Consider the following 60948-nt stretch of genomic DNA (forward strand, 5'->3'; position numbering starts at 1 on the left):
CTTCCATATAATAGAAGAGATATCCGTGGGCCTCTTAATTGAGTAGAAATGCTAAAATGCATGGTCATGCTCAAATAAGTTAATATGAGAAATTAAGCTTATTTAGTTAAGTGAGTCTACTTAGAGATCAAGAAATATATAGATTGGTTAGAAGATGATACGGTTTATGCCTCGTAGATCAATCTAGATATCAAGGACAAAAGAACTGAGCTATACAAGATAATGGTCATGGATAGGTTAGGTTGAATCTCGACATTCTTATCACTTGGATAGCAATTGTAGGATCGAGATGTGCTAGAGGGGGCGAATAGCGCTCGTGGCTTTCACGTTCGTTTAAAAACTTCGGAGAGAACGTAGTGGAGTAAATAAAGAGACGAAAAGTCAATGCTAGGTGGAGTTGGCGGAGATGAGTTTTGGAGGCTAGGTTTCATGGAGTTTTCACGAAGGGTTGGTTTTAGTAAAAGAGATAGTTCACAGACTTGTTAAAAAATCTCCATTGCATATATTTAAAAATGAGCATAGACAACGCTTTTTTGAAAAGTGTTGTTTTTTATCCAAAAAAACATCAATAGACAATGGTTAGGTGAAAAAGGGTTATTTTTAATAATAAATATAAATTATATACAACGTTTTTTACTAAAAACATTGTAAAAAGGAAAAAGATAACACTTTTTTTTTAAAAAAAAAACATTGTCTTTTAAGTGTTGTGAAATCCTAATTTTCTTGTAGCACGCTCTGCCGCTACATCATTGTTCCTGGGGCATTTCGACATATATTTTGCTGAATCCATTAAAGGGCGTTTTAATATTGATGGTGCCCCCCTTCATCCACTGGAATTCCTCTTCTTCCTCTTCCTCTGAGATTGCGATTGAGGTTGGTTCTCCTATGGATCCTCTCTTAGTGCCTTGTGAATCAAAGCTTGTCAGTTGGGGGGGCCGATGTTGTCGATGTGACTCCTCCGACGGTCAAGTCAACGATGGGTTGAGTTGTGAGACTCATGTACGTGTGCGAGAGAGCAAAAGAATTTGAAGAAGACACAGAAAGTTGCCTTTGTGTGAGAGAAAAAAAAGTTATGTCTTCACTTACTTTCGTGGAACCTTATATAGCCATGGAGATGGAAGGTTCACGCAGGTTGCCATGAGAGCCCTAGGTGGGTCGCATGGATGACCACACGAGCGAGGCGTCGTCTGCTGGTCATCCGCACAACTAGGTCATCACGCTGGAGTGACAGGCGTTGGTCTGTACTCCTAGTGTTGTTTGGTCGTTAGCTTGACATCGCTTTCCAAGTAAGTAGCCCCACTATGTCAGGGTCTATCAAAGGTTGAGGTCACTAAGAGTTCGTTCAACCAAGGTTCCTCACCATCTTGGGGCCCTTATAACCTCACAAATAAAGGAAGTCGGGGCTCGTTAGAATCCTGTTGCTATGAAGGGCATCGACCCAACATACAGGGTCATGATAGGGCGATGACCCGATCGAGTTTACCCGTGTTGCATCAAATATAATTGCAACTCTTTAATTTCACCAAATTGATAATGTTGCTTCTTATTTTTGTCATTAATAAATTTCACTTATTTCATTTTTATTTCTCTTTTATATATATATATATAAAGATTATGTTGCACATCTATCCATCAGCATCCCACTAGCATCTAATATTATTTTTTTAAAAAAAATTAGGGTTTCAAGTTCATTCAAAACATCTTTGTATCCTATAAACCTCTCAAAAATCTTAAAAGTAAGTATATTTTGATTATGTTATTATTATTATTTTTAACTTGTTTAGGAACATATAGTAATTCTAAACACGGTTACATAGTCTAAATTGGTTTAAATTGAATAAAAGCATACTACTTTAGGTCGATATAACAATTTTAAGTTATGATCCTAATCTAACTTGTAAAAATATGACATATAACAACTTTAGAGGGTTTAAGAAACACATTTGAATATTTGTTTAAAAATTAGTGTTTGAAAATTAATTCCCTAATCAATAAATTGAATAGGGATAGAATGATTATTTTACGAGTAGTCTGTCATAAAACAATTTCTCAGATAAATAAAAATTAATATTTAAGATTATTAAGTAATGAAAGATTAGTTTGGTATAATTGGATAAAAGTATTAACTCGCACATAAGCTGAGTTCATGAATCTTAATACACGAATACTGACTCAAATATGTGAAAATGTCAATCCGCGTGAATCATTGAGGGGTAAAGAAATTAGAATTAATTCGCAGTCACATCTAAGAAATTAATTTTGGTTTCTTTATTCCTTAATGGTTTCACGTGGATTGATATTCACATACACTAGAGTTAATGTTCGTATATTCATGTCCATGAACCTAGCTCATATGCGAGCCAATAATTTTGTCCGATCATACAAAACCAACCATTCATTACTCAAATAATTTTAGATATTAATTTGTTATTCACTTAAGAAATTAATTTACAATGACCTACTAGTGAAATAACCATTATGTCCTTATCCAATTTATTAGTTAAAAAAAATTCCCAACAATTAGACTGCTTTAGATGCATATATCAATTTTAGACAAAAACTACTATATCATGCTAAAACTACTACATTATTTACAATGAGGTTTTTTTCTACCATGAATTATTAGAGTGCTCATCATTATCATATAGTTTATCAAATTTTAATTAACTTTTTTTTGCTAGATTGCCATTTATTATGTGATTGATTTGTATCACATTCAAATTAATGACAATAATTAAGATGTATGTAATAAAATGTTTATTATTTGTTGCATCCAAGTGTGCACCATTGCTTCAAAACTTGACAAAGTTTATGGCTGGAATTTGATCATGTTGATGATGATTAGCTAGAAATTAGTTTTATAATCAATTAATGAAATAGGGATATGAATGGATTGTTTCATAAGTAGTAAAGTAGATTACTAAAGAAGAAGAAGAAGATAATAATAATAATAAGCTTCCACAGGTATACACCTAACTGCAGTCTGTTGGTGCATCATGGTTTGGTTACAATTTAGCAGGTCAGAGGAAAAGTAAGTATCAGCTAAAGAAAAGAATCAAGTTTTATTTCTGGTATCAGTGCATATTATCATTAGCAACCACAAAAATCAACATTTATTTTGCTATTCTTGAATTGAACTTAACCAAAGGAATAACCATCTTTGCTTCTGCATTCTACAACAGTTGTAGGCTTGCTCATCATCTGATGATAAACTGACACAGAATTTGGCACAGGAAGTAATGGACCTGGCAAAGGTTCCTCCTTGGGCTCTACTTTATGCATCATGTATCCTACTTCAATCGGATGCCCATGGTTTCGAAATGAATGGAGTGGAGGAGAAATTGGCATCTTCACTGCTGCCATGGGATTGAATCCAGCCATAGCAAGGTTGGCCAAGCTTGGCTGTTCCATAGCAAAAGGAAAGCCGGTAGCAGTTCCTAACTGATCTCTTGGCGGAAAGTTGAATGCAGTGAGAGGAGTGTGAGTGTTGAATCTTGCAAATCTGTCTTGGATTGGCTCATGCTTTTGCAGAAGACTGAGAGGTTGGGTAGCTGAACTAGATGCTGCATTTGAGAGGCCAGAGTTTGGATGACTGCTTCTCCTTGTCGTTGGGGCTTCATGGTTATGTTTGCCCTCGTAGGTCGTGATCACTGATTTCAGATCATGTGAAGCTCTCTCGATGTGCTTTCGGACCGAACACCCAGGGTTGGTACACTTGTAGTAACTCCTGCAACCAAAAAATTGCATCTTCATGTTTTTAGGAACAGATTTTACAAGCTCAAGACAAGACACCAAGAAAACTAGGTCTGGCAGTTTCAACGTGAAGATGATAATAATAATAAGAAGCCATGTTAGTCTCAACTATCTGAGATTGCCATACCTTGGGTTTGAGTTTCCTTTTACAACCTTTTGACCATATTTTCGCCAACGAAATCCATCATCAAGAATGTCAATCTCAGTAATTGCCTGAATCACAATTCTTGGTTCACGAATTGTTCTTGAAGCGGCATTTATCTCAACAACACAAGCATCTAGCTTCCTGAATCAGAATGAAAGAAAGTAAAACAACTGAGTTATGTTGGACATGGACACGAATAAATAGATTACCGAATTTAGCCCAAAAGATAGAATTTTTCTTGCTCAACAAAGAGAAGGCAAACTTTAAGCAGTTGCAATTGTTACCTAGATTTTGACTCAGGTTCATCTCTATCACCATCACCACCAAGGGTGATGCTGCCATGGGTTTCTCGATCATCTTCTTCATCATTGGACATTGTGGAAGAAACACCAATAGAATCAGGCGATGAATGATTGCCATCTTGATTCTCTTGCAAGGTGTTAGAAGCATCACAGAATTCAGCAGCAACAGATGCAGCTGAAGTAGCCTCCAGACCATCTCCCAAACAATCTTGGCATCCATTACCACTTTGAAAGCTTCCTTTTATTGGGTTTTCATCAAAACTTGCTAGTGAGTCAGGTTGTTCTGAGCCATCACTCTGAAGGTCATTGAATAGACTCGAAGAAGGAACACCAACCCGGCGATTAAGGCTAGGCTTCAGGTGGTTGTGGAAACCCTTGTAGATTATCTCAGTGATTCTGCCTTCATGAGACCGCTCCACTTTCTTCTTCATCTGACATTTCGGGTGTGTGCATTTGTAGTAGCTTCTCGGGCATTCACTACCCTTTACTTGTTTCTGCCCATATTTTCTCCAATTATATCCATCCTCAGCTGGAGTCCCAAGAGCTACAGAGAGTCCCCCTTTTGGGCATGCTCCGTTTTGCTCGTCACTCACCGCAACAACATCCAATATTTGCTGGTGTAGGATGGCATTATTTGTAGTATTTTTTTTATCAGTTGCAATAGAAGAACCAGATGGTATGCAGAATTCTGGCTGGTATTGAAAGTTCTTACTGCCAGCTTCAACTTTTCGTGCCTCTGTGGGAATTCCCATCTGAACATCCCCTTCAATGCTTGGTAGATCAAGCTGAATCGGTAACGAAAAAAGTAACAACATTAATATGGACATTTGTTAGAAAGGAATGGTCTAGCTATGCTTGGTTCGCACAAAAATCTATTTCATTCTTTATGAAATCCAATACATTAGCTATTCCTGCATCCAGCTACAAACTCATCCTGGAATACCAATTTCCATAGGGCATTCTAAATATAGGAATGATTCAAGAGAAAAGTATGAATTCATAACAAGTTACATCATATTACCTTCCTCAGCAATCTAGAGTGATGTGAATCGGATTCTAAAGGGGTCTTGAAAGTAAGTGCTTCAGAGATGTCTTCAAATATGTTGTATTCACTTTTTGCAAACGCTGCTGAACATGAGACAGGCATTGTGTTTGAAGAAAGATACTCCAAAAATTCAAGTTTGCCTGTGGCTGGAGATGGTTGATCCTAGAAATATGACACTTATGTATCAATTTCAAGAGGTGTGATTTACTCTTTCTAATTCATAAAAGTACGCATTCACCAATCTCTATAGTGATGATAACAAGATATAGACATCACTACCAGTTCAATGGCTTCATGCCATTAATCATAGGAAAAGCCAGTATGATAATTGGGTGAAATCCATTTTCTTGAACTCTTTTTTAAAGAAAACTATTTCATATCTACAAGTTTGAAGAAACAAGTATCAAAGACTATTTAGCATCAACAACTTTGTGATTGTTGGATAAGATTGAAACAAAAGCTCCACATTTTTTTCTAAACTAGATCCATTAGAATTTATACATGCATCATGAATTCACTGATAAATACAAGGTAATGGCGGGGGTAGCATCTCACCGATATATCTGAAAATAAAGCTGGAGACTCGAACAATGCGGTAGGACTGAGACCCGGTGGAATTGTCAGATAAGGCAAAGGAATTTCCAAGGATGAAATTGTGCTAGTGGATGGAATGTTAGCTGTATCAAGCTTGGGAACATTGAAACCTTTTCTTGTTGCCATCCTCTGTGCAAGCCCTCCAATTGAGCTTGATTTAGAGTCACCAAACAACTTCGGTTGAGGCGAGAGGCAATTAATGGAATTGGCTCCAACCTCACCTTCTGTTTTTGAGCTCACACCCACCGTTTGGTTTCCAGGGTTCCATGAAAGCCCCAAATTTCCATTCTCTACCAAGAAAGCTGGTAACGATCTAGAGCCAAAATCTTCAGTCGAAGAGCTTGACAATAGGGTTCTCGAGCTTGGATTTGAAGGCAGCCAGCTACCGATCATGCCGCTGTCATTTTCCATCTCAACCATTATCTATTCAGCTTTCATCCTGATTCAGCTGAAACTTTGGCCGATTCTGAGGAATGAAAAGGAAAAAAAAAATCTTATCACACCAAATTCATCTTTTAGGTAACAAACAGCATCTCACCTCAATTCGAAATCTTCCGGGTGAACGCTGGGCAGCAAAAAGCTACCAACTTTAGGGCAAATCACGATCCGGCTAGCGCTGCCAACTATAGGGCCAATCACGGTCCAGCAAGCCAATGCAGCCACCAAACAGCCGAGACGAAGCTTCCAAAAGCATGCAAATTTACGATCCTGAAGCCAAGCTCGGAACAGGAAGGAATAGGAACCAACAAAATGGCATCAATTTGGAAGGAAGCAGGAAGAAGGAAGAAAAAAAGCAAATTTCTCTAGAGAAGAGATAGACAGAGAGACGATTAGACGTGCGAGCGATTTAGGCGAGAAAGGAGGAAGAAGCTGCAAAATAGGAAGTAAGGAAGGAAGGAAGGATGCGTTGGGAACGAGAGACACCGCGGGCTTCTCGTCGGACAGTGCGATCCCGTCTGTTTAAATTTGCAATATTTACTTATTAAATAACTAAATATTATTAAAAAATAATTTTAAAATTAAAATATTCTCATCACTTATATTATTATTATTTATATTTAAATAAATTTTCTTTTACTATAGATAATTAAGTATTTTTTTATATCTTCTTCCCATTTCTCATTGGATGTAGGTATTTATTATAGTTTATGTCGACTAGTAAGTATTCATATAATCTTAAAGGCATTCTTTTTATAAAAATCTTTTTCACAAGGAAAAATTCAAGGATAGATACATAAGATGATAAATCCATAAAAAATAAAATGATGGATTATGACTTTATATGTTTATCTTTGAACTTTTGCTTGAACATATCATTGCTCTTACGAAGAAAAATGAAATATCAAAAATTATAAAGAAAAACCATAGAGATCGAACCTGGAGAACTAACGAGGATTATGGATGTTTCTCTAGGAAAATACAAGATGATGCCTTTGGTTGCATGCTCGAGTGTGGAAGGGATGATGACGACGATAAACTTAAAGCACTGAGAAATGTTATGAAACTGATTTTGAAACCTCAGAGAAAGAGAAAGAGGAAATTAAGGTTTCAGTTCTTCTCCCAGGTTTCATGATGAAGACGTTTTATATGTTGTGGCTAAAGTGATCCGCAAACTCAGATCTGTTGTAATGCCTCAGCGGCCAGTTCGTTTATCCGAATGCTTAATGTTTGAATCAGTCAAAATTAATATGAGTTTTATTATTATTGTTAATGTGTTAGTTAGCCAATTATTAATTATGTGAGTAAAGAAATAAGTATTTGTTGAAATAAATTCCAATTTTGTGGATAAAAGCCAATTTTTTTAATCATGTTTTTAAATATCTAGTTGATTTGGACGACGATTTGGGATAAGATATTATGGGTGCCATTATCATCCAAAGAGAAATTATTTTCTTGATGGAAATTCACATATTTGAAGTGTGTTAACATGGTTTCGTTGATTAGACAAATTGCATTCAATTTGGTACACAATTATTTATCCTATGGAGGGTTACGATGCAAAGACTCTCTTGAAATGCCACAAAATATATAATTAATAAAGTGGAATGATTTTCATGCCTTAAATATCTATTATTTCCTTCAACTAAAAGAACTTCATGGATCTGTTTTGAGGATTAAAAGATTTATATTAATAGTAAATAATAATTGTATAATTAAAAGGACATATTATAAAGTCCGTAATTATCATATAATCATTAAGATTATGGAGAATAAAATATACCTTAATATTATTTGATTCAACCGAAATAATGTAATAAAAATTTATTTATTTGAAAATTTTAATATATAATCTAGTTTAATATTTTTTTTTTTAACTTTAGTTTTTTTTTCACTTTACGTTTTTTTAATTTGAACGGTAGGTTTTTTTTATTTTTTTACTTTATTTTTTTTATTTTTTTTTTTTTTTTTTTTTTTTTATAAAAAAAAATATATATATATATATATATATATATATATATATATATATATATATATATATATATATATATATATATATATATATATAGTTTTTTTATAAAATATCAGACATTTCCATTTTTATTTAATTTTTACAATTTAAAATAATTTTAGGAGTATTTTTAGTTAAAACATTTTCTAATTCTGAGTTATATATCCATTTTGTTGACGTGTAGAATATAGATCATTATTCGGGAATCGTAGATTATCTAAAGTAAACAATAAAAATCTCCATTTTGTTGACGTGTAGAATATAGATCATTATTCGGGAATCGTAGATTATCTAAAGTAAATAACTAAATAAGATTTTTATTGATAAACTTCGATGAATAATTAAGATATATATATATATATATTAATTAATTAAATGTAGTAGAACATTTAAATTTTTTAATGTCTAATATAACATATTAATTTTCTTTTGGATAAGCCCGAATAAGTTTCCTTTTTCTGAATATAAAAATGATGATGTGGCATCGATATCATACTATATCATACCATCTAATAGAGCGTGTACACTCAAAAAATATTCTAAAAATCTGAAAGGAGATTGTTCTAGAATAATTAAATCCAAAATTAAATTGAATTTTAAAAAGAAATTATATTCCTCACATTCCATGAGCATTCACATCAACTGTTTTATCTAAACAATTTTATCCTAAATTTTAAATAAAATAACTAAAAAAAAATTACATCAATTATTTTATCTATTTAAATTTTAATTTAATAAATAATAATTCACCACTATCTTATTAATAAAATAATATTTCTTTTTAATTTCTTTTCTTCTATTCATCCTTTCACTCATTACATAAATATAATAAAAAAAATTAAAAAATAATAAATTTTTTAAAATAATTGATATAGTAGGTAATGAAAAATAATTCTCTAAATTTAAAATAATTTTTTTTAAAAATAAATAAATAGAGTTACAGAAATATTAATATAGGTGTCGTAACCTGTTTGCTAGCGTGATATAATATGGAAAAATTTGTATGCAGTACCCATTAGCAAACACAAGTTTGCATGCACTCCCCATTGGAAAAAAATTTTCTTTTCACTTCGTAGTCTAATATACTTATCTAATTGTCCCTGATATTTTAAGTATAAAAAATCTAAAAATGAGTATAAATCCTCTTAAATTCAGTACAATTAACTAGAATTTAGTATATTTTCTATCAAATTGAGTAAACTAGAATCTAGTATATTTTCTATCAAATTGAGTACGATTCTTTTTCCACCTCAATTAGATAAAAAATATATTAGATTTTCTTTAAATGATACTCAATTAGATGTAAAATATACTAGATTTTCTTTAAATGATACTCAATTAGATGTAAAATATACTAGATTTATGTCAAATGGTACTGAATTTAGGAAGAATTATATTAAATAGGAAAAAAATCATACTCAATTTAATAGAAAATATACTCGGTTCTAGTTTAAAATACTGAATTTAATAGAAATTATACTCATTTTTAGCCTATTTATACCTAAAATATACGAAGGACAATTTTAATTAAAAATATACTAGATTTTCTTTAAATGATACTCAATTGGATAGAAAATATACTAGATTTTCTTTAAATTATACTCATTTTTAGACATTTTGTACTAAAAAAAATTTAAAGGCAATTAGATAATAATATTTACATGAGGAAGTTGAAACAAATAAAACTTTGCATGCAGAGAGTGAAAACAAAATTTTTTATGAGTGGAGATTATATGCAAAATTCAAATTCTGATTGGAAATTTTTCTCTACTTTACTCATATATACCATGTTACTATCATATTGCCATTTTAATAAACAAAGAGAGAGAGAGAGTCAGTACCCGAGAACCAAGTGATGAAAGAAAAATATAAGATTTTGACCCTCTTCTAGAGTAATTCAGAAATGAACAAAAAAAAGTTTTTTTCTTTGGTCCTTGATAAATAAGTTAGGTATAACAAAATCCCAACTCTACATCCATCCAATAAATGAAAATCATTGAGCATTTGCCAAGGAAAAAATCATTGTAAAACTAGATAAATGCAGTCCGGCCTACTCCCCTTTGGGTGTGTCTATCGTAGGTGGTGTTGACTTTATCGACCAGTTCATTCAAGGTGCTGCACAAGTTGGGAAAAAAAATGTTGCCCAGATATAAAAACTAGAGGTTTTTAATAGTGTTGTAAATTGTTATGTAAAATATTCTAAAAGACATTCATACCTTGAACAATTGGTCAGCATAGCGAGATATGCTACAAGAAGAGTGTCATTGTATTCCTACAAAAGAACAAAGTTGTTCAGTAACTCAAACTGTGGGATGCCAGGAAATAAAATGTTTGACCGAAGGTGAACAAGTGTCAAAATGAGCAGAGAACAATTCGGGGGAGTAGAAAGCCATGCCACCGACCATCAAGAAATCATCCTGAAACTTCTCTGATCCCATGGTTGGCAGTCTTCTCAGAAGGCTCGAGACTTGTCTGAGAATTGAGTTATATAGAGGGACATCACCTGGATGTCAGAATGCAACCAATAATTAGTTACTCATATAGTTCAATGCATATAACATCTAGAAAGTAAAGGCACAAATGATTTCATAAGTAAAATCTCTTGTATGTTTGCTTCTTCAAGTTGGAATGAAATTTACCAATGAATAGAGGCAAAGAACAAAAGTCATGAGGTATGCATAGCACAAGCCATATAATAAAACTACATTTGACTTGTACATGGTATGAAGCCAATTCAATGCTTTCTTGAAAGCACATAGAAACAACATGCCCCCATATGATCTAACTTAGATACTGCAAGATAGCATAACGTCATCTAGTAATCAATTCTTTTGAATAATTCATAATTGAAAGCACTTATAATAATTAATAGCACCAACAAGCAAAATACTATCCTACAGTTTGAGGAAAGAGAGCATCCAAATGCTCATCATTCAATGCCCAGGAGGTTCTTCACGGGTACAAAAGGGTTAAATGAATTGATGTCACACCAAGAAAGAAAAACACAGAGGAAACCAAATTCATGAAGAGAGCACAAAATTAAGAGGAAGGGAACTGGAGCACTTTAACAGAAGATGGATAAAATCCCACAACTGGGACAGAGGGAATACATTTTCCAACAAAAAAATGGAGAAGTATCAACCGATGAGCAATTGTTGTACATAATTTTGTCTTATTTCTTTATATTGCATTTGCACACATTCATGCAATCACATAAGATACTTCTTAATTTCATAGAAGTTCGATCGATGGGTTTTGCTCGAAATCCACTGATCGACCTAGAGACCTCAGATTGCAACCATTTCAAGTCCTGTGAATTTCTAAAATTGCAAGGAGTCTAAATATGCTCTCTATTGTTATTTTCGACATTCCTAATGATAAACCAGAGATTTTGAAAAACCTAAATCTCTCTCTTTCTTTTTTTCCCTTTTTTTTCTGTTATTAGGCCTGATATCTCTGGGCCTGATATGAAGAGATATCAGGCCTAACAACAGGAAAAAAAAAATTAGATTTTTCAAAACCTCTGATCCACCACTAGGAATGCCGAAAATAATAATGGAGAGCATATTTGGACTCTTTGTAATTTTAGAGATCCACAGGACCTAAAATGACTGCAATCTGAGGTCTCTAGGTCGATCGGTGGTTTTGACCGAAACCCATTGATCGATCTAGAGACATCAGATTGCAGTCATTTCAGGTCATGTGAATTTCTAAAATTGCAAGGAGTCCAAATATGCTCTCCATTATTATTTTTGACATTCCTAATAGTGGACCAGAGGTTTTGAAAAACCTAAATCTCTCATTCTTTTTTTTCTTTCCCTTTTTTCTTTTTTTTTTCTGTTGTTGGGCCTCATATGAAGAGATATCAGACCCACGTTGGGCCTAATATCTCTTCATATAAGGCCCACGTTAGGCCTGATATCTCCCCATATCAGGCTCAATGTGTTAGTGCAATATCCCCTAGGTCAAGATTGACTAAGCTTGAGTTGACTCAAATTTGAGTCTTAATGTTTAGGTTTCAATGTTTGACAATATATGGAGATTGCAGGAGCAATCGTCCGATTGGAGAGATTGTTGATACAATTCTCCTCTGGTCAAGGACTGATCAGTTAGATGTGAAGGAGAGTCAAGTAGGTCAAATGCTTGACCGGATACTTGACTAGGAAAGTTCTAACTGGAGGTTAAGCAGATGAAAGGCCCGTGTGCGAAGCTAGGCAATTGAAAAATCCTGGTGAGTGAAGCTAGGCAGTTGGGAAATCCTGGTGAGTGAAGCCAAGTGAAAGACCTAGTAAGTGAAGCTAGGTAGGTAAAAGTCCTAGTAAGTAAATTCGGGCAGTGGGAAAATCCTAGTGAGTGAAGCTAGGTGCAAATCCTAGTGAGTGAAGCTAGGCGAAAGTCCTAATGAATGAAGCTAGACAGATGCAAAGACCTGGTGAGTAAAGCCAGGCACGTGGAAATCTATGTGGGTCAAGGTTGACCGGGCACCTGGTGTTGAGAAGTCCAAGTAGGTCAAAGAAGTGATCGGATACTTGGCACAAGGAAATCCAGATGGGTCAAGGGTGACCGAACATCTGGTGGAAGAAAGTCTAAGTGGGTCATGGAGGACCGGACACTTAGCACGAGACAGTAAGTCCAAGTGGGTCAAGGTTGACCGGACACTTAACACAAGGAGAAAAGTCCAAGTGGGTCAAATGGTTGATCCGACACTAAGTGAAGAAGTCCCAACAGGTCAAGGTTGACCGGATGCTAGGCATGAAGAAGTCCCAACAGGTCATGGTTGACCAGATGTTGGGTTTGGGAACCTTGAACTTGAGTTAAGCAAGTCAAAGGAAGGTCAATCGATCAGCCGATCGATTGAAGGTGGGCTGCGATTGAAGGCTAGCCCAATCGATCGATCGATTGGGAAGCAAAATCATGAGCACAGAATGCTACCCAATCGATCAGCCGATCGATTGGGCACCGCCAATCGATTCACGGATCGATTGGGGGCTGGTTTTCTCATGCGATCGCGAGAAAGCCTGAATCGATCGTTCGATCGATTCAGGCAGTTTCCAGCAGAGCACAGAGACACTCTGAATCGATCAGTCGATCAATTCAAGCCTCCCAATCGATTGGTTAATCGATTGGGATATGACCGTTGCGAAGGAAAGCGCACAAAAGCCTTCTTCCTCGCAGTGATTCGATAGCTCTCAACTCTCTACTCCTTGCGATCATTTCTCACATGTTTACGACAGTTCTTGAAGCTTCTTGGAGCAAAGTGTTGCTACACTTTCAAGGTCAAGAGGTGTTTCACACAAGAAGAAGAAGCTAGCTAGGGTTTCATTTGTGTAAAATCTTGTAAGATATTCTTTGTATTTGTTTCTTCTTTTCTTCTTGTTGTATTGAGAGATTGTACAAGGCTTCTCCGCCTTCGGTAGTTACCGAGAAGGAGTGTTTTTCATAGTGGAGAGTGTGTCATGTGTGGATCCTTGGATTAGTCACCTCTTCTTGAGGTGGATACCAAGTAAATCTATGTGTTAGCGTTGTGAGTCTTGTTTCGAGTTCTTTCTACTACATATCATCAACACCGAAGCAAGCAAACGAAATGCGACGAACTATTCCCCCCCCCCCCCCCCCTCCCTCCCTCCCTCCTAGCTACAAATCGACCCTAACACAATGTAGGCCTAATATGGGGAGATATCAAGCCCAACAATAGAAAAAAAAAAGGAAAAAACGAAAGAAAGAGAGATTTAGGTTTTTCAAATCCTCTGTCCACCACTAGGAATGACAAAATAACAATGGAGAGCATATTCATTAGATTAGTTGCATGCATAGGAGAGAGTAAATAAAAGAGAGAGCGAGAAACAACAGTGAAAAGAAAAAAGTCAGATTTGTGAGAAGGATAAAATAGAAAATGTACTTAAAAAGGTGCGCTCTTTGGTAAATACTAAAGTAGCGTACGTCTTTTGATAAATTTAGAAATCTACATGCGTCCTTTGATAAATTGCCGTTATGTTTTTCCTTCCTGGTGAATAACCACTTACGAAAATTGCCACGACATAAAAGGGACACACCCATGATTAATCAACAAATACTTGTGTCAAGTCGACCATGTATCAATGACTATCAGATCACTGGGTGAAGTTAATTCCTTACTAACGAAACCATGATAGGTTACAAGCAATAGGTGAATTGTGGTCTAGCTTTGCCTAGGGAATCCTCTCAGCTTAACCAATCATAATGCCCCTGCATTACCTTCCTTGCCTCTATTAAATTGCTACAATATACCATGACAAGTAGAAAGACTAATTGCCTATCTATATTAGCCAACATACATGCTGTGTTGAACAATCATAATCAATTTACCAGCAAATAAGCATGCCCTCATCCAAACAAAATTTGGTTACCTAGCTTCATTCTAATCAGACCACACATTCCATAGACCAATACATTGGCAAGACGCATTCCAAAATTGGTTTTATCATACATCTGGACTTTAACTTATATATCAGGATTTTCAGCATTGCCATTTCAAAGTTTAGAGACTGTTCAGATTGCCCTAAACACATTCAACATCATAACAATGCCTAGAGTATCTTGAGGTATGAAGAATCCAATAGCAGGTTCTTTCCAACAAGTTTTAAACAGCTTAGAACACCAGGAACATTCCAGCAACACTAGAAGAAACCCTAAGTCAGCATACTGCAGTCTGTGCCGAATAAACTTTCAACCATGCCAAAAAGGAAGATAAGAATTTTGTAAATAAATGCACCATAGCAATCCAAAATCTCCTTGGTGAAATGATATCCATGTGCCACCTATAAATTCTAAGTCACTTTGTGTCAACTATCAAATCATTGCATGAAAAAATGGATTTCTGAAAAAAAAAGCATCAGTAATCCGGAATCAAGATTTCAGAGAATGATTGACCTGAGCTTATAGAGATTTGCTTGACAGATTCATTTATCATGCACCAAAATTCATCCTCAAGCATCCAGAAATAAAGCTTATATATATATATATATATATATATATATATTCAATCCTTTACGGGGTGGATTGCATATCATTGACCCTATATACAATTTATTAGGTGAATTGCATATATATAAATATATATATATATATATATAGCTTAGGCAAGATTTGACGAATTTTAAAAATTAAATCATAGTCCTAAGTCTTCTTTAAACATTCATACCAAGGCATAGGTATCAGATAAAGGCTTCTCCAATCAAAGAGTTGTACAACACCATTCGAACATGTTATCACAATGAAATCAGCAACGGAAAAAATCAATTTCATAATGGATGCATTGGCAACGGTCATGACATCAACATTGAAAATTAATGCAATATAAGAGCGTACATGCCTCCCAGTAGTATCTTCTCCCTAGCCTGCCCCTCAATGTTATCAATACAATGATGAGAAGAGCTTTAGGTAGTTATATAAACATAATTCTGCAAAAGATGAAATCCGAACAAGCTCCTATGTGGGAGGATATTTCCATGGCTTTTGCTAGGATTCGACTGTTGCTCAATTCTGTAAATCTATCATATGGTTACTGACTTGGCTAATGATGATATAGCAGGAACCATTTGAAGCTATGTTTTTAAATTGATATCCTGTTTAGATAAATAAGCCCTTCTCCGGGACCTCGCATTGCCCTTTCTTTGATATCATGTCTAGATGATAAACCCAGCTAGCCCTAGGGGTGACCAGCCCGGCCCCACGGAATTTTTCCACCGGCCACCAGAGTAAATCAGAAAGCACTCCCGGCGGATAGCCCATAAATCCAGCATCCCTTGGTTGCGTGCTCCATTTGGAGGAAAAATTCTTGCAAATACGTCATAACTGAGATTCGAATCATGGGTGCCTAAGTGACAACTTGGATGCTCTGCCGCTGCACCATAGCCCCGGGGGCATCATGTCTAGATAAATGATCACAGTGTTGTCATCTCAAAGCTTCACATTATGCTAGTATCACGAGTTTTCTATAATTTACCTCAACTATCCTTTTATTTAACTAATCTAATTGAAACATATTATTATGATAATCCAATATATTAATCAAATCAGGTGGGAGAGGCAATAACACAAATCAAGGCACTGCAGAACATATGGATTCCGATCCAACATACATAATCAATGATATTGTATACATCAATGTAATTTAGTATTCAGTACATATTTCTAGAATTAGTTCTGGAGCAAAGCAGTAAAATATTCAAATATGCTTGTCTAAAAGTCAAAAGATATAAACATGTGACAACATGGCACAATCATTTGGAACAACTTTGCAATAGCAAAAAGCAATGTATGGCAAACAGATCTAATGTAAACCAGTGAGCCTACCATTTTGCATAGCAACAAGATACTGATGAATGCATCTGATCCTGCTATTCAGCATTTGAATGGCACTATGAATGCCAGTAAGATGAGCAGCCACTGTTGAAGGTCCAAGAATTTCAGTTTCGTCCATTTTATGATAATTATCAAAATGGTTCATAAGCTCAAAATAAACATTGATATACGATCTTTAATGAAAAATGCCAGATGGAGGCTTACATTGAGTTGCAGCAGATCCACCATCAGATGGTTTTAGATGTGCTACATGGTCCACTGAAATTCTCTCTGCTTCAACAGTCTTAAATGAAAAGGGAAAAAAAACATTTAGCTACTTATGACTAGTTAACATCCGAAATACAGCTTGCTAACCCAAAATAATGAATAGCACCTCTATTGTGTAACTTGATCTAACAAATATGTGCTGGGGGATTCCATCAATAATGTGCAATTCTGGTAAGATGAGAGCAAATAGCAGTTTCAAGAAATAAAGAAAGCTAATTGTTAGTCATGCCTCAAGCAATGAATTGAAAATCTAAATCATCTAAAGCAAATATAAATGGACAACTTATGTATGCAACTAAGTTTGCTAATTTAGTTTGCATGGCCATTGAATAATCACACATGAATTTCAAAATCACACGCATATATGAACCAAAATTATGCTGAGATCGTTGTGTCAAGAGGGGGTGAATAGATGCAACTGTAAATTCAAATCTTTATTTTGATCTTGCAAATGCAAGACCTTAAGAACAATGCGTTAGCAATTAAAATATAAGAAATAAAGCAGTAAAAAAATAAACAGTATATACAATGCAATGCTAACACAAATATTTTCATAACAAAGACTCCTACTCCATGGCCTATGACTCGATAGCAAAGTCAATCATTAATGCTCTATTTACTCCAAAGTGCAGATGAGGAAGGGAAAGGAATATATGGTGGAATCCTCAGAGGAAGAGAAGAGAAAGGGTGAAGAAATCTCTTTCTTTACATGCTTATTTACTTTGATAGAGGAAGGTGAATACATGCGACGTAATTTTGTAGATAAAAAAAGGTACATACATTATTGTTTAGGTACATGATGTAATTTTGTAAGTTAAAAAGGGTATATGCGTCATTTTTTTTTGTATATGGTGTAATTTTGTGAATGAAAAGAGATACATGCGTCATTTTTTTTTGCATCCGCTGCTTTCCATCAGATTTTGAGATGATCGATTTTGGCTTCAAAATTATCCGCTAATAGATTGCGTTTCTATTCCCTTTGGAAATTTTAATGAAGTAAACGACGAAAACTTTTCCAGAAACTTTTCCTTAGTTTTGCTTTCCGCTCTCTCAAGTAAACTGACCATAAATCTACAAATCAAATAGATCTCTCTTTTTCGAAGGAAGAGCTACAATATATAAAATAACCGACAAAAGAAAACTTCATAGTGATTGAGTGCAAGTGCAACACTTCAGATAGCAGTATAGCAGCAATAGGCACAGGATAAAGAGTAGTGGACATGAAAATTAATTTTGTGTTTGTTTATGGATCGAGTCAAATTGACCAACAATTGAGTCGACTAAAAAGTTCCAGCCAATTGCCAAATCCAACACAATCTCAGAACCATCTGCCATGACTGTTTCTCAACTAGATGACTCAATCCTGCAGTCAATCGACTATGACTCAATTACCTTCCAATTGACCCCTCTAGATTAACCTTCAACTCAATCTACTAATTCATGACTGATTTTCTAGGTTGCGACCTAATTCTTCTAGTGACGGTCAAAGTTGACTACTTGAAATGTGAATAATTCGTGATTGAATCTTTAAACGACTGTCATTAATCGCTTGTATATATTGTGAGAACTCACTTAGATAATTGTCCAACCTTTTCACCATTGATAAAGTTTTGATTGACTACAATTGCCTTCAGTTAACTCATATCCTCTGTCATGAATTTATCCCGCACAAAATCATATGACCATCCCTTGTCGATTTGAAATTCAAACTTACCAATCAAGGTTCTAAAGCTAAGTGCTAGTCAAGCACCATACCAGCGCCTAGCGCTAGGCCACCTAGGTGGAGATTAGGCACCACTAGGCGGATTCCATAGTATTAAAATAAATTACATAATAAATCACATATCATTACTCCAAAACAATAACATCAAATTTAAAATGAGTTCAAAATTATACAACTAATAAAATATCACGCATTTATTCTACTTCTTCTCTGTAATTTTCAACAACTTGTTCTTCATCGGACATAAACTCAATATCATTATTATGATTCTCCTTTTCTTCTTCTCAATTATTAAACAACTTAATATTGTTAAACAAATAATTAAATATAATTTTCTTTAAAGAAAATTGATATATTAATAACTTGAATTAAAATCGATATATCATAATTATATAAATTAATTATTTATTCATTTATTAATTATAAATTTAAATAATATATATTTAAAATAATTAAAAAATATCATAATATCAATTAAACAGTAAAATAATAAAATAATTTTAAAAAATTAGAATATAAATCGGATTTATTAGAATTTTTAAATAAAATGTAAAACAATAAAAAAAGAATTTTCATAATATCAATTAATAAATTTTATTATTATTATTTTAATTTTAAATATATTTTTTATATATTTTATTGGGATAATTTAATTAGGGTTTATAAAACCCTATTTGAAATATCACACTTCGATGAGAATTATTTAAATTAATTAAATATTTTTCCGTAAAAGGAACGTGTTGGTCCAGCGATGTGGCGCCAGAAGCATCCCGCGATGCTTCGGCCCTGGCGGAGGCCTCTTATGATCGACGCTCGTGCACGATTCTGTCGCAGTAACACTTTTTCAGTGAGGTTGGCAGCCCGCCTAGCGCCTAGGCGAGTCGCCTAGTCTGAAATTTAGAACATTGTAACTAATTATTCTACTCAGGCAATATCAATCGACTATTATGTCATTTAGTTGACTTAAGCTAAACAGAAACCCTTCTGTTCTCAAACAAGCCGAAATAACATCAACTCGATTAATCAATTGAGATATCGACATCTGAACATGCTAAACCTCAAGATAATTCATCGACTTTTACCTAGAACAATTGTTCTATGGTCAAGTACACGCCTAACTAGAACACTTCTACCTAAAAGCCAAAATACATTTCACTCGATTCTCTTATCTCACATATCTTCATGTTGAATCATGTTCCTCCCCTCAAAACCTCCTTGACAAGCCTCGATTCATAAAGTTATACTTTTGAGTCCTACATGATCTACCTGAGCTAGCACCTCTTCAAACACATTGTTGGTCTTCGATGTCTTAAACTTTCCAAGAGTTCCACCTCAAGGACTTATTATCAAGTGTTCACTTCTTCGAGACTTCTTATCTATGAGTTCACTCAACAAGGACTACCATACTTCCATGGTTCCACCTGTCGGGAGTTCACTATCACGACTTCTCATCAGCTAAGAGCCCTTGGACTTCACCCGCCAAGAGTTAACTCCTCAGACTTTTTACCTATCAAGACCTCTTGAACTTTCAACTAGTAGAAGTTCACTCCTCCAAGACTTCTTGTTTACCAAAACCTCTTGTAGTAGACTTTCTTAGTTCACTCTTCCGAGACTTCTTATCTACCAAACTACACACTATCAAAAATCAGAAAAAAAACATTAATTTTATCTATCTTAAACATTTTGCCCGTGGTTGATAAATGGTTTTATCAACCACATCAAATCTAACCCAAGAGTATAATTGGATCAACAATCACCCCTCCGGTCAAGCTTCCTAAAGATCAATTGCACTGACAAACTATACCATTGTGTCTATTAGGATCGGATATGACATAGCAGTGTTTAGGCAGTGCCTAGGCGGTTGAACATTTTTTACTTTTTTATACATAATATTATAAATAATCATTATTTTTATAATATTTACTTTTAAGAAAATATATCAATTAAAAATTAAATATTTAATCTATATACATATATATAATTAATAGGATAATTTTATTAGATTTTAATTAAGTCTTATTTAAATTATCTCAATCATAGTTAGAAGTTAATTAAAATTATTAACGTAAAGTAATTTAATCAAACTTACTCGTGTACTCTGTTTCAGTCGGGTGACGAGTTTGATACATCGTCGGGACCACGTGACCAGTTCGGACACGCCACTGGGCTGAGCAACGTGTCGAGGCCTATCACCGGGTCTGGGCGACGCCTCCAGGCCCATCGCCGAGCTCGGGTGATGTGTCCAGGCTTGCGCGATGCGTCCGAACGCATCACAGGGCTCGCACGCCACGTCCGAGCTCGCACGACGCATCCAAACTCATCGTCAGGCCCAAGTCATGCATCCAGATGTGTCGCGGTGGCGAAACGGCAGTAGCGACGCCTCCAGGCACAACGGTGGCGGAAGAAGGTGAGTTACCGCCTAAAGCACCGCCTCAACCTGAGGCAGTGCTGTTGATGCCCGCCTCTTGCCTAAGCGGTGCCTAGGCAGCTGCTTCGACCGCCATTTAAAACACTGGATATAGGCATATAGCACACCCTAGTGAGTTGTGTGATGATAGGCTCTAATGCTACACTTTACCTTGATTGAGAGATAGAACCATATGTTAGCATACAAGCAAAAGCATGACTAGCATCAATGCGACAAAATGGGCCCTGTCAACTATCCTAGTGCCAATTAACTTTGACAAAGTAGAACTCAAATTTTAGATACTTTACTAGGTAGGCGAGAAGACAAAAGATGATAGATAACTGGGGTTTTAAGTTATGGTACACAGAAAAAAAAGTAAAACAAGAAATGGAGTGGATATTGTTGTAGATAGTTCGTTAAAGGATTTGAAAATTGAATAGAATTATAGCTTTTAAGATAGTAGTGACAAAAGAAACTATGAACGTAATTAGCATATATGCACCTCAAGTAGGATTAGATGAAGCTACCAAATCAAAATTTTGGGACAAACTAGATAAAGTATTATAAACAATTTTGTCAAATGAAATGATTTTAATAGGAGACAATTTAAACAAATATATTGAAGTGAAAAAAGAGGAATATGAAAAAGGTACATAGGGTTATAGGTTTAGAACGAGAAATGAAGAAGAAAAAACTATATTGGATTTTGCGATAACATATGACCTCATAGTAGCTAATACATTTTTTAAGAAAAGAGAAAAATCACGTTGGAATAATAAATCATAAATTGACTTTCTTATAGTTAAGGAGAGAGATAGAAAGATTTGTAAAGATTGCAAGATCATCCCTCGAGAAAACTTAACTACCTATAATGTTGGATATACACCTCAAGCATAGTATCAATAGAAGGAAAATAAATGACTCCTAGAATTAAGTAGTGTAAGTTAAAGGATGAAAAGCAAAATATATTTAAGAAGAACGTAGGAGTACAAGTATTTGGTGAAATATACGGTTATTCTAATACGATATGGTATAAGATGGTATCAAAGTTGAAAATAGTAGCTAAGAATATACTCGGTAAGTCAAAGAGACATGCATCACCAAGTAAGGAATCTTGGTGATGGAATAAGAAAGTACAAGAGAAAGTGAAGAAAAAAATAAATAGCTTATAAGAAATTATATATTTATAAGAACGATGAAAACTTAAAAAAATATACAATAGTCAAAAAAAAAAAAATGCTAAGAAAGTAGTGAATGAAGTAAAGAATAAAATTTTTGAACGGTTATATTGAAAATTAGATATTTAAGGAGAAATAGACATTTATAAAATAGCTAAACTAAAAGAAAGGAAGATAAGAGATCTTATCCAAATAAAATATATTAAAGATGAATGTAATGGGAAACTAGTAAATAATGAAGAAATAAAAGGGGGATGGAAAATGTATTTTTATCAACTTTTTAATAAACGTTTAGGTGACCAACTTAACTTAGGTAATTTAAGTAAATCTGAGTATAGAAATTTAAATTTTTATCATAGAATTCAAACTCCAAAAGTAGAACAAACTTTAAATGGGATGCATAATAGAAAAGTCGTTGGACTATATGATATTTCAATTGAGATATGGAAGTGGCTAAAGAAACAAGGTATTGAATAACTTACAAAATTATTTAACATGATATTAAAAATGGAAAAATTATCTGATCAATAGCGGATAAGTACTTTAGTTCCCTTATATAAGAACAAGGAAGGCGTACAAAATTGTACAAACTATAAGAGTATTAAAATAATGAGTCATATCATGAAACTTTGGGAAAGAGTAATAAAAACAAGATTAAGGAAGGAGACCACGGTGATCGAAAATCAATTTTCGTTTATGCTTGGAAGGTCGACAAAAGAAGGTATACATCTTCTCAGACAATTAATTGAAAAGTATAAAGAGTAAAAAAAAATCTACACATGGTATTCATTGACTTTGAAAAAACTTATGATAAAGTCCAAGAAAAATTATATGGAGAATTCTAGAAAATAGTGTTAGTGTAACATATATTAAACTAATTAAGGATATGTATGAGGATGTAACGATCAAAGTGAAGATTTCAAGCAGGTTAACTGAAGCATTTCCAATAAAGATAGGATTACATCAAGTATCAACTCTAAGTCCCTATCTTTTTACACTAATTATGGACGACTCACTAGACACATTCAAGATACAGTATTGTGATGTATGTTGTTTGCAGATGATATTATTTTGACAGATGAGACACCTAAAAGAGTAAATGTTCAACTAGAATCTTAGCGGGAAATACTGGAAATGAAAGGTTTTAGGCTTAGTAGAGTAAAGACAGAATATATAAAATTTAAATTTAGCAATATTAAATGTAATGAAACAATTATTAAGATAGGAGATGACGAGTTGTCTCGAACTGAGAGTTTTAAGTATTTAGGATCATTTTTGTAAAATGATGGAGGGATTAAGAGAGATGTCTTACATAAAATACAAGAAGGATTGTTGAAACGGAGGAGAGCGTTAGGTGTTTTATGTAATCATAACGTACCTACAAAACGACAATTAGATTTGCTATGTTATACGATGCTGAATGTTGGACTATGACTTGAGCACATAAGGAGAAGGTGAGAATTGCATAGATGAGAATGTTAAGGTGGATTTGTGGGCATACGAGAATGGATAGAATAAGAAATTAGAGCATTAGAGAGAAAGTCAAAATTACATCTATTGAGAAAAAACTCCGAGAGACACGTTTAAAATGGTACAAACATGTGTTTAGACGACCAATAAATGTTGGGCAATGTGAAACGAAGAGAAAGATAAAAAAAAGATTTGATTAACAACAATAAAATAAGATAAAATTTATTTAAGTATAGATGATGATATAGTAGGGGATAGAACCCAATGACGTAAAAGGATCCATATAGTCGACCCCACCTAGTGGGATAAAGTTTGGTTGTTGTTGTTGTAGTAATGCTAAAGACTATCAAAGCACACTCACCAACAACATCAACGGCAAACATAGCACAAATGGAATTTTCTAGAACCTACTAGATCAAAGAGAGATCTACTTAAGTTGTCCAAGATCACCACGTTCAATAAAAACCAAATTGCTGAGTGAGATGCCATAAGTCTATATCGTCAGATGCCAAAGACTGCAATTCTAAGAAGGCTTAAAGCTTAACACGTGGGGAATGAAGCAAATACAGATGATCTTCTACTTGCAATAAACCACAAAGTTCAGCACTAGAAACCGTACAAGGAAATCCTCCAACAACACTAAAACTCATTCTTCAAGAAGACGGTAATCAATCAACAAAAACCTCAAGAAAAACAAGAGGGAGGCATATCCAAGAGGGGAAAAAGGAGTAAGCACAAAGAGAGAAGAGACAAAGTGAATGGAGAACAAGACCATGGTATTGGCATCATAGACTGAAGTGGGCAGGGCATGCATCCTTGAAACATCCAACAAGTGTTGTTGAGTCAAAAAGTATTCATAGTGGATCTTCCCAAACAAATGCCAAGTTTTCTTCTTCTTGATGTTATACTTATTATGTGGTTTCCAAATAGGTCATATGACTTCAATAGAGCTATTTGAGTTGTAGTGAGGATGTAGGAGTTGCAGTGAGCTGCTATAAGGATCTCTGAGACATTAAAATGTGTCACCATGGAATGGCAATGGTATTGATAGTTAAGGATATTCACAAGCAGACAGGATCAAATACATTGGTGAAGATGAGTGTTTGGGTGGAGAAAGGAGAACCTAAAAATTCTTTGGATTCATTGAGGAGAACTGGGATCTTCTACGAAGGGAATAAAGGTGAAAGGAATTATTTTGCCTAACTTGCTTGATATTACTAATATAGAAATATTACATAAATAGAGTTTACAACACTTTCCTAACTCTATCTCCCATAAAATACATTCATTATGGACATACTTTTTATAAAACTCTTTAAATTGGAGGTAATTTCAATTGTAAAAAAAAAGTCAAGGCTAAATCAAATGGAATTACTATGTGAGTACATGTTGATCATTGAAATTGCAAGAAGCATGGACACTCACAAGACGATTTAGCATCAAAAACAAGAAACTATGATAACCATCTTTATAACATCAGATCAATTTTGAGAGCAAGTTCACATACCACTTTCATATATGGTAACTGGAAGATCCTTCTGAGAATGGTTTATCACAGGATTTAGAAGAACATAAACTGGACTCTCATTGATATCCATCAACTGCTTAAAAAAAATCATAAGAAATAAAATTAGAAAGATAGGGCAATTACTATATCCTCATTAAGATCATTAGAAATGTGTAACATATAACAGAAGCAACATAAGACTAAAACAAGAAAAACATGCATCTTGCAAGAACAAAATCATAATAGAGAGAGGCTATCACAATTTCAAGTATCGAAGAATTCTGTTGTGAAAATTTTAATTTCAGATAGATTATAAATTCGTTAAAATTTATTGAGACATTAGGCTTTCTAAAATCATTTATATGTAAAGGTGCAATAGAATCCTGCAAATGCCTAATAGACCCAGTTTCACATCAATCTTTTTTCATAATTTACATTTAGGAATGGACAAAAAGCTTGTAAACCATAAATAACAGAATATGTCATAGAATAAGATGTGGCCAATTGTTTAGCAGTCTTACAAACACGCTATATAACTTATGTAGTAGAGGCTATATGACTGAAAGTTGGGAAAATCAAATAGAATCAAGGTAATATAACTGAAAGTTGGGAAAAATCAAATAGAAACCATGAGGAAATGAACATAATCTAACAATCAGAATTTAGAAAAAAAAATTAAAATTAAAAAAACATAGCATAGTTTGCAAATAAAGATAGTGCTCACAGAGATTAGGAAATATGATATTTTTTTTTAGAAAAAAAAAAAGAAGGTTAAACTGTTCATTCATCCAGGTCATTTTGATCACTGTTATAAGTTGCAAGGCCGCAAAAAAAAGTTGCATTTTTCTGATCAAGAAGAATGGGCAGAGAAAATAAGTCATGTAATGTTCCTAGAATTAAATAAAAAAACAAAATAGAATCATGACATGCAATTGAGATCTATATGAGTGGTCAAGCTTACAGATTTATGAATCTGCAGATCTGATTCTTGTACTTCGCTACCTGTCGAATACCAACCCAGTATATAGAAGTTCGGAAATACCTTCTTATCTGCGCCAGAATCAAGCGCGAATCAGTTAAACTAACACGAAACAACAAAACCCTAGACAGCAATCAAAGAGAACCAACACCCTCAGCAATCTAGAATGCAGAAATGGAAGTGGTCAGGGAAATAGGGCATGGGAGTTTGATTACAGAGCTCTTGCTTCTTCTCGAGGAAGGAGCGGTCAAGGGAGTGGGTCAGGGGGTCGTAGAGGATCTCGAAGCTGTTGAAGATCTCAACAGTTCGACCTCTCTGGACGCCGATGACACACCCGAATACGCGGGTCGCAGCAGCAGCACCGCCGCTGCTGCCATCATAGGCGTGATGATTCTGAGCCTTGACGCGGGTGTGGTGGTCGGAGATGTTGACGATCACCAGCGGGTGGAGCTTGTAGGTCAAACCGCTTCCCGCTGACGAGGACGCCATCGCTGCGTCGCCCCTCTTTGCCGACGATGCCTCAGGAGTCGCAACAGACCACGCAATTCTCTGCCCTCCTCTCTTTAATTTTTTTTTTTTAACTCAACTTGAACTGATATAAACCCGAATTCTATTCGAAACTCCGATTCAAAATAAATTTTTTTTACTATATTTCCTATAATTCTTCATTTTAATCGTAATATTTCATTATTAACATACTAACATTAATATTAATATTAATCTACATAAAAATATCTTAATTTTTAAAATAAAATTCAATTTAATCTCAAAAAAACAAATAAATCCTATATTTGGATCAACCCGAATCCGACCCGACCTAATCCAAAAGATTCTAATCCAAAAACCCTCCAATCTAAACTCTGACCTGAATCCAAAATATCCAATATGAATTTGAATTTTTTCAGATCAATTCAAATTGGATTGTCAGATGAAATTCATTTTTACACCCTATCAAATAAGTTAGCTCTAACTTTCTTACCATTTTTTTAAAAAATAAAAAATAAAAAAGGCGCCTTCTTTTATATATATATATATATATATATATATATATATATATATATATATATATATATATACTCATATTATTTTGAGAAAAAAAAAATCAAAGTAGCATTTAAAAAAAATATGGTCTTTCATTTTTTTAATACATTCATCTCTACTAAGGGTATAAAAAATAAAACCATATGATGATCTAATCATAATCGTTCTTTAAAAAAATCAAATTTGGATTGAGCATTTTCAGATTTCGATCAGGTTCAAGTTGGAGGATTTTTGGATTAAAAATTTTTGGATTGGGTCGGATTGGGTTCGGGTTGACCCAAATATAGGATTTATTCGATTTTTTAGGGCTAAATCGAATTTTATTTTTAAAATTAAGATATTTTTATGTATATTAATATCAATGTTAGTATGATAATGATGAAGTATTGGAATAAAAGTGAATAATTATAAGGAAAATAGTTAAAAAAAATCATTTTGAATTGGATTTTCGGATTTTCCGAGTCGGATTCGGATTAGTCGCCTTCGAATTCAGATTTAAATGTTTCAAGTTAAATTCGAGTTCAGAACATATTCAGGTTAGAGTTAAAAAAAATTCAACCTGACATATCCGAATTGACATCTTTAAATTCTCTACTAAACAAATGACACGACGTTAAATTCTGAACTAATCAATTAATTATATGAAGTTCATAGTATAACACTTAAAATTTCTTAGATGCGAATTTGTCTTTTTAACAATACGTACGTTATAATACTTTATGAAACTATAAAATTATAACGGTAAAATTGAAGTTATCATAGTTATAACTATGATAATAACTATAAAATTATAATTACTATAATGTAAATTTATATTCTTCATATAACCCACTAACTGATTGAGAATATACATGTGATAAAGAGATGATAAACAATTCTATTATTTTAACCGATGGGATGACACATTTTTTTCATTTAAAAAAAAAAAAGAAAGACGGACCAAATTATTTAAATTTATCAAAATTATTTCAAATTAGTTAAATTCGGATTAGTCGGCTTCGAATTTGGATTAGTTAAATTCGGATTTTCCGGGTCAGGTTCGGGTTAGTCGGCTTCAAATTCGGATTTAAATGTTTTAAGTTAAATTCGAGTTCGGAACGGATTCGGATTGAATTAAAAAAAAATTAATCCGACCTATCCGAATTGACACCCTTAAATTCTCTATTAGACAAATGGCACGACTGCCCTCGTTAAATTCTGAACTGATCGATTAATTATATGAAATTCATAGTATAACACTTAAAATTTCTTAGATGCGAATTTGTCTTGTTCAACAATACGTACGTTATAATAATTTATGAAACTATAAAATTATAATTGTAAAATTGAAGTTATCATAGTTATAATTATGATAATAACTATAAAATTATAATTACTATAATGTAAATTTATATTCTTTACGTAACTCACTAACTGATTGAGAATATACGTGTGATAAAGAGATGATAAACAATTTTATTATTTTAACCGATGTTATGACACACTTTTTTCATTAAAAAAAAAAAGACGGACCAAATTATTTAAATTTATCAAAATTATTTCAAATTAGTTAAAAAGTATTTCAATATTATTATGACAATTATAATTATATCTGCAATAATAATAATAATTTTTCTCTTTTCTTTTAATTTAAAAAAAAAATCTCAAAAGAAGAAGGCACAATTAACTAATTAATAGATTACATTATGTTTGGGATTTGAGTAAGTTTTTGGCGTTTGTTTAGTGTAAAAAATCAGATTCCGCCTTTTATTAATTAGTAATTAGTTGTTTGAGCAAGTTGGTTGGTTCAACGATATTCACAAAATCAAATAAACAAAGAACAAAGAAAGATTTAACAAATGCTATCGAAAGATGAATAAAAACAAACTCAATGAAAGAGAAGAAGATTCAAATTTTTGAGGTTTGCGCTTCCTTAAAATATTGCGATGTTCCTGATGAACTTGGCGGGTACCCAATTGTTTGAGCATATATTGCCATTTTTACTAGATCAGATGAACTCGGTAGGTACCCAATTTCCAAAGATGGTCCATTTTCTCGAGTAGCTCGAGGAAAAATTAGCATCGGTACATTAGTTCTCGACAATAATTAACTGGCGGTGTGTTTCTGAGGATGCTTAAGTTCGTGGCGATCTTTTTGTCGCAATTGAAATGTGCCAAACTCGTTGCTGCGAAGAGAGAGAGAGAATAGGGAAAGATGTGATTTTTTCTGTGAACAGTGGAATTATTATGCTGTTTTTGGTATTCTTTGGGTCTCTCTACATGGAGAGAGAAACGAAAGAAGGGAAAGGGGCGAAGATTTAGGGCAATGGTGGGGCTGCGACTCGTCGCGTCTCTTCCGATCCGTTCTCAGAACCCTAGCTTTTCGCCATGCATCTTCCTGTGAAGGTATGGATCCTCGATCTGATCCCTCTTTGTCAATGATTCTCGGGATCGATTTGCCTTTCTGATAATCGATTCTCGGGCGTGCTACCGCAAGAAAACTTCAACCGTGCCTTCTTGTTCATTTCCTGCTTGTTTTCGCGTCCATGATTTCCTGTAGAACGATGATCGGAGATTTTTGGTCACCAGATTCTCTACAATTAGATTTTGTTATTAGCTTTTCTTGAGGCGTATTTATCTCGATTCGTGATCTTCCATGTGACAAGCATGACCCTTTCTTGTATCCAATTCTTGTTCTTCCCTGTGAACATAAATTATCTTCACCTAACTCGTTTCTCCAGCAACCTGAAAAGATGCCAAAAAAAAAAATCTCTAAAATCGTATGTAAATATGAAACTAACTTGTGCTGGTTGTATTTTGTTGTCTGGCTATATTTGTTCAAAATAATTATATATCTAGATATCCACAATGAATGTTTAGGTACAGTTTGAAGGAATAGAATCCTAATTTCTTGTCATTGTCTCCAATACTATAATGCAAGAAGATGTGTTTGTTTTGTGGTTGAGAAATGTAAACATCGTTACAGTTACAAAGACTATGATTCATAAACTTTCTCAGTTTTGTTTAACTTAGAATGTATGGGACTCAATTTCATGTTCACCAATGTGGATCAAATCGGTACATCTATAAGCAACTAGGAACAGATTTACTATCAAGATTATACTGATTAATGTGATGATCTATCACCTTCTTAAATTGCTTGTTGTCTGATTATAGTTAGAACTTGTTTGTTTGTTGTTTGTTCCTGTTGAATTATTAAGCCAAAGCTCATCTTTTGCAATAGCTTTATCTTGTAAAAGGGCATCTAACATGACTTTTCTCTCATCAACAAAAATATAAGTGTTTATTCAGGATCAGAAAGAAACAAATATAATTTTGTTAGCATATTCATAAAATGATATTTTGAACTATTAATTGTGTGTGCATATTTATACAAAAAGGTATCCGTGAATCCTGAATGTTTCTGATGCAACTTTTTTGTGCATGTTATCTTATTTAGGCAATTTCCTTATTTTAATTTGCTAACTTTCAGGTATCTTGCTTAAGTTTAAGCTAGGGTTGGAATTTCAGTCTATCACATGATGGACTAATATTCCATTAGTCCCCTTGAAAGCAGCGGGACAATGGCCATTGTGTCGCATGATCATTTGATATTATGACTGCCCCCATAGACAAGAATGGGCTATGGTCATCCTCACGGAGGAAGCTCAATAAACTTTTCACAAAATGAGGGTTTGCAGGAGGAAAAGTTGCTACTGGAGATGATTCCTGATGCTGATTCCGATGACTCTGAACTTGCTGAAGTTGGCTGTGAGCATATTATGATTGGAGTTCAAACATGCAGTGTTCCATTTTGAATGGCTTAGTTTACTAACACAAAAAAAAAGGGTGTGCTGTGTTAAAGAAGACATCGGACAAACGCAGTGCAAAGTCAGATCATGCAACCATTGCCAGACAAGCTGGAGCAGTCTTCGCAGAGGGTGCCAAAAGGCGTTCTGAAAATAAAGCCTAAATTTGACCATCATAAGCAGGAAACTTCAAGAGTAAAACTGGAACAAATATCTGCATGGAATAGTCGTGCACCCAATTTATCACCTCCACAATTTACTTTGAAGAAGGATGAAGTTGATATTAGTAAGAAGTCACCCATTTTGTGTCAAATAAATAGAGATGGAAGCACTTTTAGAAGCCCAGAGGTCATACATGGTGGCAAAGGACAGGAACTTCCATATGCTGATACTAAGATTTCTGAGATCCTTGAAAAGAAATCAAAAATGAGAAACTATGTTAGGCAAGAGGCTCCAGAGACAGGTAGAAAACAGCATCCATTACGAATTGATCGTAATTTGAACAATCATGCTGTAGATGTCGGTCGCATTGGGGACTGGCAAAACTTGACAAGAAAGAACCGGAGCTTATTTAAGACTCAACAAAATATATCAGCTGAGCAAAATTCTGCAGATCCAAATAAATGGGGTCTCCAGCTTGAACCAGAAATTCACAAAGAAAAAATGCTAGCTGCAACAGCAACTGGAGAAGGTTTATGGATCTCAGGTAATTGTAGTGACAAACATGTGGTTTGGAAGAACCCTTCTGAACATTTGGCGAATGGAATTAAATTTGACACAGCTAATATAGCCGGATCAGGAATTGAAAAATGCCCCATGTTTCCGATTACATACAAGAGAAAGAAACCATACAGAAAGGCCAACCAAATGGACACTCCCAAGCAGCAACCTGTTCCAGTTAGCTTGGATTCAGGTGCTCCAAGTGGAGCAGTGCAACCAAAACAAATGGCTATTAAGATTAAGTTCCGAGGCTTGACAGGTCAGATTGGTTGATGCTAACAACTACCATGCCTTTTGATTGGCATTAGCCAGTGTAAATGTAGTGAATGAGAACCATTATCCATCGTCTCCAAATGGAGGCCATTAATTAAAGGTCATGCGCTGCTTGTTAGGCTTCTATTGTGAAAATCAAGCAAACAAGCAAGCATGATTTTGATGGCTTTCTCAGAATTCCAAAGGAAACTGGACTTACACTTCTTTTGAGCAGAACTGATCTGATCTGGGAGGCAAAAGGATCGGCCTGTGATCACCAACTATGATGTTCTCGTAGTCATATGCTTTTGCTTTCTTCCACATGTTTCACCCCTTACTCTCGGGTCATATCAAATGTATATTGTGCCTGCATCCTGATTTAGACGAAGCACTAAATCTCCTCACACTATTCACTAGTTTGACAAGTTTCACTTGTAACTCATTGTATGTTAATATGAGTAATCTTCATTCCAATTAGTTGCTTGCTTTCAGATGATCGGTTGCAATTGAGGAAGTTCTAAAATTAGATTATGTTGTTTCACTAATTCGTGGCCATTTTTTTATTTCCTGTGTAAATTTGGCCGATCCATCGAAGTGGAATTCATAATTCAAGCTTGTTTAGTTAATAGGATCTGGGTACAACTTATAAGTTCCAAGATGTTTCAAACTGTCTGAATTAGCTGTGTAGGCTTAGGAATATTGGAAGAAAGTTAAAAAAAAAAAAAAAAAACTAAACTAAACGACAGATGTAATAGATAATTTCTTTTAGATAATTAAATATTTTTTAGAAAAAATAAAGTTGTTTAAAAAGGATCGAGAGCCATTTTTCCTATTCATGCAAGAGCTCTTCCCCTGATCAATAAACTTCTTTATGTCCTTTAATTTTTTCCCCCTTTATTCATGTAGAGCTCTTCGCCTTATTAATAAACTCCTTTATATGATGTCAACATATACGGTCCTATAATTATTCAATAAACTACAAATGAAGAAATGAACCTAATTAGATTATAAAAATATATTTTAAGTAAATAAATGGTCATGGACCTTACAACTACTTCACATTTTACATAAGTCAGGAGCTAAGGACTGAAGGATCATTGAAGTTCGATGGCCGATGAAAATTTTCCGTAGAGTTACACCAATAATTTCAAGATTAGTCAATACCTGTCAACTAAAAAAACCACTGAACTACTGAAGTCATTCCCAATGCTTTTGAGATTTTATCAGAATAATTAAGTTGGAACTCAAAAAGGGTACATATTACAGACGAAACATCATGCAGATTCTACAAAATGTTGAAGTGTATACAAAAGAGACATTGTCAGCTGGGCAATTTTGGGAGAGTACCTGTTTAGAAGAACAAAAAATATATATTTGGTTAGAAACATGAACTAAGCCTTCCAAATAGCTTGTAAAGAGAGATCAAAGAGTTCATCAGTGAACTACAATAAGCATGGCAAAAAAATATAGGTACTCTTACGTGATGACGTAAAGATGAGAAGGAAAAATTGCGATGGCCACATAATCCTTTTTATCCATAAAAGTTATTAGTCTAAAAATATAATGATGTGCGTAGCAGTTATTTGTCAAAGTTCCCCAGTACCAGTGCTGAAACAGTTATAAGACAAATCATTTAAAACAAGGGAGCTGAAGGAGATTGTTATTTTCCCAGCTGTTTCAACATTCTTCCATCAAGGCTTAAATAATAAGGATCAGAACTAAACAAATTCCAGAGTATTGCTTTCTGCCTGTTTTATCAGTTCAAGCAGTTTTAGTTGTGCTTGTCTTGTACAACCACTTAACTTCTAAAATAACAAAGAAAAAAAGATGATAATAAACAGACACATATGCCAACAATATGACTGGTTTATGAGCAATTTTTTTTTACCTTTTTTCAAGGGAAAAAATTTGAGAAATGGAAAAAGATCCTTTTAGATTTTTTAAAGGAAGGAACACAAACACAACCTAAAGCTTCCAAGACATAGCTATATAAAGCAAAATAATTTTAAAGAAATAGATAAATGTGGCATATATCTTATAACTTTAGCTTGTCATCTTTTTTATTTGAGAATTTCTTGTGAGCACTACTAAGTTTTAGTGCCTTCAAATGCTTCCTTTCATGTTTTCTATTTTAGGGCAACACAAAAACAATCATATTTGTCAAGATCCCTGTTTATCTTACCTACATAAAGACACATCATATACCAGCTATGTACTTTTCCCCCTACCAGTTATACAAAATAGTGAGGTCAACTATACTAGAAAGACCAAGTTATTTCCAACAATAGAAACATTGATCTGCTCAAGTTAATCAAAGTGCATGTCACATAATTTATAAATATGTCACAACAATTGTTTCATAATTCATCAGAATCATAATAAGTACTATTAACGATAGATACTCTTTCTAAACTGACAACTTAATTGCATATCAGTGTATAGAAGAAGTGCTCTATACATAGAGCTGAAAAATAAATACTCATGCATTTCAACATACTATTATATGCCATACTTGCAAAGATAAGAGAGCATTAAGAAGTCTTACAAATTCCAACATCTCTGTTGGGACAGACAGCGGCAGAGACTAAAGAAATGAGATATTATACTCCATGGGATTGAGAACATGACCACATCATGATTAACTGATCAATCCTTTTGACTCATCAGCAGTTACTTGTAAACTACCTTCACTAACTACTTCGACACTGGAAGCATCTATGCATTCAGGTGGTTTCTTCTCACCATGCCCTTCAGGTTCAGAAGTGGTAGTGGAAGAACTTTCTTGCAAATGATTTCCAGAAATTCTGTCATTGCTTGATAAATCTTGGTCAGAATCTGGTGCAAATGTTGCTTTAGAAAAATGGTAATTTCCACCAACCAAACTCTGTGAATGCTCACAGGAACTTTTGTCCACTGTATTAGTCTGCAAAACAGGCTCAGTGGTTTCCTTAGTATTTGATGAGGCTAAACTATCATTTTCAATATCGTTGGGATACCCACAAGATGCATCAGAATTAGCACATACAGATCCATTTGTTTCCTCCAAATGATCACCTACCGCATCACATTTTTCATTGTCTCTCTTAACTCCATTTGTCCTCGAATCCATTTCAGCACCAATTACCATTGAATCATAATGGCTGCCACCCAAATTCGAAGAATTGGAATGTTGAGACAAATAAGAATTGCTGTTGGCTAGTGCTTTTTGTTGACTAGTGTTAGGATCCAAATCTTCTGTTTTCTTAGAAGCAACATTGATGCTTGTATTTGGAGCAGCTCTTGGTGCTGGAACAGGAGCTCTTGTGACCCTTCCATATTTGGGTGGCAAGGTCTTTCCATTACTTGATGCCAAGCAGCTTGGGCAATGCCATTCTGCTTTAGGAATGTCTTTGCTGCCATAAGATTGAAGACATTTCAAATGGTTTCCTTTCTCACAAGCATCGCAGACAAGCAAACTTTCTGTATCTGAAATCACATTTTTGCATATCTGGCAATTTAAAGAAGCATTCATATAGTCACTTGATGGAGGAATCCAGTTTGGGTGATCCAGAACCTTCGATTGCAATATCCTCTGCACACTCTTACCAATCTCATTGTGATTGGTATAAAGAGCAGGTGCATGAAAGAATGCCAAGCCTTGAGTAGGTTGATGTGTAATATGCAGGCCTCCATGTCCTGCTTGAACTATAGAAGACTTTATTTCCTGATTTTTCATCTGATGAGAAGATTGGCTATCATTTGCACCGGCAATACCCTCTAACCTAATTGAAGTATGATCCAACAATTTGTTTGGTTGGCTAAACCTTGACACAGTAGCAACAGATGGTGATTGCATGGAAGAGATGGTTGGGATTTTATGAGGTGGATTTTCAGCTGCAATAGAAAACAAGTTAAGCATGAATGAAAATATTAGGACATGTCCAATATTACACGTAGGGAAAAACCAAATTCCAAACAATAGAGAAAAGGATTCACAAAGGAAAAACTAGCCTTTATATTTATGCTAAAAAAAGGATTGAGCCTTTAGCAGACATGTCTTACCAGTATACCAGGCCACACTGCTTGGTACCAAAATAAAAAATAATTAGGAAATAAACACAATTACTGATATTAGTACCACAATACTATCTCTAACTCATACAATTATTTGTTCTTTATTGAGCTGCAGCTATGACTAATACTAGTTCACATAAAACTTCAGTAAAGAAGGCCAAAATATTTTAATACTTTTTAGGAACTTGATAAATTTGAGAAATTAAGCAAAAAGGAAGTAAGAAAAATGATAATGCATTAATCAAGTATTCAAGTCATAACAAAGCAAAGGAAGTCAGAATTTCACAGCATTGATAGATAATACGGACAGATATGGTCTAAAGATTTTACCTTGATCTTGTGTCAGATAAGATGATCCACTAGGTCTAGCATTTAATCCATTATGTGCTGAAGGCAAAGCCTTATCACAGAAACTAGATGAATGTTTAATGGTATTGACACCAGCTTGCGCATCACTAATCAGTGACTGCTTCAAATTAGGTGCAACCTAGGCCAGCACAGGAACATGAGATATAGTTGAAGAATTATGAAAGCCTCCAGAAGATGTTGGCATAGGACTCTTGTCCTGTAAAATCCTAGAAGCACCAGATGCAATGGTACCACGAGATTCAGATTTTGCACCAACACTTACAGGAAGCTGTTGAGAGGAATGAACTGATGAATGCACATTTGTTTCCTTGGACACTTCCATTTGTAGAATTAGACCACAAGCATAGGTTATCAGACAAGTTCTGCAGTGACTAAACACGTTAAGGAAAATGTCATATCAGATATCTTGCATTCAAACAAATTCTGCCGTGAAAACTGGAAAGCTAGGTATTTTCAAATGCTGTGCTTTCCAATACAAGCTAAAAAATAACATGGATATCAAGTAACATATTAACAATGCATAATTATCCATATGTAAGCAAAATATAACTAAACCTCATTACAATGTTCAGAAATTTCTTTGTATTTACTTATGGTATAGAAAGAAATCAGAGATTTGACATTGTCATTCCCTTCTTAAAGAACAATAAAACAACAAACATGTTGAAACCACATGATTGTGCTGATTTGAGAGTGACAATCTTTACGTTTCAATAAAGTTGCAGTATCATAATTATTTTTTTTTTTAAAAAAAAGCATAATCTTAAGCCAATCTATGCTCTGTGCTAGATGCTAGAGAGCATTTCAACCAATTCGAGAGTGACAATCTTTACATTTTAATAAAGTTGCAGTATTATGAAATAAAAGGCATAATTTACTACTAAAGTATGCTCTTCACTGGATTTACTCTAGAGAGCAAGTCAACAAGAAGAGTGAGTGAATGGAGATTATGACCTGGATCTTTCATAGACCTAACTTTTTAATACGACAGACAAATGATACAAGGACTTGGGTTAACAACGCAAACAAAAAATTGGAGCAAATAGCAGCCATTTCATAGAATATTAATTTTCTAGGTAAACAGCAACTTGAAACAACGTAATTATGCGAGTCTGCAGGATTCAATAGACACATGAAAGGTAAATACCTACTGAAAAGCAATGTAAGCAGGAATACTAAATGAAAACAATAAGGCGTAATATGCAACCACTTGGATCTCACTAGATGCGTGTTCTCCCACCACTGCACTCTGTTTAGGGCTATCTCGTACTAAGATCAAGAGCAACTATTGTTAAGGCAATTGGAATCCTTGACTCTAAGCGAATGAACCAAAACGGGGCAGGAAGACGGACCTTTTTCTTGGACAGCATCAACTTCTCTGCGATGGACATCCTGGGCGGCCGGAATCCCAAAGCAGGATCCTTAGACCTGTTCAGCCCGAGATCCTCCGCCACGACCCTCACTGCCTCCGTGGAGACGAGCTCCTTCGGTTTGACGGCCTCGCACATCGCCACAAGCCTCTCCTTGGCCTCGGTCACCAGCGCCTTCTCGGCCGCCGCCGGCTCCTTGCCACCTCGCATCTGTCCCAAGGCCGATAAAACCATAACGATCTCCGCGACTCTCTTGAAATCCCCGTCGTCCCTCGCCCTCTTCCTGGTCTTCGGAGCCGCACTGGCGGAGGGGCATTCGTCTCCCATCCTCGCGGAGCGGGCCTGCAAGGGTGAAACAGATCGAGAGCCATGAGAGAGTGGGGAGAGAGGAAACCCTAGCGAGACGGAGAGATCAGAGAGCGGGGAGAGGTTAAGTTTAAATACCGAATCGCGCGGGAGAGAGCGTGCGAGGGCGTTCGATCGACCGTTTAGTAGAAGCGATGGCGGTGGGAGTTCGAGTCGGAGGAGGGGAAATATGCAGAAACCAGAGAGAGAGAGAGAATAAAGAGAGGGTGCGGCAGCGAGGGGTTTAATTTTCGCCCTCTGTGTAGATTAATTTATCAATTTTTGCGTTCGCAGAAGCCGCCGTCCAAAACACCACAGGTGGCCCTTCTACGATCGGGTACCTTTTATCATGCACACAATATCATATAATCCAATTAAAAATATCTTTCCGTTGCCATCTATAATCCTAATCGTTTATTTGCTATTTGGTGTTGTAGTCATTTCACGGATCACAACAGGCTTACGATGTTCGGATCGCGTCTTATCGGGTCACGTATCGGATTTACTGTGAAAACGGATCGGGAAATAGGAAAGTTCGGGTCTGGCTCCACTAGGGCCAGTAACTTCGGATGTTGCGTCGACAAGTTGGTGGGCTTTTGGAATCGCGGCGGAAAAGCGTAGTCATGGCTTGTCTGTAAGGCGTCGATCTCGATCGCCCAGATTGGAGAGGGAAGATAATGGCTGCTCCGGTGCGATGCTTCCCCCACCCGCTGACAAGTTCGAGCCACAGGGAAACTTCCTGGCGCTCTTCTTTGTCGCCTGCCGAGTTTTCCGGCTGGCGTTGCCTAAAAAGTTTGTATCTTCGATCTCTTCCCTTCTTTGTTTTGATTGGAACGTGGAGCATGTTATCGTTTAATTGGAGTTCTTATATGTTTGTATTTACTACTTTCCGATTAGTGGATTCTGTTTCTGCGTTACTTTGTAAGTCTGGTGCCCGACCTCGTTGTATTTGTGGGTTTAGAAGTGTTTAGGGTTTAAGGTGAGTGTGTGTGTGTGTGTGTGAGAGAGAGAGAGAGAGGGAGAGGAAAGAGTCGAAATTCGTTGGGAAATCAACCTAGAAAGTGAACTACTGCAGATGCAAAGAGCGCATAAGGATTCTATCTCGGCAAAGCAATAATTTTCATCATCTGAGTTTTAGTCACTGAGCTGTTTGTGTTTGGCCATAAAAGTCATATTCTTGACATGATAAACCATCCATCCCAATTGCAATTTTCCCATGAATTGTTTACCTGAAGATCCGGGATCCTCGTGGTCAGACAAAAGATAACATATTATGGTGTTTATACTTTATGACAAATTTTGGTTATCGATTTATTGGAAACATACTAGTCGAAATAGATACTAAATCATGGTTTGTGCATATGAAAACTTATGAACCTCATTATGCCCTTTTTTGAGGAGCTAAATGCCCTCTATTTTTATGGATATCATGTTTTGATTTAAGTTTTGGATTCTGTTTATATTGATTTTTTTTATTTAATAGTTTGTTATGACTAGATAGTTTCTATAAAAAAATATTTTCTATGTCAGCTTCAGCTTCAGCTTCAGCTTCATCTTATTCCTTGGAAAAGGAAATCTTCAATTTTAAATTGAATGTTCGTGTATCTAACCAAGCATGGCAAACATTATCAAGCTTTCATTCCACATATTCAAATGGATATATTGCCCATAAAGAAAAGTCAGAAAGAATTGATGTGAAGCTCTCAAAATTGCACTTTATCTTCAAGAAAGTCTTATGCTGCGATCAGGTATGATCGCACATCAACACAAGCGATCAGGTATGCTAGCTAGCAATAAAACTGGTCTTTATAAAGTAACTGCTGCAGGTGGGCATAATGTTGAGATTACCAAAAACATTGATCCTCACAAACATATGGATGTTCACTCTGCCTCTTGAGGTTTTGGCTGAAACATGTGAGCCTGATAAAACTTATATGAAGATGCCACTGTTATTTGCAATTGCAGTAATTGGAGCTACCGTTAGCGGTAATATAACATTGCCAATTTTTTCTAATTTAAACATTAATGTATTGATACAGATTTACAAATAGATATTCTGCTTCTCTTATTATTTCAAGAAATGTTTCAAGTACTCTGGTTCCAGAATCTCCTGAATGATACTTTCACCTATTCAATCTGGAATAGCTAGAATAAATCTTTTGCAACATCTAAGTGGTTTCTATAGTAGGCCATAATCTCGACATCTATCTACCATGAGAAATGCTTTGATTATTAATTGAAGTGACAAGAAGCTCTAAAGCCAAAATCAGCTTCTGTTTTTCTCACATCCTCTAAACAAAAGACCAGAGCTATTACTACCTGCAGTACTATTGCTTCCAATGTTCTGTTCATTTACAATCTCCATGTTGAACTTGAATAGGTCAATGGGCACTTGTGTCAGGTGCTTTGAATAGGGCAAGGTTTCATACTATTATAAAACAAATACCCATTTCTTACTTTCTCCACTATTTATATCAGTAAGGACATCTATTGATAGTTCAAATGTTAGTTCATTGTTATAGACATTGTCAATTGTCATGATAAAGTAGGTCAATAAAATAAATCAAAATTCAAGAGTAGTAGATGTTTCTTTGTAATGTTATTTTGTAGGTTTGCTTGCACGAACCAGGAAAGATGAGCTGAAGCGATTGAACAGCCAGTTGCGTCAGATAAATGAGGCATTGAGACGGCAGGCAAAGATAGAGGCTTATGCCCCTGGCTTGAGCTATGCACCAGTTGGAAGGATTAAGGAAACAGAAATCATTGTGGACCCTGAGAAGCAACAACTTCTTACAATTTTGAGGACTGGAAAAAACTTTCTGAGGAATCAAGACCCAAAAAAGGCATTTATACTGTTCAAGGAAGCTTTTGATCTTGCTCAGAGCTTGGAAGATCATGCTGAGGAAAAAAAGGCTGCACGGGGACTAGGTCTCATTTAAACTTAAATCTATTGATGTCTTGCTCAACTATACAACTGGATAAGTTATATCCTTCTGTTTACAGACTTGACTTTCTTCTTGTTCCTGTTTTATGATTTTCTAAAAGAGACGTTATGCTCACATCTGTTTTTATATCATTTCGAAGGCATTTCCACAATTATAGTTATGATCCTACAATTGAGTCAAACTGAGATAGATATAGATTGAGTTACACATATGTAAGATTTCCATGAATTGAACAGATTGAGAAGCAAAAATTTCATGAGCATGATCATCTTGTACTTGACATGATCACATTTGTCCATACATGGTCATCTTAGTTTTTCTCATTCATGCAGGTGCATCTCTTCAGCGGCAGGGAAAGTATATGGAAGCCATTAAGTATTACTCCAAGGTTATTGAGATATCCAAACTAACAGGAGAGAATTCAGACATCACCGAGGCTTATGGAGCAATAGCTGACTGCTATACCGAGCTAGGCGACCTCGAGCGGGCAGCCAAGTTCTATGACAAGTACATAGCAAGGTTAGAAACCAACTGACACCTTCTTTTATGTTCTTTCTTTGAATGAGAAATCAATGGAGTTGATGGGATTGAGAATTTGAACCATAAAGGTACCCGCTTCTTTCTGCTTAACTTTTTATGTCAAACTTTGGTGCCAGTTTATCAACAGATCTTTGGTGTCACTGTTATGTGCTTATTGTGTTTTTTTTTTTTTGGCATGATGCATAAATTAGTCATTGACAGTTATGATAAAAAAAAGACAATCATTAATAGAATAATCTTTCAATAAATTCACAAGATATATAATGCATCATTAAATCACAGTTCAAAAAATATCGTAAACATTATTCAAGAAAAACAATAAATTGCCAAAGAATGAATGTGACAAAATCTTACAAAATCATTTCAATCCTACATATTTCCCTTTTTGCTCTCTGACGCAAAGGAAATTCAATACAATAAAAACAGAAAACACAGTAAAGAGCAAGAACCTTTGTGTTCTGCTCAACAACTCCTCTGCGACTGTAGATGTAGCATCAATATCAGCTAGAGCTCTGGAACTTCAGGAAGAGATTCTGCCGGCTTGGAGTTTCCTCCTCCAGCCTGTTTCAGACTCCAGTACATGATGCTTGCAGTAAGCGTAAGGATCATCTTTTGGTTTACCTATCAAAATAAAAGTAAATATTTACTATCGACCGTATTTGCTCTTGCAAACCGCATGCTTTATGCAAAACGTGACAACCTAGTGCCTAATATACCTTTTAAAACTTTATTTCACATTAATACTGACAAAATACAAATGCAGGTTCGTAGTAACAGATGAATTGTGATAATTTTCTTGACAGTAGATTGGTAAAGTCAAAATAAGTGTAAGAATAATAGGTAAACTCGCTATTCTCCCTTTGAAATATGTATGTTGGCAGGAAATGCAAATTGACTATAACATTTTATTTATTCTACTAGTGACTGAAAATTTTGTCATTTAAGAGAAAAAGAAACTATAGATGCACTTTTACCTCCATGATGTCCTCAGGCAACAGAAAGACAGAGCATCCAAGTTTTCTTGCTATGCTAATCATGTACGTAGCATTAGACTTCTTTTCTTCATCTGCAGTTAAAGGAGATTAAAGGAGATGATGATTTAGTGAAATTTCATTTCAAAGTCCTCTAAAGTTTTTAAATCCTCAAACTACCTCCAAAATTTAAAAACTAACAATTTACTTAATTCAACAGAATGATAATGTGGTAAACACCTGGCATTATTCATCATCCACTAGAGTTGAAAACTGCCACTTCATCAATTTATTAAATAACTTAGCAGTATTAGTGATTGGGTGTAAAATGATAAACATACCGTTTTCCCCCTTTGTAACCAGATTCCAGCTAACCATCCTAGGCTGCACAGCACTAAGAAGCTCAAGGAAAAATATCCCAGTTGCCAAATTTTTGTCCTGGGAAAAAAAATTAACGTTAAAAAAGTAAAGATGATGATTAGTGCACATGTTTAAACAGAACAAAATTGAATGTTGATCTCAAATATACCTTGAAACTCTCCATTTGAGAACTTCTCCCTGATTCCTTAACTTTATTGTTGGCCCAGTTTAGAATATCTGAATCTGATATCTCTTTTCCTTGGTAGTGAAATCTCAAGTTGTTGAGAAGTTGGAGCATATTGAATCTCATTAATTGCCATAGAAAAGCTGCCAAGAAAACAACAGAAAGTTCTTAACAAAAAAGAAAAATCCAAGCCTACTTTGTGAATTTAAAACGCAGCGCAGAAATGCAACTGACCAATAATTAACTTTTTGTTGCCTTGCACAATGTCATTGCCAGCGACATTCACCAGCGAAAGTTTCAACTGTTTCCCAACCTCCACAACTTGATTGCAGTTTTCAACTTTTCTAAAAGGCAACTTAATTGGAGGCTTTGTTGCTTGCTTCCAGTTAACTGAGCCAGGAGAGACTTTGTCAAGTACCTCCAGAAGAACCCATCTGTAAATGTCAACATTAGTTCAATGCACAAGAATATTCTTGTTCAAAGAGTTCTTACCCATCCCGGACATCTTCAAACAAATTATTAACAAATGTAGCGATTCCAAAATTGTTGATCCATAGTCGAAAAGCTCTTTCTTCCCTCGTATCCTGGATATCATCACCGTCGGGCGTAATTTGTGCGGGTAACTGATTGTTGTCAGTGGAAAGACCATTCCTGCATAGGATTCGAAACTGGTAAAACTCCACCAGAATCAAGCAACCTTGCCCATTAAAATAGTTCTAACCTGTGGTGAAATATCTGTGCCACAAATGCAAGGTTCAAATTAGGAGAGCCTTCCACAATGTCGTCTGCACTTAAGAATTTCTTCAAATCCAGCTTCTCAGCTTGTTCTAATACTCTTTTTGCCCTCTCATTAGGATCTTCAATATTCTTGGTTGAAGAGTCGCAATGCTCAGGAGCAAGAGCATTAAGAAGATAAGCATAGGCCTCTCCATCCTGTAAATTAAATCGGTTTTTCAAGAAAATAAATTATCCCAAAGTAGAATCTTGACCAGAGAATTGTCCGTTCTGGTGTACTAAGACTCTTGAGAACTAACTAATTTATCATGTCCGCGAAAAAGGATGACTGAACAAAACATATAATCAATTCTGTTTTCAAACCTAAAGAGAATATTTAATGAGACAATAGTTTAGCATATTTTGGATTCAATATCTTAATTCTAGTGATATTGCAATGTGCAAAAAAAGAAAATGATAAGAAATTACTTTGCGCTTGCACCTAGCACATACCTTCACATCAGAAGAAAAATTTGTTACAGTTTTTCCGTAGCCAGCTTTCTTGAGATGAAAATTCATCCACTTAAGCAACATCTTTTCTGGTGCAAGAGTTAGTAGTTCCTCTGCATCCTGCAAAAGTAGAATAGGCAAACTGGAATCAGTTTTCCATAGAGACCACACTAACAACAAGGGCATAAGAAAAAGATTTTTTTAAAAAAAAACTTAGTCTTATACTTCACCTTACTGTCACCCATTATCTCCATAAGTTGGGGTGTTTTCTTAAGGTTAAGGTCTGCTAAAAGTTGTATCTGACACAGGAAATCAGATGAATTTCAGTTAGTTTTTCTTTTCAGACACAAATTTCTATCTGCTTATTAAAATAGCACAATCAACCACTTACCTTTATGATTTGAGATATCAAACCAAGTATCAAATGTGGCTGCATGAAAACAGAAATATTTCAGTTCGAATTATTGAACTATACAGATCATACATCAATGTTAGGAATAATTAACACCGCAAGAGGATTCACAGCATGAACTGCAAAGAACATGGCCGAAGAGGCTGAATCCAATTTCTTGATGACAGATCTCCTATTCATATCATATTTCTAACCGAACTAAATGAATTTTGACACTATATAGCTACTAAAAGGAAAGTGTGAATTTTAATCGAAAACTTTTCTCTTGAAGAAAACAACTGCCAAAGTCCAACAAAAAATGGATGCTTGTATTGAATGGAAAATACGGCACTTACTCTTCCTTCAACCAAGTCCTGCGTTCCAATATTGACTACAGTGCACCCAATAGCTTTCGCTGAGTTAAGGCCAAGAGTGTGATTCTCATTTCGTTCCCATGGGTTAAGCACTCCTTTGGTATTTATTGCTCTCTCATCTATTGTCCCCGGAACAGCAACATTGATCAATTTACTGAAGTAAATTCGAAAATATGGCGCTATATGAGAAAGTATCGTTGCTTTAAAAATAGGAGAAAGCTGGATCATTTTTGAAAAAAAAAAAAATGGAGAGGGAGAGAGAGAGGAACGACATGACCTTATAATGTTCAAAATAAACTTGAACTTGATAATTAATTATAAAATATTTTTATTATTGTTAAAAAGAAAATGTATGTAAATTGATTTTAGAAAAAATATTGACTTAAAATTAATGAACAAGTTTCTATCATATTACCATATCAATCTTTATTGATATTATATAATCATATGAGTAAAAATTATTACTTTGATGTACTTAATTTATATTAACCAAAAAGTTCTAAAATGAAAAGGATCATATATGCAGTCTCGAGTTATAGTCCTAATTTTCTAGGCAATTAATGTTTACAGAATTAGATTAGGTATAAGAACTATTTTTTCAAAACGATATAAACTATATTTTTGAACAGTAATTTATAACGTATTTTAGAATCAATTTAGTTATTTCAGTTATTTAAATTCAAAATTCTAGATAGATTTTTGTTTTAATTTTAATTGATAACATAAATAATTAAATGATAGATAAATTATTTCATAACATGAGAATTGAACTTACTTTTGATTGGATAATATAGTAAATATTATTTTAAAATCATAATTAATTTAGGAAATCTTTTGAAAATACAAAAGACCTTTTATGACAATAAAAATAAAATATTTATAAAAATTTAAAATTCTGAATTCTGCAACTTAAATTGATTTGAAATACAATCTCCCAATATATATTTCGTATCAAATTTTTAATCTAAGAAGTTTCATAAAAATAGAGAAAATACTTTGAAAAAAAATATCGATCTTTCAAATAGAATTTTAACCAATATAAATTATTTATAAAAAAATGTAAATAACTACTACTTTGGTAGTTGGATTCATATTAAGTATAACAATTTTAGTTAGAGACAATTCTACGAAAATAATACCAAAATTAATAACTACAAATTAGTAAATTATTGGAAACTATTATATTTTCCACTCATTTTCTTCAAATTTCATTTTCAAGAAATGGCAATTATGAAAATTTGTAATTTATTATTTACCAAATTTTCATTAAGGTCATTTTCTTAGCAATCTCGTGAGGTATAATTGGGAAACTAAACCATGAACATAAATATTGAAGCTTCTCATTTAATATTGTGAGTCTTTTTTTCTCTAATCAACATCAGGATAGCTCCACAAATGTTGACGTTGTTGTATAGGTAATTAAACATATTTATAATATATAAATCATTTAATGACCATTATAATAATTTAATAAACAATTATAAGCAAAGAGGGGGGAAATGGCTAAGGAATGAGAAAAACCATCAACAACTTACCATAGAAGAACTCCATCCAAAACAAGATTGAACAGATCATTGGTTGCTGGATTCAATGGCAGATACTTTTTCAGGAACGGGTCTTCTCCAAGATAGTTGTTGATGTGTGCCACATAAGAAGCCTTTTCAGCTTCATTGATGGTATGCAAGTTCGTGGTTGTCGAGGCCTTCAGGAATGACACAGCAGTCTTCAAGTTGCCTATTCTTTGCCTTGCTTTGGATCGAAGATCCAAATATGCCTGTCAAATCAATCAATGTTTAACCAAATTAACAATACAATCTGACTCTAACAAGAACATTTCAGGATTTGGAACTCAGAACTACCCGAAGAAACGATTCAAAGTCTATCTCGAGGCCGGTATCAGGGTATGATTCAGCTAACATTTCGGCAATCGTTTGTTCCGTAACCATATCATTCAGGCCCTTCAACTTTTCCATCATCGGCGGCAGTTCTTTGATCGTCACATGCCCTCTCTCCCGTTTTGTGGAAAGGAACTAAGGAAATACACAAGCAAATCGTCAGCGAAAGGATCTGCGAGTCGATGATAACTTTAAAAAAATGGTTCGAAAACACAACAGTAGCTTACTTTAGAGTTTAGGTCTCGGAGTTCCATCTGAGTGAACTGACTTTGAAGCGAAGCATCAGAGACGACAACCCCTACAAATCCAGACATCTTCCCCAATCAATTTATGCTTTCTCGGAACCGATCAGATCCAAATCGCACAACCAATCCCAACAATCGCAATGTTCCCTTATCCTACACCGAAAAACTTGCAACTTCCCCTCTAAAAAACACAAAACTGAAGCAGGAAATGGGACGTCCAAATGCGAACTCACAACCCTAAAGAAAGATCTCAACAAAAGATCAACGAAGTGGAGTTGTTTCAAATCGAAAACAAAAAAGCATTCCGCTGTTTCCCTTTTGATCTCCTTTCAAAATCGGTGCTCGGTGTTTCCTCCCTAATCCTCCTGGCGATGAAACAGGACGAGAGATCGTAGAGCCTACTCGATTTAATGCTGCAACCTAAAGAAAAAGTTCCAAAGATTAGAAATCTGATGGAGGAAGGAAGGAAGGGAGAGATAAAATTAGCAAACGAAGGAGAAGAGCTTGTTTTCGATTCTACGGACTAGCGGAGTTTAAGGAGTCGGACATGACCGACCTTCTTCCGCGTGTGTATATATATAAACAAATAAATGAATAAATAAATATAATTATTCCTTTTAAATATAATTTGATTAAAAAATGGAAAATATTTAAATAAAATTAGTGATTAAGATTTTTATTTATGAGTTTTATTTATTTGGTTAGTTTTGACTTATACATAATATAATTTAGCAACGGCGTCTTTGAATTTATATTTAATGAAATTCTAACACCTGAACAATTCATTTCGATTTGTCAATTTAAAATTTTTGAAAATCGGATGAAGTTACGTGGTGACGTAATAATAATACCAAGGTGCATGGACGGGCCGAGTTGTAATTTTCTTAATCTTAAAAATATTACTAACCATCTGATAATCGTGTTAACAACTGTACGAATAGCTATGGCTGTAAAATATTTTCGCCATTATTCATTTACCATAATCATTCTCTAATTATATGTCGTGACTAATATTGTATCATTTTAAATGCTTTCTTTAATAAATTATGTACAAACATGAGATTTAATATTGGTGATATTATTTTTGGGAAATCTCTTTTTTATTAGAATTTTAACATTTTTTATTCATTATCCAAACATTATTCCATTTTTTTATTATTAAAATTACTTCTCATTGTACTAGCAAGTAATGCCTCCACAATTGGTGAAGTTGATACTTATATATATATATATATATATATATATATATATATATATAGAGGATTGATATGTTGCACGCCTGCACAGTGCACGACTGTGTACGCGCAGCATATCAATCGGCATTTTTTTATTTTTTTATTAGTTTTTAAATTAAAAAATAATTAAAAAATTTCACATTTCCTTATATAAATTTCTAATACATTAATATATCCCCTTAACATATTACAATACTCAATAAATACTTAAAATAATTTTATTTTATTTTTTTTTAAAAACCAAATACTATAACCTAATTGGGAAGCCTAAATCCCAGAGATAAAATCTAAAAAAAAAAATAGCTTTAACACTATAATCAAAGTCTGAACCCTAGAAATAAACTCTTAAAAAAATATTTTATTTTTTTTTCAATTATTTTTTAATTCATAAATTAAAAAAAAATAAAAAATAAAATAAAAACCGTTGTTATCTTGCGCGGCGCGCACAGTCGCGCACTGTGGCGTCGCGCAGGATAACAAATCTGTATATATATATATATATATATATATATATAAAGGTTATTATATTTAACTAAATTACATATGATTCTGTCTGCAAATTGAATCAGATGGACTGTCGGGATAATGTAGCGGGAATGTTGATCGAATCATTATGGCCCGAAGGGGGTATGCTAAATTACCTTCTATTTTGATCAAGTTGTCAGAAATCCTTTAGTCAATACAATCTACAGCCAGCGATCGAATTGCACTGATCCTTAGTATTCCGATGCTCGAGGCAAATCAAACGAATATATAAGGAATAAAACAAATAGTAGAGTAATAAAATGCGTATAGAATAAGAATAGAGAACGTATCCTGACCCTCGGGCGCCCTCTGGTGGATCGGTGAGCCGATCACGGCGCTGGTCGAGTTTGTCGCGACTCAAAAGAGTAGATGAATGCGAGCCGGATGAGGGGCTAGATCTGACGACACGAAGCCGAACGCAACCTGGAGCCGAAAGGCGGCATGTAGGCCAAGACCTAATAGCGACACGTAGGCCGGGATATGACATCGGCGCATAGACCAGGATACAATAACGTCACGAAAGCTGGAACACGACGGCGGCTCAAGGTCGATACAATGACAGCTTAAATTAAAGGCCGAGGATAGGTCAGATCAGAGCATAATCGCATCAGTGGCCCGGAGGCCCGAACAACATCAAAGGCATACGACAATGTGAATGGCCCGGAAATGGCCTTCGATGAGGTAATATGGGAGGCGATGATGTGGCATCCTGGAGGAGGAAGTTGAGGGGCGGCTATTAATGCCGGCAAGGATGGAACTAGAGGTCAGACTTGGCTGCCAGTGGTCCGGAGGGCAGCGACCGCTGGAAACGGTTGTGGACACCCACGTGCCAAGGGAGAGGGAGACTGCGTGCACGGCAACGACCTGACCCGCAATGAGGTTGTTGACGAGTGACTCATATTTGGATGAAGGTTAATATGAGGGATGTCATGAAAGAAAAATCTGTTAAGATTTTTCATAATAAAATTCTGTTAAGATTTTATATAACAGAATTTTGTTATGTTTTTCATAATAAATTCTGTTACATTTTTACCGGGTCTGGGGTTTAACATTATTTATAGGGATCATTGTAAATACATTGTATAACAACAAAACACAAGAATCATTAGATGTGATTCTCTTATGTAAAGAGAATTCTAATAAAGCTTCGACCTTTTTTGTGGAGTAGGCACGTCGCCGAACCACGGTAACTCTTCTTCTTTCTCTTCTTCTTCTTCTTCCACGTGTTTGCTCCTTTTGTGCGTCTTTGTCTTGTTGCTCCGTGCGATCTCTTTTCTCTCTTTCTCTTCTTCCACGATTTAGAGGTTGAGAGGTGTTGCCCCTCTCTTTGCGCAACAATTGGTATCAGAGCTACAGGTTTTTGGCGGATTTCTTCAACATGTCAGGGACAACTTCTGCAAAGTTTGATATGGTGAAGTTTGACGGAACCGGAAACTTTGAATTATGGCAGAGAAGGGTCAAGGACTTGTTGGTGCAACAAGGCATGGTGAAGGCGCTAGAAGACAGAAAACCGGAAAGCATGGAGAAATCAGATTGGAAAGAACTTCAGGCGAAGACAGTAGCAACAATTAGGCTTTGTCTTACGGATGACGTGATGTACCATGTCATGGACGAGGAGTCACCGGTGACAGTTTAGCAAAAGCTGGAAAGCCGGTACATGTCAAAATCATTGACAAACAAGTTGTATCTCAAGCAGAAACTATTCAAGCTGAAGATGATAGAAGGAACCGATCTGAGCCAGCACATCGACGTATTCAACCAGATTGTAAGTGATCTGAAGCGGATTGATGTGAAGATCGAAGACGAAGACAAGGCGCTGATGTTGTTGAATTATCTACCTTCATCTCCTACGTACGAAAATTTGGTTACTACTTTGATGTGGGGTAAGGAAACTCTCAAATTGGAGGAGATCACAAGTGCATTGCTAGGTTTTCACCAAAGGAAGAAAACAAGCGATGAAATTTCTCAAGGAGAAGGACTTGTGGTAAATAGCAACCAAGAGCGTGGTAGGAGCAAATCTTGACATGGATATGACAACAACAACAAGACTCGTTCTAAGTCGAGAAGGAAAAAGGTGATCATGTGCTATAAATGTGGAGGCAAAGATCATATCAAGAGAAATTGTCCAGAAATAAAAGAAACATGTTGCAGAGAACAAAAGTAGTTCGGCAAAGTCTGCAAACATAGTTGAAGAAGAAAATTCAGAGAGTGATGATGGAGATATGCTATCAGTTATATCAAATTCGGAGCAGCTGACGGATGCATGGATTTTAGACTCTGCATGTTCATATCACATGACTCCAAACAAGGATTAGTTTGACACCTATAGGGCAGTGGATTCTGGTTCAGTGTTGATGGGAAACGATGCATCATACAAGGTTATCGGCATAGGGAATGTCAGAATCAAGATGTTTGATGGTGTGATCAGAACTTTATGTGATGTCAAATATATACTAGAGCTAAGGAAGAACTTGATCTCACTAGACATACTGGATGGTATTGGTTGTAATTACAAATCAGTGAGCGGGGTGATGAAAGTCAGCAAGGGAGCTCTGACGATAATGAAATGACAAAAAGTAGTAGAAAGCATCTACAAGTTGATAGAGACTACAGTTGTAGGTGGAGCTGCCTCGGTGGAGTCTGAATCAGACAATACTATCTTGTGGCATATGTGGCTAGGACATATGGGTGAACGTGGGATGCTAGAGCTTCACAAGAGAGATTTGTTGAAGGGTGTCAAAACGTACAAGCTTGAATTCTGCAAATTCAGTGTTCTTGGGAAACAGAGCAAAGTGCAATTCAAGACGGCAACAAACAAGACGGAGGGGATTCTGGACTACGTACATACGGATCTCTTGGACCGGCCAGTGTAGCATCACGTGAAGGGCACTTGTATTTTGTAAGTTTTACTGATGATTTCTCACGAAAGGTATGAGTATACTTTATGCGTCACAAGTCAGAAACTTTTGCAAAGTTTAAATTGTGGAAAACTGAAGTAGAGAACTAGACCGGAAGGAAGATCAAATGCCTTAGGTCAGATAATGAGACTGAGTACACAGATTCAAAGTTTCAGGAATTCTGTGAGCAGCATGGGATAATGAGGCATTTCTCGATTCGCAGGACACCTCAACAGAATGGGGTAGCAGAAAGGTTGAACAGGACAATCATTGAGAAGGCAAGATGTCTCAGGCTGAATGCAGGGCTTGCAAAGAATTTCTGGGCGAAAGCAGTTACCATGACATGTTATCTCATTAATAGATCACCAAAGGCAGCACTAGAAGGCAAAGTATCAGAGGAAGTATGGACAGAGAATCAAGTAGATTACTCTCATCTTCGAGTTTTTGGATGTCTAGCCTATATGCACATATCTAGTGAGGAAAGATCAAAGCTGGATGCAAAGTCAAAGCAATGCATTTTTCTAGGCTATCAGAAAGGAGTTAAATGCTTCAAGCTTTGAGATCCTAAGGCAAACAAGGTGGTGATCAGCAAAGATGTGGTGTTTGACGAGAAAGCTATGTTACAACGTACTCAGGAAGAAGGAAAGGGAACACCACAAAGCAACATAGAGAAAGATATTGTGCAGGTGGAGCTAGAGACTCATGACTCTGATGATTCTAGCTCAGAGCACACGGAGCATCACACTATAACTAGTGGTAGAACGAGACGAGTTGTAAAACCAGCAACTAGATACGGATTCGAAGACTTGGTATCTTATGCACTTATCACTAGTAGCGGAGACCCTACATCTTTTCAGGAGGCAATACATAGCTCTGAGAAGGACAGGTGGATGGGTGCTATGGCAGAGGAGATGGAGTCGTTGCATAAGAACCAAACGTGGAATCTAGTGGAACTTCTGAATGAGAGAAAGCTATAGGGTGCAAGTGGGTATTCAAGAAGAAAGAAGCAATGTCAGAGGGAGAAGAAGTGAAGTGCAAGACTCGGTTGGTAGGAAAGGGGTATTCACAGAGAAAGAGAATTTACTATGAAGAAATTTTCTCTCTAGTGGTAAGACATACGTCAATTAGAGTGGTATTGGCTTTGGTGGCACATCACGATTTGTATTTGGAGCAAATGGATGTGAAGACGACATTTCTTCATGGAAATTTGGAGGAGCAGATTTTTATGTCACAATCTGAGAGATTTAGTCAGCCCGGACAAGAGCAGTTGGTTTGTAAGTTGAAGAAATCACTCTATGAATTGAAATAATCTCCTAGGCAATGGTACAAACATTTTGATTCATACATGATTTAAAACGGATATAGAAGATGCGAGTATGACTGTTGCATATATGTGAAGGGCCTTGAAGATGAATCACTGATTTTCTTACTATTATATGTAGATGACATGCTCATTGTTGCGAAAAAGATAAGAGATGTTGACAAATTGAAGAGACTACTAAGCAAGGAATTTGACATGAAAGATTTGGGAGAGGCCAAGAAGATTCTTGGGATGGAGATTCACAGGAATAGAGTTGCAGGAAGATTATGGTTGTCTCAACGTAGCTATGTGGAGAAGGTGCTGGATAGGTTCAACATGAAGAATGCAAAGTCGGTGAGCACACTCCTGACTCATCACTTCAAGTTATCCAGTACACAATGTCCAAAGACGGATGATGGGATCCAAGAGATGTCAAAGGTTCCTTATGTCAGTGCAGTTGGTTGTCTGATGTATGCTATGGTTTGCACGAGACCAGATTTGGCGTAAGCAGTTAGTATGGTAAGCAAGTTTCTCTCAAATCCTGGTCGACCACATTGGGATGAAGTGAAATGGATTTTCAGATACTTGAGAAATACAACTGATTATGACATCATGTTCAGTAGACAACCGGAAGATCCTTTAGTTGCTGGGTACGTAGATGCAAACTATGCAGGAAATTTAGATAACAGGAGGTCTACTACAGGATACGTATTCACTGTGGCAGGAGGACCTATTTGTTGGAAATCTATGATACAATCTATTGTTGCATTGTCTATTACGGAATCCGAGTACATGGCAGCAGCTGAAGCAGCGAAGGAAGCTGTATGGCTTACAGGGTTGGTTAGAGAACTGGATATTCAGCAAGGTGGAGTCAAGTTGTTATGCGATAGTCAGAGTGCTATCTATTTGGTGAAGAATCAGGTGTATCATGCGAGAACCAAACACATTGATGTGACATTTCACAAGATCAGAGAGTTGATTGCTTCCGGAGAAATTCAACTTGAGAAGGTTTACACTGCAGACAATGCTGCAGATATGCTGACAAAGCCAGTGACCACAGAGAAGTTTAAGCATTGCTTGAACTTGAACCATTTCTCTAGATGCTAGAGGAAGGAAGCCCAGACCCAGAGATCCAGATGGAGTTTTGTCCAGATATTCGTATTCTTCGAATGGGTGAATATTCGCCAAGGTAGAGATTGTTGACGAGTGACTCATATTTGGATGAAGGTTAATATGAGAGATGTTATGGAAGAAAAATCTGTTAAGATTTTTCGTAATAAAATTATGTTAAGATTTTATATAACAGAATTTTGTTATATTTTTCATAACAAATTCTATTACGTTTTTACCGGGTCTGGGGTTTAGCATTATTTATAGGGATCATTGTAAATCCATTGTATAACAACAAAACACAAGAATCATTAGATGTGTTTCTCTTGTGTAAAAAGAATTCTAATAAAGCTTCGGCCTTTTTTGTGGAGTAGGCATGTTGCCGAACCATGATAACTCTTCTTCTTCTTCTTCTTCCATGTGTTTGCTCCTTTTGTGCGTCTTTGTCTTGTTGCTCCGTGCGATCTCTTATCTCTCTTCCTCTTCTTCCACGATTTAGAGGTTGAGAGGTGTTACCCCTCTCTTTGTGCAACAGAGGTGGAGAGGTTTGCTGGCGTCGACAGTGAGAGTGGTGTGAGGAGGAAGGAAAGAGGCGACGGTGGTGCTCCTTGGTAGCATCAGAGTGGAAAATGGCGAGCAGAGACGGTGTTAGCCGTGGGGGGAGAGGAAGAGAGGAGAAGGGTGGTCCATCCAAGAAGGCAACAAGCATCGACAGCAAGCAGCGTCGAAGGCGGCATTTACGATAGTGGGGCACTTTTCCTAGCGCGAAACGACAGCGCTGGGGTGCCGCGGAAGGCAGCGTGGAGAGGAAAAAGGGGGAGGAGGAGTCGGCAACATTGCCGTGGAGAGGAAGAAGAGGTGTCGACACCGGTGTGAGAGCATGATGACAAAAGAAATGATGCCTCGAAGCTTTTGTTGGTGTGAGGGGAGTATGCTGCCGGGGTGATGCCGAAGGCGACATGGGCGGCCTTATGTTTAAAATAAAATATATTGAATGTTTATTTTATAACAAAAACAATTAGTTAAACTAAATTAAAATTCATGTCTTATTATTCTTTCATGTTTTAAATCTTTAACTTAATCAAACAGATCTCAACAACAAATATAAATAAATGTATAATTTCACTTGTATTAAAATAGTGAAAGTGAAATTAAGAAAAAAAATCAAACTTTTTACTCCTATCTAAAAAAATATTATAAATTTTAAAATAGACTTAAATATTAAGAATTTTTTGTTTAATTGTTTTATTAATCATCTAAATTCAGATCACATGCAGTAACATTAACACCCACTAATTATTTGGAGCGTTGCTGTGGCGGACAGTGCTTGCCATGCAATCCCCCCGTTCGTTTCCCAACTCCAAAAGAATCTATGGGGAATAGATAATAAATAGATAATTAACACCCGCTTATAATCGAAAGATTTAAATAGATAATAAATCGGACTATATTGTGATGCCTCTGAGAACACGTGGCACATGCTTATGTGGAAAACGACAGCACGTGGCGGACAGTGCTTGCCATGCAATCCCCCCGTTCGTTTCCCAACTCCAAAACCGCGTCCCGCCAAAGCCTAACCCCAAACCCTTCCGCTTCTCCGCTCAAATGCTTGATCCCTCCACCGCATCCTCTTCCGGCACGCAATGCGCTAAAAGTTTCGATCCTGATGGCCCTCGATATCTTCTTCCCGGCGAGGTTCTTCCTAGACAACACAGCTAGTCGGAGCCTCGTCGTCTCCATCTCGTTGTTCGTCTCCGTGCTCTGCCTCTGCATCGTCATAGGGCACTTGTTTGAAGAGAACCGGTGGATCAATGAGTCTCTAACCGCCATCGTAATCGTGAGTTCCGATTCCCGAGCTAGGGCTTGGTGGTTAATATCCTTTGCACATTGTGCAACGGAGATATATTGATCCCAAATAGGTGCTGATGTTTCTAGTCTGTCATTTGATCAGGTTTTGCTGATTAAGCGGAGTCTGAAACTTTCTTTTAATTTTGAAAATATGACCGATTTTTTGCAGACAAGTTTGCAATTATGTCTAACTGAATGAATATGGTGAACTGCTTAAATTTCATATTCTCTCTAATAAAATGACAATTTGTTTCCATGGGAATACTATGTTGGAGGCAACATGCATGCTAGCCTGATTATTGCAATGTATCTTCATTAGAACCAAAATCAAGACCGTACTTTTAGCTATTTGAGCCAAACAATCTCATATGCGGCAACGCCTCTGCATTTGATCTAGATACTACATTTTTCTTTCTGGATTTTTTTTAAATATCAAATTCCCAGAAGTACACAACAACTAAATATAGATCATTTATCTATGGGGAATCTACCCAACTATATAACTATCCCATGTAATTTATAGGTGTCCTTGATCGTGATGCAGTGCTGTTAGAGGCCTTAAGATACCAAAGAATCCTCAGAATTGTCCCAAATGACCTTACTTGGAGACTCAAGAAACTGGCTAACTAAACCTATAGAAAATGAGATGTGAAGTCTAGTCATCAGAATATAATTCAACTTACCAGCTAATAAGCGTGGATCAAGTGATGCCACCTCCCCCCTTTTCTTTATATTAGTCTAACATTTGAATTTACAGAAATGTTTGTATTTATAGGAATGGCTGTAGATTTAGCATCTAATACACCAATTTTTTCAAGTGTATAAAATGCATGTTTTCATTGTGAGGTATATAGGTTTCCTCTTGATAAACAACTTCAACGGCTTGAAAAATACCTAAAATCATCTAAATCTTTAGTATGAAAGTGCTAGCGGAGATAAGCTCTAAATCTTGTGTTATTTTAATCATTGCCATTTGTAATAATAATGCTATATGCATAATTAATGAGGAAAATGCACTTCTCAAACTTCCCCATTAAGATAATTATGGAAAAAAGGATTCTTGATATTCGGTTGATATTATGACCATTGTAATATAGTTGCCAAAATGAAGAAAAGACTAACTAAAGCAATCTTACTACCGGAGATATCTGGGAATACCCCTTTTTTTTTTCTTCACGAATCTAGCTTTGAACCTATATCTGCTAAACCATCAAGAGATGTTTCATCAGTGAACATACTCTTGCATCCAACAACAAACATTATTGGAGGGAGATTATCTAAATATTGTTACAGTACAATTTTACCATCATATGTACCATTTCTTGTCTCTAGATTGATCTGAAGACAAAAGAAGAGTATGTGTGTGGCAATGCAACAAAAGTATATAATGTGAAAGAGGACCTCAAGGGCTGAGGTAGTGCTCTTCTACGCACTTCTCTTCACAACAATAAGGTCAAGGTCGGAGATAGGATTTGGGATCATGCATGATATCCTACTGATGTCTGTAGTGGCTGAATTCCAATGCCAATAGTAGATGGTGGAATAGAAAACGGAGTAGGAATAAAAACACCTACTTGTCTCGGAATGTGGTAGATGAGGTGTAGTTGACTAAAAGATTGTCATATTGGTTGCTACAAAAGCTTGATCTAATTTAGGAAAGTACGGTAGTTCTTTGGCTGAGGATGTCCTAGGAATACACATTTTGACAAAATAAGATGACAACTTGACATTGCCGGGAGACAAAATATAAATAAACCAAGTGCATCGATACACTTGGTGGAGGACTCCATGTGACATTGCAAGGAGAAAGAATAGAAAAGTGAACTTCATCATGAAACAGAAGAAGAGATTTAATTTACATAACACGTTATGAGAACTGCATCATCCTGGAATTATATAGAAACTTGGTAATAATATTCTTGGAGTTTCAACTTAATATCTATTCTTTCATTATGCATATTGAGGTGTATGATAATATGACTAATGGAATTCCTTGGGCAAAGAGGAAAGACTTAAATTTTTAGAGAAGTACTCTTTAGCATTGAGGGAAAATATTAGAGAGAAAGTCGAGCTTACACCTATTAAGGGAAAATTCTGGGAGACACGTTTAAGATGGTACGACCATGTACATAGACAACCAATCAATGATCTAGTTAGATGATGTAAAATTATGATAAATGTGCTTATCAAACGAGGAAAAAAAAGACAAAAAAATACTCAGCTAGCAATAATAAAACAAGATAAGATGTATTTAAATATATATGATGATATAGTAGGGTATAGAGCCCATTGATGTAGAAGGATCTATATAGCTGACTCCATCTAGTGGGATAAGGCTTGATTGTTATTGTACTCTTTAGCATTGTTGTTTTCATAAATTATTTTATACTGTGTTTTTATCTCAGTACAAAAGGAAGAGAACATAGAGAAATTTTCACACCATTCTTCCATTAAGATCTGAGAATATTATCTATGAAAGTAACAAACAACCTAGTGCATCATCAAAGCTCGCTATTGGCTCGACCAAGAAATGAAGACTGAGACTGCCTCCTCCTTAGTAGGCAATATTCACACGGATTTTGAAGACTTGATAAATTAGGAATCATCTTTCTAGATTTTGTAGGCTGATGTCTCTAAAAATGACTAGGCTCAACCACTAGGGCGGTGAAGATGCAACCATAGTTAACTGGTATAGTCTTTTGGACTCATGCTTTGCATTAGTTACCTTTCTTGTTTACAAATCCCAAATAGAAATATTGTCAATAGTGAAAAATGCAAGTCAATTATATTGTGAAAAAATCTGTATGGTCCTTGTTAGGTTCTTAAGAAATCCCAACATCTAGTGAGTCCCAATTTGTATTTTCCTTGTTTGAAAAGAAGAATTTGATGGCATTAGTGTATAATTTACTAATAGTGACACAAAATTGTAGGGTCAGGAAGTTCCTTGTACTTGAACTTTATTTTGAAACATCGGTGCTAATGTTGTTTATAAATTGGGAATTTACAACTATAAAACATACATTTTGTTGTTTGTCTCACCTATGGAAATCAGGTTGTTTTTTGTTCATTACCTTTGTTGTTTAGAATGCCCTTCTTTCCTTTTATAATTGCATTCTAATAACTAAAAGGTGAACAAAACTTGCTGAATAATATATTCCTCCATACATGTGACAGTTGATCCACATTGAATATCTTAGTCTAATATGCTTCTTTCTCCTATCTTTGTAAATGGAAATGGAACTATATCAAAGATTTTAAACTCCTTTTATGTAACTTAGGGCGGCATCATTGGTACTATAATCTTGTTTGCAAGCAAAGGGAAGAGCTCTCACATCCTTAGGTTTGATGAAGATTTATTTTTTATATATCTTCTTCCACCAATTATTTTCAATGCTGGGTGAGTACTTTCATCTGTAGCTTTGGTTAACTTGATGCAAGAAAATTGTGGAATATGCTTACATTGATGACTGAACGGCTTTCTATGTTGGCTCAGGTTTCAGGTTAAGAAAAAACAATTCTTTCATAACTTTTTGACGATAATACTGTTTGGAGTAGTTGGCGTCTTCATTTCATTTGTCATCATTTCCGTGGGTAATTTAATTCTGAAACAAATTTTAGACTTATATGCCACTTTCTTTATTTTTTGTGACTACAACATCAGTAATTGTGAAGATGAATATGCTACTTGTTTGTAATATTCATTTCATCATTATTAATCATTGGAAACCTAAGAAAAACTAGTAATTGTGTAACAATGTCTGTAGAGGGCTTAGGTTTCAGGTTAAGAAAAAACAATTCTTTCATAACTTTTTGACAATAGTACTGTTTTGAATAGTCAGCGCCTTCATTTCATTTGTCATCATTTCTGTGGGTAATTTAACTCTGAAACAAATTTCAAGCTTATATGCCGCTTTCTTTATTTTTTGTGACTATAACATCAGTAATTGTGTAGATGAATATGCTTCGTTTGTAGTATTCATTTCACCATTGTTAATCATTGGAAACCTAAGAAAAACGGGTAATTGTGTAACAATGTCTGTAGAGGGCCGTCTTTTAAGTTTCCTTGACAACTACTGTAATATAAGGATTTGATGGAAGTTTCATATTGTTGGATGTTAAGAAGAGATTAGAAAGAGACTGACAATGCTTGGTGACAATGTGGAATATTTTATTTACGAAATTGGATTATGCAACACACTTTTATTATGGGCACAGTGCTCTTTTACCAAGGGCACTTGCCAAAACTTACTTTTGCCACATACTACTTGAACTTGTCTGAAATCAGTGAAGGCGGTGAGTTGAAGATGTGGCTCTAATGCTGACTCGATGAAGATTCTGTGTTGTCCTACAACACAAGGAGCGTTAGTACCAGGCTAGGGAAGGGGTCCCCTACGTTGACCCTTCGATGCTCAAATCAGCTCGATTTTGGAGAAGAAAGTAGTAGTCGTGAACTATAGCAAATAGCGTGTGCAAATAAGAAGCATCACATACCTTCGCTTGTAGATGGAGACCCCTTTTATAGTGTCCCTGTTGCATTATTCACGCATCTTAAAGTATTAGCATGTTTTCCTATGAAAGGACATGCCATAAAGTGTTCTTAACACCTTTCTTTAAACGGACGTGCAAATCTATGTGATTTGACATGCTGAAAGCTTCTAAAGGACGATTTGTCGGCGAGATATTCTCTATCTTTTCAGGCATAAACTTCCAAAAGAGTGTGTAGGTCTTGTTGTAGGCCGACTGGTGCCACTCGGCCGGGATATCGCTAGCTCAGCCGTATAGAATGCAGTTACCGACTTGTTCTT

The 60948-nt window shown here is 35.5% G+C and overlaps 6 protein-coding genes across 7 annotated transcripts; 1 reads left to right on the forward strand and 5 right to left on the reverse strand.

The window, feature by feature from the left end:
* Positions 1–3038: 3038 nt before the first annotated feature.
* Positions 3039–6707, reverse strand: LOC122008096 (probable WRKY transcription factor 2). Its single transcript, XM_042563698.1, has 6 exons — positions 6378–6707; positions 5801–6305; positions 5222–5407; positions 4183–4985; positions 3881–4039; positions 3039–3727 (listed from the first exon to the last, which is right to left on the reverse strand). The coding sequence occupies exons 2-6, from the start codon at positions 6257–6259 to the stop codon at positions 3139–3141; spliced, it is 2196 nt and encodes a 731-aa protein (XP_042419632.1). The 5' UTR covers positions 6260–6305; positions 6378–6707; the 3' UTR covers positions 3039–3138.
* Positions 6708–10192: 3485 nt separating this feature from the next.
* On the reverse strand, positions 10193–26751 carry LOC122008097 (COP9 signalosome complex subunit 6-like). The gene is made up of 9 exons (XM_042563699.1): positions 26378–26751; positions 26145–26233; positions 25184–25277; positions 17005–17066; positions 16836–16914; positions 16623–16715; positions 10691–10791; positions 10505–10560; positions 10193–10403 (listed from the first exon to the last, which is right to left on the reverse strand). The coding sequence occupies exons 1-9, from the start codon at positions 26649–26651 to the stop codon at positions 10319–10321; spliced, it is 933 nt and encodes a 310-aa protein (XP_042419633.1). The 5' UTR covers positions 26652–26751; the 3' UTR covers positions 10193–10318.
* Positions 26752–33154: 6403 nt separating this feature from the next.
* Positions 33155–35828, reverse strand: LOC122008303 (PHD finger protein At3g20280-like). Its single transcript, XM_042564004.1, has 2 exons — positions 34508–35828; positions 33155–33309 (listed from the first exon to the last, which is right to left on the reverse strand). The coding sequence occupies exon 1, from the start codon at positions 35795–35797 to the stop codon at positions 34601–34603; it is 1197 nt and encodes a 398-aa protein (XP_042419938.1). The 5' UTR covers positions 35798–35828; the 3' UTR covers positions 33155–33309; positions 34508–34600.
* Positions 35829–36502: 674 nt separating this feature from the next.
* Positions 36503–38332, reverse strand: LOC122010622. Its single transcript, XM_042567138.1, has 3 exons — positions 38199–38332; positions 37737–38096; positions 36503–36706 (listed from the first exon to the last, which is right to left on the reverse strand). The coding sequence occupies exons 2-3, from the start codon at positions 38079–38081 to the stop codon at positions 36503–36505; spliced, it is 549 nt and encodes a 182-aa protein (XP_042423072.1). The 5' UTR covers positions 38082–38096; positions 38199–38332.
* Positions 38333–38681: 349 nt separating this feature from the next.
* On the forward strand, positions 38682–41724 carry LOC122008100 (protein FLUORESCENT IN BLUE LIGHT, chloroplastic-like). Of its 2 annotated transcripts, none has more exons than XM_042563702.1 (5): positions 38682–38891; positions 39630–39847; positions 39926–40085; positions 40710–41027; positions 41377–41724. In XM_042563702.1, the coding sequence occupies exons 1-5, from the start codon at positions 38777–38779 to the stop codon at positions 41577–41579; spliced, it is 1014 nt and encodes a 337-aa protein (XP_042419636.1). In that variant the 5' UTR covers positions 38682–38776; the 3' UTR covers positions 41580–41724. The 2 variants fall into 2 exon arrangements, with proteins under 2 accessions (XP_042419636.1, XP_042419637.1); XM_042563703.1 differs by having other exon boundaries at positions 39636–39847.
* Positions 41725–41882: 158 nt separating this feature from the next.
* On the reverse strand, positions 41883–47761 carry LOC122008099 (fimbrin-5-like). Its single transcript, XM_042563701.1, has 14 exons — positions 47211–47761; positions 46948–47118; positions 46624–46862; positions 45071–45242; positions 44715–44753; positions 44554–44622; positions 44327–44443; positions 43821–44032; positions 43592–43750; positions 43334–43533; positions 43085–43242; positions 42897–42993; positions 42559–42650; positions 41883–42205 (listed from the first exon to the last, which is right to left on the reverse strand). The coding sequence occupies exons 1-14, from the start codon at positions 47295–47297 to the stop codon at positions 42089–42091; spliced, it is 1929 nt and encodes a 642-aa protein (XP_042419635.1). The 5' UTR covers positions 47298–47761; the 3' UTR covers positions 41883–42088.
* Positions 47762–60948: the final 13187 nt, after the last annotated feature.

This window comes from Zingiber officinale, chromosome 8A, assembly GCF_018446385.1.
Source record: "Zingiber officinale cultivar Zhangliang chromosome 8A, Zo_v1.1, whole genome shotgun sequence".
NCBI classification, from domain to species: Eukaryota; Viridiplantae; Streptophyta; class Magnoliopsida; order Zingiberales; family Zingiberaceae; genus Zingiber; species Zingiber officinale.

Bases quoted from the DNA above. Each gene is read 5' to 3' on its own strand.
- LOC122008096 (XM_042563698.1), bottom strand. From the start codon at position 6,259: ATGGTTGAGATGGAAAATGACAGCGGCATGATCGGTAGCTGGCTGCCT. The intron at 4,040-4,182 runs GTAACAATTGCA...ATTCTGATTCAG, and splicing joins GAACCTGAGTCAAAATCTAG to GAAGCTAGATGCTTGTGTTG. The intron at 3,728-3,880 runs GTATGGCAATCT...TTTTGGTTGCAG, and splicing joins AAAGGAAACTCAAACCCAAG to GAGTTACTACAAGTGTACCA.
- LOC122008097 (XM_042563699.1), bottom strand. From the start codon at position 26,651: ATGGCGTCCTCGTCAGCGGGAAGCGGTTTGACCTACAAGCTCCACCCG. The intron at 16,915-17,004 runs GTGCTATTCATT...TTTTCATTTAAG, and splicing joins GATCAAGTTACACAATAGAG to ACTGTTGAAGCAGAGAGAAT. The intron at 10,792-16,622 runs GTAGGCTCACTG...TCTGACATCCAG, and splicing joins TCTTGTTGCTATGCAAAATG to GTGATGTCCCTCTATATAAC.
- LOC122008303 (XM_042564004.1), bottom strand. From the start codon at position 35,797: ATGCAATCACCATCTGTTGCTACTGTGTCAAGGTTTAGCCAACCAAAC.
- LOC122010622 (XM_042567138.1), bottom strand. From the start codon at position 38,081: ATGGGAGACGAATGCCCCTCCGCCAGTGCGGCTCCGAAGACCAGGAAG. The intron at 36,707-37,736 runs GTCCGTCTTCCT...CTAATTCTACAA, and splicing joins TGATGCTGTCCAAGAAAAAG to ATGGAAGTGTCCAAGGAAAC.
- LOC122008100 (XM_042563702.1), top strand. From the start codon at position 38,777: ATGGCTGCTCCGGTGCGATGCTTCCCCCACCCGCTGACAAGTTCGAGC. The intron at 39,848-39,925 runs GTATGATCGCAC...TAACTGCTGCAG, and splicing joins AAGTCTTATGCTGCGATCAG to GTGGGCATAATGTTGAGATT. The intron at 41,028-41,376 runs GTCTCATTTAAA...TCATTCATGCAG, and splicing joins AAAGGCTGCACGGGGACTAG to GTGCATCTCTTCAGCGGCAG.
- LOC122008099 (XM_042563701.1), bottom strand. From the start codon at position 47,297: ATGTCTGGATTTGTAGGGGTTGTCGTCTCTGATGCTTCGCTTCAAAGT. The intron at 44,754-45,070 runs GTAAGTGCCGTA...GTTTTCATGCAG, and splicing joins AGGACTTGGTTGAAGGAAGA to CCACATTTGATACTTGGTTT. The intron at 43,751-43,820 runs GTTAGAACTATT...AATCCTATGCAG, and splicing joins GCACAGATATTTCACCACAG to GAATGGTCTTTCCACTGACA.